Genomic DNA, 72,089 nt, shown 5'->3' with positions numbered 1-72,089 from the left:
ACAGGGGCCCCATGATCCCCTATTGCCCGGGGGGCCCCATGAGTTGTCAGTCCGCCCCTGCTCAGGAATATAACATACTCTTTACATACCACCAAAAGAAAGCTCTACCTGTCTCACAAAATGATACAATACTAGCTTAGCTGTTCCATAACAGAGTAATTGTCAGTAAAATGATCAAAATGGTGAAATCTGAAAAATGGCCTGGAAATGAAAGGGTATTATGGGATGGTACTCAAGGACTGCAGAGCTGCATTCAGTTGTGTCTTTTATATCTGGCTGGACTTCAGCTTTAATTTGATGTCAACCAAGAAAACAAAGAGAAGGCGCACCAGCCTAGTGCAATACCTTAAATAACATTTATTGATAAAAAAGGATAAGAGATATACTCACAAAGGACAAATGTGTATTAGCTCATCATAAAGAACAGCACCGTCCAGTCCGCATGGTATGACTGTCCACATAGGAACACTGGACCTCCAACAGCCTAACGCGTTTCGAGGGCTTGCCTCTTCCTCAGAGCCCTCTCTTTGTTTTCTTTGTATCCAGTGTTTGGACTCCCCCAGTCTTTTGAGAGCAGCCAGGCGTGCACCATCCAGGATCTCCACAATGGATCCATAACTGTATCGAGCTCACCCCCAAACGCACGAGTATTTGTGTCAATTACAGGCGTACCTTGGGTAATGTAATTTTCGGTTTACGAATGAAAATCCATTGAAAATAATGGCTCGGTTTTCTAATTTGTTCCCAAATATGAACGGATTAATTGGTTTTCAATGCATTTACGAATTAATTTTTAATCATGTCCCTGTACAGTATTTATGCCTTTAAAGCGCACTATATAAACAGTTTTGAACAGATAAGACTTTTTTCTGACCTCTGGAACGGATTAATTGGTTTTCAATGCATTTACTAATTTTTTTTTAATCATGTCCCTGTACAGTATTTATGCCTTTAAAGTGCACTTTATAAAGAGTTTTGAACAGATAAGACTTTTTTTGACTTTTTTCTGACCTCCGGAACGGATTAATTGGTTTTCAATGCATTTACAAATTTTTTTTTAATCATATCCCTGTACAGTATTTATGCCTTTAAAGTGCACTTTATAAAGAGTTTTGAACAGAAACTTTATTTTACTTTTTTCTGACCTCCAGAACGGATTAATTGGTTTTCAATGCATTTACAAATTAATTTTTAATCATGTCCCTGTACAGTATTTATGCCTTTAAAGTGCACTTTATAAAGAGTTTTGAACAGATAAAAGACTTTTTTTGACTTTTTTCTGACCTCTGGAATGGATTAATTGGTTTTCAATGCATTTACGAATTAATTTTTAATCATGTCCCTATACAGTATTTATGCCTTTAAAGTGCACTTTATAAACAGTTTTGAACAGATAAGACTTTTTTTGACTTTTTTCTGACCTATGGAACGGATTAATTGGTTTTCAATGCATTTACGAATTTTTTTTTAATCATGTCCCTGTACAGTATTTATGCCTTTAAAGTGCACTTTATGAAGAGTTTTGAACAGAAACTTTATTTTACTTTTTTCTGACCTCCAGAACGGATTAATTGGTTTTCAATGCATTTACGAATTAATTTTTATCATGTCCCTATACAGTATTTATGCCTTTAAAGTGCACTTTATAAAGAGTTTTGAACAGATAAGACTTTTTTTTTACTTTTTTTCTGACCTCTGGAACAGATTAATTGGTTTTGCAGTGCATTCCTATGGGAAATTGCGTTTTGGTTTACAAATTTTTCGCAATACAATAAGTCCCGCAGAATGCATTAAATTCGTAAACCGAGATGTACTTACTATGTCAGTCAGAAGCATTTCAACATGTATTTGTTAATTTATTTAGATAGAATTTTTACACCGATGTTCAATTTGCAAGCAAATTATCACTTTGGAGTGGTGGCACAGCCCCCAGCAACATCAGAGTTGGGGTACCTTGGGCTAAGTTGGGGTGTTGGACTCCCCGAGATCCCACAAATCTAGGAAAGCCAATGTACAATTTCAATCAACTCTCCTGGTCATCAGCAAGGATGGATGGTCTGAATGTGAACGAGAGTTGTATTGGCGGCTCAGTGAGGTTCCTCTTCCAGCAGCAAAGACGCTGGTGACATCATCGATCCAAAATGACCGAATGGACAATGTCATGGCCATGTGGAGGTATTAGGTCAATGACATCACCAGCCCTTGGTTACATGCAGCTACGGGGAATTTCACTACTACAGCTGATTGGCCTGGCGGCCTGTTATCATGTAACGATTTTTAATAAATGTATTTTACTACAAAAGGTAGAGGTTGTATTTATTGAAAACAGATTTCATCAGTTACAACATCCATCCATGATTAATGTATCAGATATCATATCATAGTAGAAGAATATGTATATTGTCCAAATATCCTCTTTTTTTTCATTGACACATTAGGGGTTATTTACTAAAACTGGTGATTGCAAAACCCGGTGCAGCTCTGCATAGAAACCAATCAGCTTCCAGGTTTTATTGGCAAAGCTTAACCGCTTGTGGGGAAAAAAGGACATAAATTTAATTTGGACGTAGCGTTGCATAACCGCGCAATTGTCAGTTAAAGTATAGCAAAAAAGGGCCTGGCCAGGAAGGGGGGGAAATCCTCTGGAGGGCAAGTGATTAAAGTGTTACTAAACCCCCGGACCCTGCATTCACTATATCCGCTCTCCCTGGGCCCTGCATTCACTATATCCGCTCTCCCTGGGCCCTGCATTCACTATATCCACTCTCCCTGGGCCCTGCATTCACTATATCCAGTCTCCCCGGACCCTGCATTTACTATATCCAGTCTCCCCGGACCCTGCATTCACTATATCTGGTCTCCCCGGACCCTGCATTCACTATATCTGGTCTCCCCGGACCCTGCATTCACTATATCCGGTCTCCCCGGACCCTACATTCACTATATCTGGTCTCCCGGGACCCTGCATTCACTATATCCGCTCTCCCTGGGCCCTGCATTCACTATATCCGCTCTCCCTGGGCCCTGCATTCACTATATCTGGTCTCCCCGGACCCTGCATTCACTATATCCGGTCTCCCCGGACCCTGCATTCACTATATCCACTCTCACTGGGCCCTGCATTCACTATATCCACTCTCCCCGGACCCTGCATTCACTATATCTGGTCTCCCCGGACCCTGCATTCACTATATCTGGTCTCCCCGGACCCTGCATTCATTATATCCGCTCTCCCTGGGCCCTGCATTCACTATATCCGCTCTCCCTGGGCCCTGCATTCACTATATCCGCTCTCCCTGGGCCCTGCATTCACTATATCCGGTCTCCCCGGACCCTGCATTCACTATATCCACTCTCCCTGGGCCCTGCATTCACTATATCCAGTCTCCCCGGACCCTGCATTTACTATATCCAGTCTCCCCGGACCCTGCATTCACTATATCTGGTCTCCCCGGACCCTGCATTCACTATATCTGGTCTCCCCGGACCCTGCATTCACTATATCCGGTCTCCCCGGACCCTACATTCACTATATCTGGTCTCCCGGGACCCTGCATTCACTATATCCGCTCTCCCTGGGCCCTGCATTCACTATATCCGCTCTCCCTGGGCCCTGCATTCACTATATCTGGTCTCCCCGGACCCTGCATTCACTATATCCGGTCTCCCCGGACCCTGCATTCACTATATCCACTCTCACTGGGCCCTGCATTCACTATATCCACTCTCCCCGGACCCTGCATTCACTATATCTGGTCTCCCCGGACCCTGCATTCACTATATCTGGTCTCCCCGGACCCTGCATTCATTATATCCGCTCTCCCTGGGCCCTGCATTTACTATATCCAGTCTCCCCGGACCCTGCATTCACTATATCCGGTCTCCCTGGACCCTGCATTCACTATATCCGGTCTCCCCGGACCCTGCATTCACTATATCTGGTCTCCCCGGACCCTGCATTTACTATATCCGTTCTCCCTTACCCTGCATTCACTATATCTGGTCTCCCCGGACCTTGCATTCACTATATCCGGTCTCCCCGGACCCTGCATTCACTATATCCGGTCTCCCAGGACGCTGCATTCACTATATCCGGTCTCCCAGGACCCTGCATTCACTATATCTGGTCTCCCCGGACCCCGCATTCACTATATCTGGTCTTCCCGGACCCTGCATTCACTATATCTGGTCTCCCCGGACCCTACATTCACTATACCTGGTCTCCCCGGACCCTGCATTCACTATATCTGGTCTCCCCGGACCCTGCATTCACTATACCTGGTCTCCCCGGACCCTGCATTCACTATATCTGGTCTCCCCGGACCCTGCATTCACTATATCTGGTCTCCCCGGACCCTGCATTCACTATATCTGGTCTCCCCGGACCCTGCATTCACTATACATGGTCTCCCCGGACCCCGCATTCACTATATCTGGTCTCCCCGGACCCTGCATTCACTATATCTGGTCTCCCTGGACCCTGCATTCACTATATCCGGGCTCCCCGGACCCTGCATTCACTATATCTGGTCTCCCAGGACCCCGCATTCACTATATTTGGTCTCCCCGTACCCTGCATTCACTATATCTGGTCTCCCAGGACCCTGCATTCACTATATCTGGTCTCCCACAGTACACACAACATGGAAATGAAATTATTTTAGTAAATATAAACTGCTAAATACCTTTTCTCATCAGCAGTATATAGCAGTCTTGTGACTTTTATCAGTGTCCAGCACAGCACCGGTTAAAGCTTGTAGGAAGAGTTTTCGTTCTGCTCCGACTGTACTATGAGGCTGCAGGTCCCCTGACCCTCTGTCTGGACAGTGCTTACTGGCTCTGTGCTGATCACATGCATCCTCCCAAGAAAAAAAAAACTCTCTAGCCATACACACTAAACTGAGCATGTGCAGAGTGACTTCTAGAGCTCTGTACTATCAGCAGATGGATTGGGGACAGTAGAAGAAGGGGAGGATCAGGGAAGACAGGATCAAACAGCCTTTTTACACAATGGGGAGGAGTAACCCCTTAGGTTCCACAGTGAGTATAACAAGCATGCATTACTGCATCTACAGACTGATTGTACTGTTGTGGGTTTAGTAACACTTTAATTGAACAAGCTGAAGTTGGAAGCTGATTGGCTATCATGTACAGCTGCACCAGATTTTGTACTGCCCAGTTTTAGTAAATCAACCCCATTCAATTCTAATTTCACTCTTTTCATGTTCTGCCTTTTTGTCAGATTTTTTCTTCATTTTCTCTGAATTCTATCCACATCTGTTACAGCATAACTGGAAGCAGTATCTTTTTTTTTTTGTAATTTCGGAGAGCAGAGTTGGATTAGGACTCCTGTCAGATTTCTCTTGTTGGCTGTGTCCCCGTTAGGGAGATTCACCCTCTCTGTTTGTCCTGTTTACAGGTACCATTGACAGTGAAAGAAATTCCCACAATGTGAGTTATCAGCAGAACAGGAAGAGAGGAGAAATCTTCCAATGGGGACACCAGTGCTGGTGACAACCAGTTTTCTTCACCTTGGAGGGATTTCCTCTCACTTTCTGCTTTGGCTATAAGACAAGAAGTGAAGGGGAATCTCCACAATAGGACACAGATGGCAAACGAGTAAAAGGGACAGGAGATATAACCCTCCCTTGCTCTATTCAAAATGGAAAAAATTTTTTTTTACCTTGAGTTCTACTTTAATGGATAAGTTTGCATTTTAGCAGAAATTAATAAGCGCACAATTTTGTGCAGGTAAAAAATGTGCATTTATTATTTTTTGTTTGTGAAGCCTCTAAAGCAGGGCTCTCCAAACCTTCTAAGCAAAGGGCCTGTTTACTGTCCTTCAGACTTTAGGAGGGCCGGAATGACCAGTGAAAGTAGAAAATGTCCCAGCGTCAGCAGTAGTAAACAAAAGACACAGTGCTTGTAGTCAGTGGAAGGAGGAATAATTTCCAGTCATTGGTATCAGTGGGGGGAATAGTGTCCCATCATTGGTGTCAGTGGGAGGAATAGTGTCCCATCATTGGTATCAGTGGGAGGAATATTGCCCCATCATTGGTATCAGTGGGAGGAATAGTGTCCCATCATTGGTATCAGTGGGAGGAATAGTGCCCCATCATTGGTATTAGTGGGAGGAATAGTGTCCCATCATTGGTATTAATGGAAGGAATAGTGCCCCATCATTGGTGTCAGTTGGTGGAATAGTGTCCCATCATTGGTGTCAGTGGGAGGAATAGTGTCCCATCATTGGTATCAGTGGGAGGAATAGCGCCCCATCATTGGTATTAGTGGGAGGAATAGTGCCCCATCATTGGTATTAATGGAAGGAATAGTGCCCCATCATTGGTGTCAGTGGGAGGAATAGTGTCCCATCACTGGTGTCAGTGGGAGGAATAGTGTCCCATCATTGGTATATGTGAGAGGAATAGTGTCCCATCATTGGTATTAATGGAAGGAATAGTGTCCCATCACTGGTGTAAGTGGGAGGAATAGTGTCCCATCATTGGTGTTAGTGGGGGGAATAGTGCCCCATCATTGGTGTTAGTGGGAGGAATAGTGCCCCATCATTGGTGTCAGTGGGGGGAATAGTGCCCTATCATTGGTATCAGTGGGGGGAATAGTGTCCCATCTTTGATATCAGTGGGGGCAATAGTGCCCCATCATTGGTGTCAGAGGGAGGAATAGTATCCCATCATTGATATCAGTGGGGGGAATAGTGCCCTATCATTGGTATCAGTGGGAGGAATAGTGCCCCATCATTGGTATTAGGGGGAGGAATATTGCCCCATCATTGGTGTGAGTGGGAGGAATAGTGCCCATCATTGGTGTCAGTGGGAGGAATAGTGTCCCATCATTGTTAATAGTGGAAGGAATAGTGCCCCATCCTTGGTATCAGTGGGGGGAATAGTGTCCCACCATTGGTATTGGGGGGAGGAATAGTGTCCCATCATTGGTGTCAGTGGGAGGAATAGTGCCCTATCATTGGAATCAGTGGGAGGAATAGTGTCCCATCATTGGTATTAGTGGGAGGAATAGTGCCCCATCATTGGTATTAGTGGGAGAAATAGTGCCCATCATTTTATATTAGTTGGAGAAATAACGCCCCATCATTGGTATCAGTGGGAGGAATAGTGCCCCATCATTGGTGTCAGTGGGAGGAATAGTGCCCTATCATTGGAATCAGTGGGAGGAATAGTGTCCCATCATTGGTATTAGTGGGAGGAATAGTGTCCCATCATTGGTATTAATGGAAGGAATAGTGCCCCATCATTGGTTTCAGTTGGTGAAATAGTGTCCCATCATTGGTATCAGTGGGAGGAATAGTGTCCCATCATTGGTATTAATGGAAGGAATAGTGCCCCATCATTGGTGTCAGTGGGAGGAATAGTGTCCCATCACTGGTGTCAGTGGGAGGAATAGTGTCCCATCATTGGTATAAGTGAGAGGAATAGTGTCCCATCATTGGTATTAATGGAAGAAATAGTGTCCCATCACTGGTGTCAGTGGGAGGAATAGTGTCCCATCATTGGTGTTAGTGGGGGGAATAGTGCCCCATCATTGGTGTCAGTGGGGGGAATAGTGCCCTATCATTGGTATCAGTGGGGGGAATAGTGTCCCATCTTTGATATCAGTGGGGGCAATAGTGCCCCATCATTGGTGTCAGTGGGAGGAATAGTATCCCATCATTGATATCAGTGGGGGGAATAGTGCCCTATCATTGGTATCAGTGGGAGGAATAGTGCCCCATCATTGGTATTAGGGGGAGGAATATTGCCCCATCATTGGTGTGAGTGGGAGGAATAGTGTCCCATCATTGTTAATAGTGGAAGGAATAGTGCCCCATCCTTGGTATCAGTGGGGGGAATAGTGTCCCATCATTGGTATTGGGGGAGGAATAGTGTCCCATCATTGGTGTCAGTAGGAGGAATAGTGCCCTATCATTGGAATCAGTGGGAGGAATAGTGTCCCATCATTGGTATTAGTGGGAGGAATAGTGCCCCATCATTGGTATTAGTGGGAGAAATAGTGCCCATCATTTTATATTAGTTGGAGAAATAACGCCCCATCATTGGTATCAGTGGGAGGAATAGTGTCCCATCATTGGTATCAGTGGGAGGAATAACTCCCCATCATTGGTATCAGTGGGAGGAATAGTGCCCCATCATTGGTGTCAGTGGGAGGAATAGTGCCCTATCATTGGAATCAGTGGGAGGAATAGTGCCCTATCATTGGAATCAGTGGGAGGAATAGTGTCCCATCATTGGTATTAGTGGGAGGAATAACGCCCCATCATTGGTATCAGTGGGAGGAATAGTGTCCCATCATTGGTATCAGTGGGAGGAATAACTCCCCATCATTGGTATCAGTGGGAGGAATAGTGCCTTATGATTGGTGTCAGTGGGAGGAATAGTGCCCCATCCTTGGTATTAGTGGGAGGAATATTGCCCCATCATTAGTATCAGTGGGAGGAATAGTGCCCCTTCATTGCTATTAATGGAAGGAATAGTGCCCCATCCTTGGTATCAGTGGGGGGGAATAGTGCCCCATCATTGCTATTAATGGGATGAATAGTGCCCCATCCTTGGTATCAGTGGGGGGAATAGTGCCCCATCATTGGTATTAGTGGGAGGAATAGAACCCCATCATTGGTATTAGTGGGAGGAATAGTGCCCCATCCTTGGTATCAGTGGGGGGAATAGTGCCCCATCATTGGTATCAGTGGGAGGAATAGTGCCCCATCATTGGTATCAGTGGGAGGAATAGTGCCCCATCATTGGTATTAGTGGGAGGAATAGTACCCCGTCTTTGGTATCAGTGGGGGGAATAGTGCCCATCATTGGTATTAGTGGGGGGAATAGTGCCCATCATTGGTATTAGTGGGAGGAATAGTGCCCCATCATTGGTATTAGTGGGAGAAATAGTGCCCATCATTGGTATCAGTGGGAGGAATAACGCCCCATCATTGGTATCAGTGGGAGGAATAGTGTCCCATCATTGGTATCAGTAGGAGGAATAACTCCCCATCATTGGTATCAGTGGGAGGAATAGTGCCCCATCATTGGTGTCAGTGGGAGGAATAGTGCCCTATCATTGGAATCAGTGGGAGGAATAGTGTCCCATCATTGGTATCAGTGGGAGGAATAGTGCCCCTTCATTGCTATTAATGGGAGGAATAGTGCCCCATCCTTGGTATCAGTGGGGGGAATAGTGCCCCATCATTGCTATTAATGGGAGGAATAGTGCCCCATCCTTGGTATCAGTGGGGGGAATAGTGGCCCATCATTGGTATTAGTGGGAGGAATAGAACCCCATCATTGGTATTAGTGGGAGGAATAGTGCCCCATCCTTGGTATCAGTGGCGGGAATAGTGCCCCATCATTGCTATTAATGGGAGGAATAGTGCCCCATCCTTGGTATCAGTGGGGGGAATAGTGCCCCATCATTGGTATCAGTGGGAGGAATAGTGCCCCATCATTGGTATTAGTGGTAGGAATAGTACCCCATCTTTGGTATCAGTGGGGGGAATAGTGCCCATCATTGGTATTAGTGGGGGGAATAGTGCCCATCATTGGTATTAGTGGGAGGAATAGTGCCCCATCATTGGTATTAGTGGGAGAAATAGTGCCCATCATTGGTATCAGTGGGAGGAATAACGCCCCATCATTGGTATCAGTGGGAGGAATAGTGCCCCATCATTGGTATCAGTGGGAGGAATAACTCCCCATCATTGGTATCAGTGGGAGGAATAGTGCCCCATCATTGGTGTCAGTGGGAGGAATAGTGCCCCATCCTTGGTATTAGTGGGAGGAATATTGCCCCATCATTGGTATCAGTGGGAGGAATAGTGCCCCTTCATTGCTATTAATGGGAGGAATAGTGCCCCATCCTTGGTATCAGTGGGGGGAATAGTGCCCCATCATTGCTATTAATGGGAGGAATAGTGCCCCATCCTTGGTATCAGTGGGGGGAATAGTGCCCCATCATTGGTATTAGTGGGAGGAATAGAACCCCATCATTGGTATTAGTGGGAGGAATAGTGCCCCATCCTTGGTATCAGTGGGGGGAATAGTGCCCCATCATTGCTATTAATGGGAGGAATAGTGCCCCATCCTTGGTATCAGTGGGGGGAATAGTGCCCCATCATTGGTATTAGTGGGAGGAATAGTACCCCATCTTTGGTATCAGTGGGGGGAATAGTGCCCATCATTGGTATTAGTGGGGGGAATAGTGCCCATCATTGGTATTAGTGGGAGGAATAGTGCCCCATCATTGGTGTCAGTGGGAGGAATAGTGCCCCATCATTGGTGTCAGTGGGAGGAATAGTGCCCCGTCATTGGTATTAGTGGGAGGAATAGTGTCCCATCATTGGTATCAGTGGGAGGAATAGTGCCTCATCATTGGTGTCAGTGAGAGGAATAGTGCCCCATCATTGGTATTAGTGGGAGGAATAGTGCCCCATCATTGGTATCAGTGGAAGGAATAGTGCCCCATCATTGGTATTAGTGGGAGGAATAGTGTCTCATCATTGGTATCAGTGGGAGGAATAGTGCCCCATCATTGGTATCAGTGGGAGGAATAGTGCCCCATCATTGGTATCAGTGGAAGGAATAGTGCCCCATCATTGGTATTAGTGGGAGGAATAGTGTCTCATCATTGGTATCAGTGGGAGGAATAGTGCCCCATCATTGGTATCAGTGGAGGAATAATGCCCCATCATTGGTATTAGTGGGGGGAATAGTGCCCCATCATTGGTATTAGTGGGGGGAATAGTGCCCCATCATTGGTATCAGTGGAAGGAATAGTGCCCCATCATTGGTGTCAGACGGAGGAATAGTGTCCCATCATTGGTATCAGTGGGAGGAATAGTGTCCCATCATTGGTATCAGTGGGAGGAATAGTGCCCCATCATTGGTATTGGGGGGAGGAATAGTGTCCCATCATTGGTGTCAGTGGGAGGAATAGTGCCCTATCATTGGTATCAGTGGGAGGAATAGTGCCCCATCATTGGTATTAGTGGGAGGAATAGTGCCCATCATTGGTATCAGTGGGAGGAATAACGCCCCATCATTGGTATCAGTAGGAGGAATAGTGTCCCATCATTGGTATCAGTGGGAGGAATAGTGCCCCATCCTTGGTATCAGTGGGAGGAATAGTGTCCCATCATTGGTATCAGTGGGAGGAATAGTGCCCCATCATTGCTATTAATGGGAGGAATAGTGCCCCATCCTTGGTATCAGTGGGGGGAATAGTGCCCCATCATTGGTATTAGTGGGAGGAATAGAACCCCATCATTGGTATTAGTGGGAGGAATAGTGCCCCATCCTTGGTATCAGTGGGGGGAATAGTGCCCCATCATTGGTATTAATGGGAGGAATAGTGCCCCATCCTTGGTATCAGTGGGGGGAATAGTGCCCCATCATTGGTATTAGTGGGAGGAATAGAACCCCATCATTGGTATTAGTGGGAGGAATAGTGCCCCATCCATGGTATCAGTGGGGGGAATAGTGCCCCATCATTGGTATTAATGGGAGGAATAGTGCCCCATCCTTGGTATCAGTGGGGGGAATAGTGCCCCATCATTGGTATCAGTGGGAGGAATAGTGCCCTATCATTGGTGTCAGTGGGAGGAATAGTGCCCCATCATTGGTATTAGTGGGAGGAATAGTACCCCATCTTTGGTATCAGTGGGGGGAATAGTGCCCATCATTGGTATTAGTGGGAGGAATAGTACCCCATCATTGGTGTCAGTGGGAGGAATAGTGCCCCATCAGTGGTATCAGTGGGGGGAATAGTACCCCATCATTGGTATAAGTGGGAGGAATAGTGCCCCATCATTAGTATCAGTGGGAGGAATAGTGCCCCATCATTGGTATTAGTGGTAGGAATAGTGCCCCATCATTGGTATCAGTGGAAGGAATAGAGCCCCATCATTGGTATTAGTGGGAGGAATAGTGTCTCATCATTGGTATCAGTGGGAGGAATAGTGTCCCATCATTGGTATCAGTGGGAGGAATAACTCCCCATCATTGGTATCAGTGGGAGGAATAGTGCCCCATCATTGGTGTCAGTGGGAGGAATAGTGCCCTATCATTGGAATCAGTGGGAGGAATAGTGCCCTATCATTGGAATCAGTGGGAGGAATAGTGTCCCATCATTGGTATTAGTGGGAGGAATAACGCCCCATCATTGGTATCAGTGGGAGGAATAGTGTCCCATCATTGGTATCAGTGGGAGGAATAACTCCCCATCATTGGTATCAGTGGGAGGAATAGTGCCTTATGATTGGTGTCAGTGGGAGGAATAGTGCCCCATCCTTGGTATTAGTGGGAGGAATATTGCCCCATCATTAGTATCAGTGGGAGGAATAGTGCCCCTTCATTGCTATTAATGGAAGGAATAGTGCCCCATCCTTGGTATCAGTGGAGGGGAATAGTACCCCATCATTGCTATTAATGGGATGAATAGTGCCCCATCCTTGGTATCAGTGGGGGGAATAGTGCCCCATCATTGGTATTAGTGGGAGGAATAGAACCCCATCATTGGTATTAGTGGGAGGAATAGTGCCCCATCCTTGGTATCAGTGGGGGGAATAGTGCCCCATCATTGGTATCAGTGGGAGGAATAGTGCCCCATCATTGGTATCAGTGGGAGGAATAGTGCCCCATCATTGGTATTAGTGGGAGGAATAGTACCCCGTCTTTGGTATCAGTGGGGGGAATAGTGCCCATCATTGGTATTAGTGGGGGGAATAGTGCCCATCATTGGTATTAGTGGGAGGAATAGTGCCCCATCATTGGTATTAGTGGGAGAAATAGTGCCCATCATTGGTATCAGTGGGAGGAATAACGCCCCATCATTGGTATCAGTGGGAGGAATAGTGTCCCATCATTGGTATCAGTAGGAGGAATAACTCCCCATCATTGGTATCAGTGGGAGGAATAGTGCCCCATCATTGGTGTCAGTGGGAGGAATAGTGCCCTATCATTGGAATCAGTGGGAGGAATAGTGTCCCATCATTGGTATCAGTGGGAGGAATAGTGCCCCTTCATTGCTATTAATGGGAGGAATAGTGCCCCATCCTTGGTATCAGTGGGGGGAATAGTGCCCCATCATTGCTATTAATGGGAGGAATAGTGCCCCATCCTTGGTATCAGTGGGGGGAATAGTGGCCCATCATTGGTATTAGTGGGAGGAATAGAACCCCATCATTGGTATTAGTGGGAGGAATAGTGCCCCATCCTTGGTATCAGTGGCGGGAATAGTGCCCCATCATTGCTATTAATGGGAGGAATAGTGCCCCATCCTTGGTATCAGTGGGGGGAATAGTGCCCCATCATTGGTATCAGTGGGAGGAATAGTGCCCCATCATTGGTATTAGTGGTAGGAATAGTACCCCATCTTTGGTATCAGTGGGGGGAATAGTGCCCATCATTGGTATTAGTGGGGGGAATAGTGCCCATCATTGGTATTAGTGGGAGGAATAGTGCCCCATCATTGGTATTAGTGGGAGAAATAGTGCCCATCATTGGTATCAGTGGGAGGAATAACGCCCCATCATTGGTATCAGTGGGAGGAATAGTGCCCCATCATTGGTATCAGTGGGAGGAATAACTCCCCATCATTGGTATCAGTGGGAGGAATAGTGCCCCATCATTGGTGTCAGTGGGAGGAATAGTGCCCCATCCTTGGTATTAGTGGGAGGAATATTGCCCCATCATTGGTATCAGTGGGAGGAATAGTGCCCCTTCATTGCTATTAATGGGAGGAATAGTGCCCCATCCTTGGTATCAGTGGGGGGAATAGTGCCCCATCATTGCTATTAATGGGAGGAATAGTGCCCCATCCTTGGTATCAGTGGGGGGAATAGTGGCCCATCATTGGTATTAGTGGGAGGAATAGAACCCCATCATTGGTATTAGTGGGAGGAATAGTGCCCCATCCTTGGTATCAGTGGGGGGAATAGTGCCCCATCATTGCTATTAATGGGAGGAATAGTGCCCCATCCTTGGTATCAGTGGGGGGAATAGTGCCCCATCATTGGTATTAGTGGGAGGAATAGTACCCCATCTTTGGTATCAGTGGGGGGAATAGTGCCCATCATTGGTATTAGTGGGGGGAATAGTGCCCATCATTGGTATTAGTGGGAGGAATAGTGCCCCATCATTGGTGTCAGTGGGAGGAATAGTGCCCCATCATTGGTGTCAGTGGGAGGAATAGTGCCCCGTCATTGGTATTAGTGGGAGGAATAGTGTCCCATCATTGGTATCAGTGGGAGGAATAGTGCCTCATCATTGGTGTCAGTGAGAGGAATAGTGCCCCATCATTGGTATTAGTGGGAGGAATAGTGCCCCATCATTGGTATCAGTGGAAGGAATAGTGCCCCATCATTGGTATTAGTGGGAGGAATAGTGTCTCATCATTGGTATCAGTGGGAGGAATAGTGCCCCATCATTGGTATCAGTGGGAGGAATAGTGCCCCATCATTGGTATCAGTGGAAGGAATAGTGCCCCATCATTGGTATTAGTGGGAGGAATAGTGTCTCATCATTGGTATCAGTGGGAGGAATAGTGCCCCATCATTGGTATCAGTGGAGGAATAATGCCCCATCATTGGTATTAGTGGGGGGAATAGTGCCCCATCATTGGTATTAGTGGGGGGAATAGTGCCCCATCATTGGTATCAGTGGAAGGAATAGTGCCCCATCATTGGTGTCAGACGGAGGAATAGTGTCCCATCATTGGTATCAGTGGGAGGAATAGTGTCCCATCATTGGTATCAGTGGGAGGAATAGTGTCCCATCATTGGTGTCAGTGGGAGGAATAGTGCCCTATCATTGGTATCAGTGGGAGGAATAGTGCCCCATCATTGGTATTAGTGGGAGGAATAGTGCCCATCATTGGTATCAGTGGGAGGAATAACGCCCCATCATTGGTATCAGTAGGAGGAATGGTGTCCCATCATTGGTATCAGTGGGAGGAATAGTGCCCCATCCTTGGTATCAGTGGGAGGAATAGTGTCCCATCATTGGTATCAGTGGGAGGAATAGTGCCCCATCATTGCTATTAATGGGAGGAATAGTGCCCCATCCTTGGTATCAGTGGGGGGAATAGTGCCCCATCATTGGTATTAGTGGGAGGAATAGAACCCCATCATTGGTATTAGTGGGAGGAATAGTGCCCCATCCTTGGTATCAGTGGGGGGAATAGTGCCCCATCATTGGTATTAATGGGAGGAATAGTGCCCCATCCTTGGTATCAGTGGGGGGAATAGTGCCCCATCATTGGTATTAGTGGGAGGAATAGAACCCCATCATTGGTATTAGTGGGAGGAATAGTGCCCCATCCATGGTATCAGTGGGGGGAATAGTGCCCCATCATTGGTATTAATGGGAGGAATAGTGCCCCATCCTTGGTATCAGTGGGGGGAATAGTGCCCCATCATTGGTATCAGTGGGAGGAATAGTGCCCTATCATTGGTGTCAGTGGGAGGAATAGTGCCCCATCATTGGTATTAGTGGGAGGAATAGTACCCCATCTTTGGTATCAGTGGGGGGAATAGTGCCCATCATTGGTATTAGTGGGAGGAATAGTACCCCATCATTGGTGTCAGTGGGAGGAATAGTGCCCCATCAGTGGTATCAGTGGGGGGAATAGTACCCCATCATTGGTATAAGTGGGAGGAATAGTGCCCCATCATTAGTATCAGTGGGAGGAATAGTGCCCCATCATTGGTATTAGTGGTAGGAATAGTGCCCCATCATTGGTATCAGTGGAAGGAATAGAGCCCCATCATTGGTATTAGTGGGAGGAATAGTGTCTCATCATTGGTATCAGTGGGAGGAATGATGCCCCATCATTGGTATTAGTGGGGGGAATAGTGCCCCATCATTGGTATCAGTGGGGGGAATAGTGCCCCATCATTGGTATCAGTGGAAGGAATAGTGCCCCATCATTGGTGTCAGTGGGAGGAATAGTGTCCCATCATTGGTATCAGTGGGAGGAATAGTGCCCCATCATTGGTATCAGTGGGAGGAATAGTGCCCCATCATTGGTATCAGTGGGAGGAATAGTGCATCATCATTGGTATCAGTGGGAGGAATAGTGCCCCATCATTGGTATCAGTGGGAGGCATAGTGCCCCATCATTGGTATTAGTGGGAGGAATAGTGTCCCATCATTGGTATCAGTGGGAGGAATAGTGCCCCATCATTGGTATCAGTGGGAGGAATAGTACCCCATCATTGGTATTAGTTGGAGGTATATTGCCCCATCATTACTATTAGTTGGAGGAATAGTACCTAATTGTTTATATCAGTGGGAAGATTTGTACCCCATCATTGGTGTCAGTGGAAGGAAAAATGCCCCATAGTTTGTGCTAGTGGAAGAAAAGGTGGCTCCTTGTTGGTATCAGTGGGAGGAATAGTACTGTGAGGGCTGGATAGAGGCAAGCAAATGGCCGCATTCGGCCCAAGGGGCCGCAGTTTTGAGACCACCGCTCTAAAGCATTGCACCAGCGATCAGCAGATCGCTGGTACCATGTAGGTCTGCCTCTGACCTGTTACTGTATCTGGAGCTCATACATCCCATACGAGCAAGCAGATACTTACGGATAGGGAGACTCAATGAACTACCGTGGCACTTTGGAGCACCATGGTAGTTAATTGAAAACTACAAGCCGACAGCTGCAAAGGCTTCCAGGACTTGTAGTTTTCTCATTCACTGAATACTGTGAAGGAATGACACGGCTGGGTGGGTGGAGCTAGCTGTAACAGCGGGGATCAGGGGAGGTTTGGGGGGTCAGTCAGATCATAACTTGTTACACGTTACACCCTGAATATGGGTGTAACGTTACGAAAGGTGGACTTATTCTTTAATGATAGGGATGAGGTTTGGGTTCTTCGTTATTGTGGGTTCATGATGAAACATGTGGGCAAATATATGTGCACTACATGGTTTTGACGCATGGCCAATGGGCTTACAAGGGCTCAGAGCACAGAGGCCCCAAGGGCACAGGGCAGCCATACTGTCAGTGTATTGGAAGCTGCTGTATGGAAAGGATGGAGAGAGATGACAAACTACAAAGGGAGAAATTTGGATCAGTTAGGAATCTGTGCTTTACATCCAAGGACTAGTTCTCTAGGCAATCACCCCTATGCAGCCTTCTTCTTTTTGGTCTAATTTTTCGGGGCTCTTTTGTCTTTAGAGATGGGTCGGTGGGGCTACACAGTGCAGATGGATGAATATACTGCTTGAACTTGAGCAGTGTATGGCCAGCTTTATAGAGACCTTTTTCTTTGCCTCGCAGGACAAAGAACAAGGATCACTTATCCCCCACATCCCCCTCTGGAAGGATATGAAGACCTTTCTTTTTTTCCCCGTTTCAAAATGCAGATACCAAGCATTTCCCACTATGGGTATACACATTTTACTGGCCTTACAGTATGTACGTTACTTCATTGTATGTGATATCTCATTTTAGTGTAATACACATTTTATACCTTTTTAGACATTTAAATACCATTTATTGTGGGGTTTGCTTTTGCATTTTATTATTACGATTGTTATAACTTTCTAAAAGACAAGACCATTAGTCTTGAAATCATTTATGTGTGTTTTAAACTATATGTCTATATGACCTTTATATATATATTTTGTACCCCTGATGAAGGGTGTAGTGAGTTGGTCCCCGAAAAGTGTTGGCTGTTCTGTGTGATCATACAGTGAGTCAATAAAGATAGGTAGACTCTTCCACCAATTGTTTGGCTCCCCATTGTGTTTATATTTTGTTTTTTTCAAAGGCGTGTTCATATTTTGAGTCACATTCTAGGTACCCATCATAGGGAGCCTTGGTTCATGTAAGTGACCTCACTAGAGCGCCAGAGACACTGTAATGCTTTCATCATAATATTGAACTAATAGGCATTTTGGGTGTGTCATTTGAGGTTTACATACCCTCTTCCCATGTGACAGTGCGATTGGACCAGTACCATCATATTGGGGGACAGGGATGGACTTCAAAGCTCTGTGTAAGCTCCAGCTAGTTTGTTTAGAGTTTACATATGGTCCTCCTAGCCTGGTTCTGGCATCTGGGAGTGAAATGGTGAGTATGTGCTACAGAGAAGGGAGAGCTAAATGACACTCTTACTTTGCCTTCCATAGATATAAGAAAGGGTCACCTTACCAAAGGGATGGCTGTCTGCTGATAAAGAGGAAAAATGTTTGGCTCATACCTACTGTCTATGGAGAAAACAAGGCTCTCCGTCCCATATGTCTCATCATGGTGACAGTAATAATTTGGGCCTTGATCAAATGTAATGTGAGCACACAAAAGGAAAAGGTGGCACAATGCTTGGGTACTAACACACCACAGACTTGGTAAAAAATGTATCTTCTGTAGATACTGTTATATTCAATGGATTTGTTGAGCTAATGTTCTTTTGGGGGGAGTAGGACACCCACTGAAACTCCATATATACCTCCCCCAGATGTCACTAATCTCTGTACTGGGTAGGTAGCTCTTCCCATTGTTAGCCATGGCAACATCACATATCACACTGGATCTAACCATTTGGATACTCATGTGCAGGGGCGGACTGACCATTTGGAAACTCGGGCACTGCCCAAGGGCCCGGGGTCAGTAGGGGGCCTCATGAGATGCCCCTGGTACTTTTTTCATAGGCTTTTTTGAGTTTGGGCAAGGACACAGGAGCTCCATGATACCCTATTGCCCGGGGGCCCCATGATCCCCTATTGCCCTGGGGCCCCATGAGTTGTCAGTCCGCCCCTGCTCATGTACCAAAGAAGTGATAAGCACTCTATTCACTACATACAGTTGTGCTCAAAAGTTTGCACACCCTGGCAGAAATTGTGAAGTTTTGGGATTGATATTGAAAATATGACTGATCATGCCAAAAAATGCTCTTTTATTGAAAGATGATGATCATATGAAGCCATTTATTATCAAATAGTTGTTTGGTTCCTTTTTAAATCACAATGATAACAGAAATCACCCAAATGGCCCGGATCAGAAGTTTCCATCCCCTGGAATGTTTGGCCTTGGTACAGACACACAAGAGCATTTTTTTGCATGATCAGTCATATTTTCAATATCAATGCCAAAATTTCACAATTTCTGCCAGGGTATGTAAACTTTTGAGCACAACTGTATATCTCCACGCACCAAAACTGCAGGCTACCATTATTATTTGGCACATGTACAGTCTGATCAGCCCAACATGCTTGAGTAGTATCCAGGGGCGGACTGACCATTTGGACCATTATTATTTGGCACATGTACAGAGGCCCAGGGTCAGTAGGGGGCCCCATGAGATGCCCCTGGTACCTTTTTCATAGGCTTTTTTGAGTTTGGGCAAAGAAACAGGGGCCCCATGATCCCCTATTGCCCGGGGGCCCCATGAGTTGTCAGTCCGCCCCTGGTAGTATCACACCACAGATCTGGTAAAAATGCACATTTACTAAAACTGGAGAACTCAAAATCTGGTGCAGCTGTGAATGAGAGCCAATCAGCTTCTAACTTTAGCTTGTTCAATTAAGCGTTGACAATAAAACCTGGAAGCTGATTGGTTTCTATGTAGAGCTGCACATGATTTTGCCTTCTTAAGTTTTAGTAAACCTCCCCCATAATAATATAATGGATTTGATGAGGAAAGGCTCTCTTTGGGGAGGGGGAGCTCCCACTGAAACTATTTATACCTCGCCACAGATGTCAGTAACTTCTGTACTAGGGGAGCTGGCTCTTCCCATTCTCAGGTGTGAAATGTTCACAATCAGCCTACGTGTAGCACCTTTACACCTCACACTGGATCCAGCCCATTGGACTCATTCACCAAAGACATGATTATCAACCCATTCACTACCTGACATCACTGAATCCATACATATCCATGTACCAAAAATACAGAATATCATTATTAGTTGACATGCGTACATGTAGTGTATGTAAGTGCGAGGGTTAGGTCCTGCATAATTGGCTCTGAAGAAGAGGGATTCCAGGTGGCGTCATCTTGGTGGTAGATCACTTTGGGTCCTACTATTCACTGCGTCACAAGATGGTGGCTTGACATGCTGTATATCTTCACCATTTGTGAGTATATTTTATCTTTTTCCAGTAATAAAGTACCCCAGGGATAATACACTAGGCTGGTGCTCCCGCTTTTGTTTCGTCTTTTGCAGTTGCTATTGGACTACCCCAGTCATTAGAGGACAGCAAGGCCTGGCATTCCCCTGGATATGGTTCTACAAGGAAGCATGTGCGAACTGACCCTAGTCCACCACACTTATGCGCAGGAGGTTTTACTTCATTTTAGCTATTTGAAATGTACAGTCTAATCAGCCCAGCATGCTTGGACAGGAACACATCAAAAACCTAGAAAAAAAAATCTAATTTTCTGTAGCTCCTGTTATATTCTGTGGATTTGATGAGCAAATAGTCAGACTTCTTGTGGCAATATCACACCTTGCACTGGATCTAAACTATCTGCTCATGCACCAAAGACATGACAAGCAACCAACTCACTTATGGATCCATCCAACACACATGCATTGTTGACTTGATATGTCTGTGGCATGCTTCCATGCATCTAGCTACCAAAGCTACAGGCTACCATATTTAGTTGGCTGATGGAAGGTCTGATGAGCCCAGATCAGGAGACATGAGGCAGGAAGGAGAGCTTTCTCATGGCTGATTATCAGGCTGGGAGAAAGACCAGCCAGACTTTGTAATGCCACATACAGTTGCAAGAAAAAGTATGTGAGCCCCTTGGGATTACGTGGAGTTTTGCATGAATTGGGCATAAAATGTGCTCTGAATGTCATCTAAGTCACAACAATAGAAGAACACAGTCTGCTGAACATAATACTACACAAACATTAGATGTTGCCATGGTTTAATTGCATATAACATGTAAACATTCACAGTGCAGGGAGGAAAAAGTATGTGAACCTTTGGACTTAATAACTGGTTGACCCTCCTTTGGCAGCAATAACCTCAACCAAACGTTTCCTGTAGTTGCAGATCAGACCTGCACAACGATCTGGAGAAATTTTGGACCACTCCTCTTCACAAAACTCTTTCAGTGTAGCAATATTCTTGGGATGTCTGGTGTGAATTGCTCTCTTAAGGTCATGCCACAGCATTTCAATCGGGTTGAGGTCAGGACTCTGACTGGGCCACTCCAGAAGGCGTATTCTGTGCTGTTGCAGCCATTGTTTTGTTGAATTACTTGTATGCTTTGGGTCATTGTCCTGTTGCATCACCCATCCTCTGCGGAGCTTCAGTTGGCGGACAGATGGTCGTACGTTTTCCTGCAAAATGTCTTGATAAATTCTGGAATTCATTTTCCCATCAATGACAACAATCCATCCAGGCCCTGAGGCAGCAAAGCAGCCCCAAACCATGATGCTCCCTCCGCCATGTTTTACAGTGGGGATGAGGTTTTGATGTTGGTGTTCTGTGCCTTTTTTTCTCCACACATAGTGTTGTGTGTTCTTCCCAAACAACTCAATCTTGATTTCATCTGTCCACAGTATATTTTGCCAGTAGTGCTGTGGAACATCCAGGTGCTCTTTTGCAAACTTCAAACGTGCTGCAATATTCTTTTTGGACAGCAATGGCTTCCTCCGTGGTGTCCTCCCATGTACTCCATTCTTGTTTAATGTTTTCCTTATTGTAGACGTGTCAACAAAAATGTTAGCATGTGCCAGAGATTTCTGTAGGTCTTTAGCTGACACTCTGGGATTCTTCTTTACCTCATGCAGCATTCTGCGCTGTGCTCTTGCAGTCATTTTTACAGGATGACCTCGCCTAGGGAGAGTAGCAACAGTGCTAAACTTTCTCCATTTGTAGACAGTCTGTCTTACCGTGGACACATGAACATCAAGGCTTTTGCAGATACTTTTGTAACCCTTTCCAGCTTCATGCAAGTCAACAATTCTTGATCGTAGGTCTTCTGAGAGCTCTTTTCTGCGAGGCATGGTTCACATCAGACAGTGCTTCTTGAAACCAGTAAACCCAAAACAGGTGTGTGTTTTTTAAGGGCAGGACAGATGTCAGCAACACATCCAATATCATCACACTGATTGGAGTCAAGGTTGGCTCACTCCTGCCTCCAATTAGCTCTGGGAGAAGTCATAAAGCTAGGGCCTCACATACTTTTTCCTCCCTGCACTGTGAATGTTTACATGTTGTGTGCAATTAAACCATGGCAGCATCTAATGTTTGTGTAGTATTATGTTCAGCAGACTGTGTTCTTCTATTGATGTGACTTAGATGACGTTCAGAGCACATTTTATGCCCAATATATGCAAAACTCCACGTAATCCCAAGGGGTTCACATACTTTTTCTTGCAACTGTAGCTGAGAACGGCGGGGGTACGGGCATGGATACCCTTCAGGACAGGGGGATCTGATACATAAGAAAGTGCAGTGAGGGATCCTTCTCTATCCAGACATAATAATTTTACCAGGACAACATCTGTTTAAAGAATGCATTATGAGTTACTTTTTTGAACACTGTTGAAGTCCCAGACATACATCAGTTGGCACATAGACATAGATATATTTTCTCATACTGGGACACCATACATTGTCCAATAGATGAAGTATACTTTTCTCCAATGGTTTCAGATTCTTCTCTCCTATAGCTTTGTCTTACGTACACTATATGATCAAAAATATGAGGGCACCATTCCCAATTGTTGAGTTCAGGTGTATCTAGTAAAGGGTACCGGCAATACTACAGCATACAAAGACATTGTAGACAATCAAATGCCTCCAACCTTGTGGCAACAGTTTGGAGAAGGCCCTTTATTGTTCCAGCATGACTGTGCCTCTGTGCACACAGCCAACTCTAAAATTGGTGAGTTTTGTGGAGGACCTTCAGTGGTCTGCACAGTGAATGTTGTTATAGCCACAAAGGGGTACTAATGCACAATTTGTGTAATAAGATGTCCAACAAGCTCACGTAGATGAGGTGGTCAGGAGTCCATCAACATTTGTCCATGTAGTGTATCTTGTACATATCTTCCTACATATTATATTTTAACATAACAAAAGGTTAACCAGGAGAAAGTCCTTTTTTTAGTCCTCTGTGTATTCATGACAAAGATGTGGGGTAGGTAGGGAAATGGGTAGAGCTGAGCTCGTTTCATTGATCATTTCCCCCTGAAAAATAAAAGTATGAGACATGAGACATAGGATAATTATAGAATATGTCATATACTTACTAAAAATGTTACATTTAAAAACAAAATTAAAAAACAATTCAAAGTAACAGCAGTACAGTGATGCCATAGTACGGCGGTTATCAAATCTACATTTTCAGAAGAAAAGACATTCATATTATTTAAGTGTGGTAAAATCTCCAAATTTCCTGTTAAAGTATAAAAGATGAGGCTGAGTCTGAGTTGAGTAAATAGTTAGCAAACCTTTTTTTTTTTACATTAAAATGCGCTTAAAACCATTAAACATATATTTTCCAAACACCCAAAGAATAAAAACATGGTATTTGCAAGAGTTGTATGCTGCATGATTTTAGGGCAACTGTTTATCAGATTTTTTTATTTTCAGTAAAAATATTTTCAAATAAATATCCAAATTTTCTATAAATTATAAAAGATAAGGCTAAACAATTAAAGAGATACAAAAAAAAACATTTGTTTTACATTAAAACACACTTAAAACCACTAAACATTATATACTTTCTAAAAGCAGAGGTCCCAAAAAACAAAAACATGGGATTTGCAATTTTTTTTAAGTAGCACGATATTAGATGTAGCCCCTTGTCCTAAACAGAGGTTACTAGCCTAAACTTAGTTATTGGTTGAGTGGTAGTCAGTCCAGACTAATTCTGTAGTTTTTGACCAGTTTTTTCCCTAAGCTTCAGTTGGGTTGTGATTTCTGCCTTTTGCCAATAGCTGTCACTGGTGCCACTGGTCATAGTATGAGCTTTCATAAACAAGACTGCGTGATGAATATTTATATTTCCTTCATCCAGTCCAGTAGGAGGTTTAGGCCACTGGTGCATACGGGGGGAGGATATAAATATTTGGGACAGGCCATGTGTTGGCTCTCTTTCCCTGGGCTGAGGCCTGGGAAGGTGCTGCTGGATGGAGCTCTGCTGTTAGGCTCAATAGTCTGTTTTGGGCCTAGCATGTGCGGACCTGTTCTTGAAGCTGTCTTGCAAAATGAAAAAAAAAAACAAAAAAAACAAAAAAAAAAAAACAAGAAGCACACCAGCCTTGCGCATTACCTCAGTAACCAAAATTTATTGTTTGTAAAAAACATACTCACAAACAGCGAATAAAATCAGGCATGTAAGTCCTCTCAGGGACTTGAAGATAACATGAGTCCCATCAGGGGAATGGGTGTTCAGTACAGCTGACGCGTTTTGAAGGGAGTCCCTTCTTCCTCAGAGTCTCTCAAATCAAAGGTATTCAGAGGCTGAGTCCAGGCTGCAGGAGCCCCAACAAACACGGAAAAACAAACGAGAATTCTCCTGCGCTCCGGAACCCAGGCAGGTGGCACAAGATGGAACCAGGCCTGGGGAGAACGACCACCAATGCATGAAAGGCTGTGCAGCTCCAAATCAAGGCTGGGGAAGCCCAATCAGCACTGCAAAATGAAAAAAAAAAAAACAAGAAGCGCACCAGCCTTGCGCATTACCTCAGTAACCAAAATTTATTGTTTGTAAAAAACATACTCACAAACAGCGAATAAAATCAGGCATGTAAGTCCTCTCAGGGACTTGAAGATAACATGAGTCCCATCAGGGGAATGGGTGTTCAGTACAGCTGACGCGTTTCGAAGGGAGTCCCTTCTTCCTCAGAGTCTCTCAAATCAAAGGTATTCAGAGGCTGAGTCCAGGCTGCAGGAGCCCCAACAAACACGGAAAAACAAACGAGAATTCTCCTGCGCTCCGGAACCCAGGCAGGTGGCACAAGATGGAACCAGGCCTGGGGAGAACGACCACCAATGCATGAAAGGCTGTGCAGCTCCAAATCAAGGCTGGGGAAGCCCAATCAGCACTGCAAAATGAAAAAAAAAAAACAAGAAGCGCACCAGCCTTGCGCATTACCTCAGTAACCAAAATTTATTGTTTGTAAAAAACATACTCACAAACAGCGAATAAAATCAGGCATGTAAGTCCTCTCAGGGACTTGAAGATAACATGAGTCCCATCAGGGGAATGGGTGTTCAGTACAGCTGACGCGTTTCGAAGGGAGTCCCTTCTTCCTCTGAGGAAGAAGGGACTCCCTTCGAAACGCGTCAGCTGTACTGAACACCCATTCCCCTGATGGGACTCATGTTATCTTCAAGTCCCTGAGAGGACTTGCATGCCTGATTTTATTCGCTGTTTGTGAGTATGTTTTTTACAAACAATAAATTTTGGTTACTGAGGTAATGCGCAAGGCTGGTGCGCTTCTTGTTTTTTTTTTTTTTTTCATTTTGCAGTGCTGATTGGGCTTCCCCAGCCTTGATTTGGAGCTGCACAGCCTTTCATGCATTGGTGGTCGTTCTCCCCAGGCCTGGTTCCATCTTGTGCCACCTGCCTGGGTTCCGGAGCGCAGGAGAATTCTCGTTTGTTTTTCCTTGAAGCTGTCTTGCCTTGTTTGTGGAGGAAGCTATGCAAGGAGAAGATCTAGGGGAGGCCCCTTGATGAAGAGAGCCAAGAAGAAGGCTGGCCTTTCAGAAGGACTTGCTGACTCACTTGGAGGATGCACTGAAATTTGGGAATGGGCTTACAGAGTTGCCGGGTCAGCGACAAGATTCTGACACTGTAAAGCTGGACATGGAACTGGAGAGTCTGTAAGTGATCTGCCTGGCATCTGGGACCCCTAACCTTATCCCTCCTTCATCACCTTAGCCGTTCTGGCATAAAACTCTAAAAAGACAAACGTGACTGGTGCCCAATATTCTTCCTTAGTCCCCCATTCGCCTCTCTTCTTTTATTTTTCTCGTGGACACCATGGGGACAAACGTGGATCTGAACCATCCGATGGGTCTTCAATTTGACTTTTCAGTTTAACCCCTCAGACCCCTAAGAACTGCCACCATTTTAATCCCAGATTTAAGATTACATTCTGGGTTTTGACATAAAAATAACAACTATGCCCTCAATACAAGGGTTTGAATCCTTACTTTTTCTTTTGTCTGTGCTGTCAGAATGTTGTTCCATTGAAGTCTACTGGGAAACCAACACTTCTGGAAGAGACAACCTTGTTGATCCCCCGCAACATTCATTGGTTTCTCCCGCTGATTTCCACATCATTACAGTACACAGTAGTGGTGGGGAGTTCACTGGTAGGAGCCAACGAATGCTGTGGGACATCAATGAGATCACTTGAAGAGTCCATTTTCCAGTAGACCTCAGCAAAGGATTTCTCTTGTGTTCTGGCAGACAACAGGAAAGGCGATTTGGATTTTTCTCTTAAGGATCAGATCCCTTTAAAAAAGGTGTACTCACTGTACGATGATTGATAATTGCAAAGTGGTTGGCTTCCATGATGGCATTTTGGGCTTTAGCTATGGTCTCTTCATCCCAGTCTGCACTATCAATGTTCACAACGGCATCCATTATGCTGAAACAGACAAACACCAGGAGGTGGAAGTGAGACTGTGGGTAATGAAGCATTTAAAGGCACAGTAACCTGAAAGAGTTTGTTCAACTGTTTGTTGTACCCTCAGACTGTACTCTATGACATTAAATCTCATACGGTGATGCAGTGCATTGCAGTGCTGTTCATTGTGAACCTCAAAACGCTATCACTGTAGTGAGCAAGGTACTCATACTGCCATTTACCACAACCCACATGCCACAAAGGGTCAATTGTGTTTTTTAGTATGCTTACTTCTGGAGGAAAAGAAATTTAATCTCCAAACACGGAAAGCTTTCTTCTCAGTAAGAGCTGTGAAAATGTGGAATAGACTCCTTCAAGAGTTGGTTCTGGCCAGCTCAGTGGATTGCTGTAGGAAGGAAAGTCCTGGATTCTTTCTTAGATACACAGAATATAACTGGATATAACATTTATAAGTAAAGTGGATCCAAGGAATATCCGATTGCCTCTCGGGGGATCAGGAAGGAATTTATTTCCCTGCAGGAGCGAATTGGATCGTGCTTTGCTGGGTTTTTCTTTGCCTTCCTCTGGATCAACTGTGGGTGTAGGATCATAACTTTTTTTTTTTAATTTAATGGTTGAACTGGATGGACTTTTGTCTTTCTTCAGCCAGACTAACTATGTAAGGTGTGCTGTGAACCCAATCAAAAATGAATGGGCTGTTAACACAATGTCTTAAAGCTTGATATCGCATTGAATTGCAAAACAACAAGGTCTGTGTATAAAAAAATAAATAAATTACTGTGCAAATGTGTCACTCATTCACCCAGCCGTCATAAATCTCCATATTTTTCCTAACACGTTTGTTTCCCAGGATCATCAGCTCCATCTACTGGCTGCAATGCAGTATTTCCCTGAAATACCTCAATCAGAAAAGTACTGCGTTATTGATACTAAATGCTTCTGATGATACTAGGAAATAAACACAACAAATGAATCAATAAATTACGGTGAAGATAATCAACAAATTACGGTGAAGATAAGTGATGGCTGTGCAAATATTTGACAAATTCACGCAACAAACCTTTTTTTTTTTTTTCTTTTGTATAAATAATCCTCATAGTCTGAACATCAAGACTGAAATTTCAAAGGCAGAATCTCCAGCTCTGAATGTGATTCTGTGCTCTTGTTTTTCATGAAATCTCATTCTTGATTTATTGTCTTTTTGAGGAATTTTTGCAATTGGATTCAGAAATACAACCTGAAGACAAACACATTCTGAACTGATTAATGTACAGAACAACAAACACAGCAGAGAAAACCCAACTTTTCTGCTTCATTATCCGTGATCTAAAATAATTAAAAAATGTAATTCAGTAACAGAGAGAGACCCTCCCAAACAGGTGTATCCAGATCTGCATATATTAGGATCCATTTTTTTAAAGTTTTTCTGACATAGTGTACTTTGGTGTCAACAGTTTAATCACTAATACTTTATCATTTATATTTGTTTAGGATTAATATATTTTCAGGACACAGGTAATAGTAGTGCTAGGGTTATGGATTTCATTCTTTATTATAGTCAAAATTTAAGAAAAAAAGATAATTTAAATAAAAAATATTGCGTATTTTATACTATGTACTCTCATTTTCTGCCAGCAAGTGGAGAATTTGTGTGTTTTTTTCAGTTTCTGCTTGTCTACAGAGCTCAGTAGCTCAAGATCGAATTTGCACACAACTGTCAGATATTGTGCAATGCGTTCTCTTTACAAAACCCATAGTACTTCAGGAATCTAGGAATAAGTGTGACTCGGCCTTTTGGCTTTCCTTTAAGTGGGCCTGAATGCCTGGAAGGCACGGCTTCTGTATCATGTAACTGCCGTGATTGTCTGTGATTGTCTGTGGCTGTGATTGTCTCTCATTAACAGTCAGCACTCTGTCCTCAGAGCAGACCCGAGAACTGAGTGATTAGCAGTCTTTGATCTCTGAGTTCTCAGTGTAGAGGCAGCATTGAATTGACCTAGGTGGATATTTCCTTTTTAAATGCAGTACTTCCAAATGCTGCTAAGTCCTGTATTCTGTCCAATTGGAAGACCAGACAAACCCCATCAATTAATCAGTGAATTGATGCAGTAGACGACATGAAAACTACGGAGGACCTTGCCGTGTCTCTGCGAAAACAAGAATGCTTTTGAAAAACATGGTTTTATTGGACTAAAAAAAAACATGGTTTATTGGATACAAAAATTTGTTGACTGCCGACCCCCTTCAGGTAGAGAGTTGAGGAATACTCCCCCACCCAATCCTGCCACCCCCTTACCCCCATCTCTCTCTTTCGTATTTATTTATTTATTTTAATCCCTTCTCTTTTTTTTTGCTCTGTTCATTTCTCCCCCTAATTTTCTTGTTCTTTTATCTGTAGCTTTGTTCTTAAAACCCTAAAAAACATAAACGGGGCTTGTCTTTAACCCTTGTAGGCGACCCTTGAGTGGTATTATCAGCAGAGCTCCTGTCTGTTCCTCTGTCTATGTATGTATGTATATATTTATTGAAATATATTTTGAAATATATTGAAAATGGCCAAAATTGTAGCATTTCAAATATATGTCAATATATTTGGGAAGAATATTTTTAAAATATATTTCAAATATATTTTTCTTCCATGGGGGAATGCAGTTCAATTCTGTTAATTACTGATGCAGCCACTGATCTGGAGGTGACGCTACACTACACTTATGCATAATTAATGGACTCAATGTGTATAATTCTCCACGAGGGTCGGATTAATCGCACTGAAGTCTATAAACACACAACCATTGCCGCCTAATACAGAACCCCTGTGCTGGGATTACTTCTGTTACACAACAGTTCTTCTTTACCGGATCCCAACCTTGCTAGGGACATGGTGACCATGTGTATAGAAGTTTACAAGAGATTATAAGAGATAACTGTATTTTCACTGACCATGAGAAAAACAAAATGTGTGCCGTAGTACTATGGAGAAAAAAAAAACCCTTTTTGCCTTGGGGCACCTATAGGTACAGGCGTGCTTTGCCTAAAGTTATTAACTCACGTTTCTGATTCGTCCAACTCCAGGACTTCAACCACATGCTGGATATCGAGGAGACTCCAACAGGCAGCAATAGGAATGACAGGATAATAAAACAGGAACACCACACACATTTCATTCAGTGTGCTTGGTCCTCCCTGAAAAAATACAAAGACAATATCATTTAAATAAACAAAATGCAAACTATAAATATAATATATATACAATACACAATATATATATATATATATACAGTGGGGCAAAAAAGTATTTAGTCAGCCACCAATTGTGCAAGTTCTCCCACTTAAAAAGATGAGAGAGGCCTGTAATTGGCATCATAGGTAGACCTCAACTATGAGAGACAAAATGAGAGAAAAAATCCAGACAATCACATTGGCTGATTTGGAAAGAATTTATTTGCAAATTATGGTGGAAAATAAGTATTTGGTCAATATCAAAAGTTCATCTCAATACTTTGTTATATATCCTTTGTTGGCAATGTCAGAGGTCAAACGTTTTCTGTAAGTCTTCACAAGGTTGGCACACACTGTTGCTGGTATGTTGGCCCATTCCTCCATGCAGATCTCCTCTAGAGCAGTGATGTTTTGGGCCTGTCGCTGGGCAACACGGACTTTCAACTCCCTCCAAAGGTTTTCTATGGGGTTGAGATCTGGAGACTGGCTAGGCCACTCCAGGACCTTGAAATGCTTCTTACAAAGCCACTCCTTCGTTGCCCGAGCGGTATGTTTGGGATCATTGTCATGTTGGAAGACCCAGCCACGTTTCATCTTCAGTGCCCTTGCTGATGGAAGGAGGTTTGCACTCAAAATCTCACAATACATGGCCCAATTCATTCTGTCCTGTACATGGATCAGTCGTCCTGGTCCCTTTGCGGAGAAACAGCCCCAAAGCATGATGTTGCCACCCCCATGCTTCACAGTAAGTTTGGTGTTCTTTGGATGCAACTCAGCATTCTCTCTCCTCCAAACACGACGAGTTTTGTTTCTACCAAACAGTTCTATTTTGGTTTCATCTGACCATATGACATTCTCCCAATCCTCTTCTGGATCATCCAAATGCTCTCTAGCAAACTTCAGACGGGCCCGGACATGTACTGGCTTAAGCAGGGGGACACGTCTGGCTCTGCAGGATCTGAGTCCCTGGCGGCGTAGTGTGTTACTGATGGTAGCCTTTGTTACGTTGGTCCCAGTTCTCTGCAGGTCATTCACTAGGTCACCCCGCGTGGTCCTGGGATTTTTGCTCACTGTTCTTGTGATCATTTTGACTCCACGGGGTGAGATCTTGTGTGGAGCCCCAGATCGAGGGAGATTATCAGTGGTCTTGTATGTCTTCCATTTTCTAATTATTGCTCCCACAGTTGATTTGTTCACACCAAGCTGCTTACCTATGGCAGATTCAATCTTCCCAGCCTGGTGCAGGTGTACAATTTTGTTTCTGGTGTCCTTTGACAGCTCTTTGGTCTTCACCATAGTGGAGTTTGGAGTGTGACTGTTTGAGGTTGTGGACAGGTGTCTTTTATACTGATAACAAGTTCAAACAGGTGCCATTGATACAGGTAATGAGTGCAGGACAGAGGAGCCTCTTAAAGAAGAAGGTACAGGTCTGTGAGTCTTGTTTGTAGGTGACCAAATACTTATTTTCCACCATAATTTGCAAATAAATTCTTTCCAAATCAGCCAATGTGATTGTCTGGATTGTTTTGCTCATTTTGTCTGTCATAGTTGAGGTCTACCTATGATGCCAATTACAGGCCTCTCTCATCTTTTTAAGTGGGAGAACTTGCACAATTGGTGGCTGACTAAATACTTTTTTGCCCCACTGTATATACCCTCAATAGAGAACAGTATTGCTTAACGTTCAGACAGCAATGCTTTAAAACTGAACTTCAGCCTTCTCCTTCAGTCTTGCACAGTTGTACCCATATGGAAGAGAAATATATTTTCAATATATTTAGAAACAAAAATTATAAATGCGACATATATTTACATTATATTGGCCAACACGAATATAGTTTAACATGTATTCCAAAAATGTAAATTAAAATATATTATCCGAAGGCATATTTTTTAAAATATATTTTGCAGATATTTTGAACATTTAAAAAAATGCATTTAAACATAGATTTTTACATAAACTTGTAGATGCATTCCCAATTACACTTTGACATTTATTTCAGCATGTGTTCTGAATATATTTTTAATAATATAATCACAAATATATTGAAATATATTGAATATGGCCAAAATTGTAGTATTTGAAATATATGTCAATATATTTGGGAAGAATATATTAAGAATGTATTTTTAAAATATATTTAAAATATATTTTTCTTCCATGTGGGTACAGGCTTCACTCCCTTACTGAAACTGATTACTCTGATTTCGCTGCACTCTGTGAGCAGCTCACAGTGTGTATTAGAAGCTGCAGCAAGTCAGATAGACTCTGGCTCATTTCCTGGCTAGAGGGCATAGATCTTTCCTCCCCAGGTTGACTGTTCTTGGCCGAGCATTGCATGTGGGTGTTTCCTTTCTGAAAATTCCCACATGGAAGAAAAATATATTTGAAATATATTTAAAAATATTGTTCCCAAATATATTGACATATATTTGAAATGCTACAATTTTGGCCATATTCAATATATTTCAAAATATATTTTAATAAATATATATATTTTTATTACAATTTATATGAAAAATATTTGTAAAAATACATTTCAAATATACTGTATGTCTTTAAAAATAGAAATCTACATTTTTGGAATGCATTTACAAATATATGTAAACATATATGTTAAAATGACTTTTATATATGTTAAAAGAAAATCTGAAGAATATATTTAAAAATATATTTTTAAAAATATTTTTCATATATTTTGTAATATATAAAAAACGCATTTCAACATGCAGTATATATAATTCTTGAAATATATTTTAAAATATATTGAATATGGCCAGAATTGTAATATTTCAAATATATGCCAATATATTGGGGAAGAATATTTTTAAAATATATTTCAAATATAGTTTTCTTCCATATGGGTTGGTACAACATTGGTACTGCAGGTCAATCAGTAGGTACTGTTCAAGTCAATAAGGTGTCTTTAAAAATGAGATATTCCATCTCAGCTATAACTGGGCTAAGTTCCCTGAGGACTCTTGGGTGTAATCCACCTGGATCTGGTAAATTATTAGAGAAATTAGATGCTTATTTTATAATCATTTATGCCTGCTTACAAAAGATTGCTTAAGAAACTATACTTTTGAAATACATGTAACCGCAAGCTACTTCCTTATTTGAGTCTGTAAGACTGAGCTACACCTACTTCTAGGAAGTGACAATAAAGGTCAAGCCCAGACACACAAGTCAACCAATCATATCCAGAAGAGGTGGCTGAGTCAGCATTTTGGTATTTTTAGGAAAAAGTATATAAAGCCTAGGTTAATCATTGTCAATTAGACAAGCCTGGATAGGCGTCTATCAGGCTAACTACTGTGTATGCAGCCCTATTGCACGGGTCACAGTGGTTAGAACCAATAGACAAATATCCAGTGGATAGGCATCTATCAGGCTAACTGCTGTGTATGCAGCCCTATTGCACGGGTCACTGTGGTTAGAACCAATAGACAAATATCCAGTGGATAGGCATCTATCAGGCTAACTGCTGTGTATGCAGCCCTATTGCACGGGTCACAGTGGTTAGAACCAATAGACAAATATCCAGTGGATAGGCGTCTATCAGGCTAACTGCTGTGTCTGCAGCCCTATAGCACGGGTCACAGTGGTTAGAACCAATAGACAAATATCCAGTGGATAGGCGTCTATCAGGCTAACTGCTGTGTATGCAGCCCTATTGCACGGGTCACAGTGGTTAGAACCAATAGACAAATATCCAGTGGATAGGCGTCTACCAGGCTAACTGCTGTGTCTGCAGCCCTATTGCACGGGTCACAGTGGTTAGAACCAGTAGACAAATATCCAGTGGATAGGCGTCTATCAGGCTAACTGCTGTGTATGCAGCCCTATTGCATGGGTCACAGTGGTTAGAACCAATAGACAAATATCCAGTGGATAGGCACCTATCAGGCTAACTGCTGTGTATGCTGCCCTATTGCACGGGTCACAGTGATTATAACCAATAGAGAAATATCCAGTGGATAGGCATCTATCAGGCTAACTGCTGTGTATGCAGCTCTATTGCACGGGTCACAGTGGTTAGAACCAATAGACAATATCCATATTTTTGTTGTATCTTGTCTCCTCGTACGAGTAAATAAACTTTTTAACTTGATCCTGAGTGCGGTTTAAGGTGGATTTCCCTCACATAAGTTGTTCACATTAAAGCTTTAATAGAAGATATTTTTGAATCATTTTTCTACAAACATGTTTTCAAATAAGTAGTTCGACAAAGCTGTGACATTTTTATATATTTGCGTTTAGATCACGGGTGTCAAACTGGTGGCCCTCCAGCTGTTGCCTAACTATAAGTCCCATGAGGCATTGCAAGATTGACAGTTACAAGCATGACTCCCAAAGGCAGGGGAATGATGGGGCTTGTAGTTTTGCAAAAGCTAGAGGGCCGCCAGTTTGACACCCTTGGTTTAGATACTCAGTTTTACACTTCGATAAATTTGCAAACGATTCCTCAAGTGGTTATTCATATATCATGGGATGTAAGTAGCATCCCATTTAAGACAGAATTCTGTCCCTGTGTAACAAATGCATTAGGCAAAGGTTGAAGCTTACAAAGGTGACACCTTCTCTGTCAGGGGTGCTGGAGCTACATTCCACCAAAATCTGATCTCCCTGCAGGTAAAGAAAATGACAAATTAAATCTCAGTTTTTGTGTCTATATATACAGTCAGGTCCATAAATATTGGGACATCGACACAATTCTAACATTGTTGGCTCTATACACCACCACAATGGATTTGAAATGAAACAAACAAGATGTGCTTTAACTGCAGACTGTCAGCTTTAATTTGAGGGAATTTACATCCAAATCAGGTGAACGGTGTAGGAATTACAACAGTTTGCATATGTGCCTCCCACTTGTTAAGGGACCAAAACTAAATAGGACAGAATAATAATCATAAATCAAACTTTCACTTTTTAATACTTGGTTGCAAATCCTTTGCAGTCAATTACAGCCTGAAGTCTGGAACCCATAGACATCACCAGACGCTGGGTTTCATCCCGGGTGATGCTCTGCCAGGCCTCTACTGCAACTGCCTTCAGTTCCTGCTTGTTCTTGGGGCATTTTCCCTTCAGTTTTGTCTTCAGCAAGTGAAATGCATGCTCAATCGGATTCAGGTCAGGTGATTGACTTGGCCATTGCAGAACATTCCACTTCTTTCCCTTAAAAAACTCTTTGGTTGCTTTTGCAGTCTGCTTTGGGTCATTGTCCATCTGCACTGTGAAGCGTCCAATGAGTTCTGAAGCATTTGACTGAATATGAGCAGATAATATGCCCGAAACACTTCAGAATTCATCCGGCTGCTTTTGTCAGCAGTCACATCATCAATAAATACAAGAGAACCAGTTCCATTGGCAGCCATACATGCCCACGCCATGACACTACCACCACCATGCTTCACTGATGAGGTGGTATGCTTAGGATCATGAGCAGTTCCTTTCCTTCTCCATACTCTTCTCTTCCCATCACTCTGGTACAAGTTGATGTTGGTGTCATCTGTCCATAGGATGTTGTTCCAGAACTGTGAAGGCTTTTTTAGATGTGATTTTGGCAAACTCTAATCTGGCCATCCTGTTTGTGAGGCTCACCAATGGTTTCCATCTTGTGGTGAACCCTCTGTATTCACTCTGGTGAAGTCTTCTCTTGATTGTTGACTTTGACACACATACACCTACCTCCTGGAGAGTGTTCTTGATGTGGCCAACTGTTGTGAAGGGTGTTTCCTTCACCAGGGAAAGAATTCTTCGCTCATCCACCACAGTTGTTTTCCGTGGTCTTCCGGGTCTTTTGGTGTTGCTGAGCTCATCGGTGCGTTCCTTCTTTTTAAGAATGTTCCAAACAGTTGTTTTGGCCACGCCTAATGTTTTTGCTATCTCTCTGATGGGTTTGTTTTGTTTTTTCAGCCTAATGATGACTTTCTTCACTGATAGTGACAGCTCTTTGGATCTCATCTTGAGAGTTGATAGCAACAGATTCCAAATGCAAATAGCACACTTGAAATGAACTCTGGACCTTTTATCTGCTCATTGTAATTGGGATAATGAGGGAATAACACACACCTGGCCATGGAACAGCTGAGAAGCCAATTGTCCCATTACTTTTGGTCCCTTAACAAGTGGGAGGCACATATGCAAGCTGTTGTAATTCCTACACCGTTCACCTGATTTGGATGTAAATACCCTCAAATTAAAGCTGACAGTCTGCAGTTAAAGCACATCTTGTTCGTTTCATTTCAAATCCATTGTGGTGGTGTATAGAGCCAAAAATGTTAGAATTGTGTCGATGTCCCAATATTTATGGACCTGACTGTATATACTGCATGTATACTACATAAATATACATATACGTTGCTGTGAAAAAGTATATTTCCCCCTTCCTGATTTTTTTTTTTAATTTGTCACACTTAAGTGATCCAGATCATCAACAAATTTTATTATTACACAAAGATAACCTAAGTAAATACAAAATGCAGTTTTTAATTGATGATTTAATTTATTTAGGGAAAAAAAGTTGACCCAACCTGCCTGGCCCTGTGTGAAAAAGTAATTTCCCCCTAAATCTAATAACTGGTTGGGCCACCCTTGGCAGCAACAACTGCAATCAAGCATTTGTGATAACTGGCATTGAGTCTTTCACATCGCTGTGGAAGAATTTGTCCCACTCTTCTGTGCAGAATTGTTTAATTCAGCCACGTTGGAAGTTTTCCAGTATGAAAGGCCTTTTAAATGAATTAAACACATCATCTCAATCGGATTTAAGTCCGGACTTTGACTTGGCCACTCCAAAACCTTAATTTTGTTTGTTTTTTTGAGTCATTCAGACTTGCTGGTGTGTTTCAAATCAATGTCCTGCTGCGTAACCCAAGTTTGCTTTAAGTCATGAACTGATGGCCAGACATTCTCCTTCAGGATTTTATATATTTATATATACACAATATATTGCCAGAAGTATTGGGCCAGGCCTCCAAATCATGTGATTCAGGTGTTCCAATCACCTCCATGGACACAGGTGTATAACATCAAGCCCCTAGGCATGCAGACTGCTTCTACAAACATTGGTGAAAGAATGGGTCGCTCTCAGGAGCTCAGTGACTTCTAGCGTGGTCCCGTGATAGGTTGCCACCTGGGCAATAAGTCCATCCGTGACATTTCCTGGTTACTAAATATTCCACGCTCAACTGTTAGTGGGATTATAACAAAGTGGAAGCAACTGGGAACAACAGCAACTCAGCCAGCAAGTGGTAGGCCACGTCACATGACAGGGCGGGGTCAGCGCATGCTGAAGCGCACAGTGCATAGAAATCGCAAGCGGTCTTTCCAATGTTGATATGGCTTCAGTCACTCCTCAATAAACCTGTACTTTTGTTTTTTTGTTCCCATCCAAGATTGTAGCTTGCAAAAAACAAGAAGAGAGAGCGCACCAGCCTTGTGCATCACCTTTATAGATCCTTTTATTGAAGTGATAAAACAGATGTATACTCAAAAACTGTATATGATCTCAAACTCATTAATATCTATAGTGATCCTCATCGCCTGGTATACTGCACAGATCCCAATATAGGGAAGACACTTCAAATGCCTGATGGGTTTCAAGAGGGGGCCCTCTTTTATTTGTAGCCCTCAGTGCTTCCTCAAAGCATGCAGACATTTTAAGCGTCTTCCTTGTATTGGGATCCATGCAGTGGACTAAGTGATTTGGATCACTATGGATATTAATGAGTTTGAGATTATATACTGTTTTTGAGTATACGTCTCTTTTATCACTTCAGTAAAAGGATCTATAAAGGTAAAGCACAAGGCTGGTGTGTCCTCTGTTCTTGTTTTTTGCAGGCTGTAATCTTGAATGGGAATGCGCTCATGAGGGTGGCTACGGTGGGGTTCTAGGGGACCTTACACGGCAATGTAGCCACTCTACAAACAAGAACAGAGGATTGAGAAACTGAAGATACGTGATAGGCTGAAAGTGGTACGTGCTGAAGTATACTGCTGTATTTCATTTTTTAAATGGAGGATTTAAATAGAATTTAAAACACATTGGTGGTGGTGGTGGTGGTTTTGGTAGGAGGGTGTATTTATCAAAACTTGAGCAGCTTTGCATGGCAGCCAATCATCTTCTATCTTCCGCTCGTTCAGTTAAGCTTTAAAGTTTGAAGCAAGAAGCCGATTGGTTGCCATGCCCAGCTGCTCCAGATTCTGGCTGCTCCAGTTTTGATAAATTTTCCCCATTTCATATAATTTCCTAGAGTCTAATAAAACAATTACTGATTAGGAAAATTTTAAAAAGAATACATGAATAAAAGTGCTAATACCAACAACGACAACATGATGCCCCTTTTCCCGAAACCCATATTTATGATATAAAGTCACCCAACGTACAATTTGTACCGTGATCACTCCGGGCAAATCTCTCACTTGTTGGAAATTGAAGTCGTATCTCTTATCTTCCCCCAAGCTCCCAATTAAAGTGCCATTCCTAGTGAGCAAGAACATTGGGTATTATACAGAATGCCATAACTGGATTGACAGCAACCATTGGATACCTTGAGAGGGTGATGTCTTAATCCACTTTATTAGTGCAGTGTTCATTTTTGGGATTTTGCCATGGTACAAAATTTGGTTTGGGATCCTTTGTAAGGGCTATAGTGTGGGTCACTTTTTTCAAGTATATATATGTTTAACATGTATACTGTGTGTGTGTATGCAGGGGCGGACTGACAATTCGAGCACTCGGGCACTGCCCGAGGGCCCGGGGTCAGTAGGGGGCCCCATGAAATGCCCCTGGTACCTTTTTTATAGGCTTTTTTGAGTGTGGGCAAGGACACAGGGGCCTCATGATCCCCTATTGCCCGGGGGCCCCATGAGTTGTCAGTCCGCCCCTGTGTGTATGTGTATATATATATATATATATATATATATACACATACACTTGATACAAAGTATATCTATGACACAGAATTCCCATGCCATCATAGATTGCTAAAACAGCTGAATCGGTTTCCATTCAAACCATCTCTAATTGAAGCAGAAATTGGGGCTAAACAAACAGGAGGAAATTTACTAAAACTGGAGCACAGCTGTACATGGTAGCCAATCAGCTTCTAACATCAGCTTGGTCAATTACCCCCCGGTTCACATCTATACGGCCATGCGGGCCAGATTTTGCACATGCATGAGACCCCATTCATTTGAATGGACTCCCGTGCCCATGACACGCAGGGAAAGAAGTCCTTGCACTTCTTTGGAAACAGCAGCCCGCATGGGAACCTCGGTTCCCAGTACAGTTGCGTTTTCCAGTGTGGGTGGCGTGCCATTAGAACTAATGGCACCCACCCGCGGGTCTGCATTTGTCTGTGCAGGTGATACGGCTGCACAGATCTGCAGCGGCGCCACCTGCACAGATGTGAAACTAGGGTTAAGCTTTGGCAATAAAACCTGGAAACTGGTTTCTATGCAGATCTACACCAGATTTTGCACTCTCCAGTTTTAGTAAATTAACCCATATTGTCTAAATGCAAAAGTCTTCCTTGAATCTTGGTGTGATTTATGTATTTCTTCCAGATCTGTGTAAAAGTCTCAGACTTTTCCTGTAATAAAGACCACTCATTGCTGCTCTCTCTCCTTGTGCGGGGGAGACTGGTCTTGTCTCCGCCCCTTCTATAGTTTTCTGTGCTGGGTGGGGCCTGCTGGGTCCCTCCCACAACTCTGCTCTCTGCATAGATTGTGTACAGCACAATAATGATGTCACTGCTAGGTTTACTAAGGGATATCTGGGCTTTAAAAGGCGTTCAGTGCACATAAAGTAGAATTTGGCATTCTATGACTATTGAAGTACAGTATTTATGCGCTTGAAGTTCAGCTGTAAATCTCCATGAGGAGTGTCTAAATGACTGGAAAGGAGGAGTCAATGTAAACAGAGGATTTGTTAAACATAGCAGGTAAGGAAAGCCCATAATACAGGCGTACCTCGGTTTACGAATTTAATGTGTTCTCCAGGACGTTTCGTATTGCGAAAAATTCATAAACCGAAATGAGGTTTCCCATAGGAAACCAATAAATCCATTCTGGAGGTCAGAAAAAAGTTTTTAAAAAAGTCGCTGTCACTATCGGTCAGTGCCAGTTTTTTAATTGTAATTACCGGTTTGTTTGTTTTTTCTTCACTATAGCTCAGAGAATCAGCTGTCACTTCCCCCCAGCTAAAAGAAAGAATGTTTCCTTTTAGTTTATTCCCCAAAAGAAACAATGTTTCCTTTTAGTTTCTTAAAAGAAACAAAGTTTCTTTTAGCTCCGGGGAAAGTGACAGCTAATTGTTTGAGCTATGGTGAAGAAAAAAAAAGACGGCAATTGCATTTAAAAACTGGCACCGACATACGCTTCGTATTGCGAAACAAATTCATAAAAAATTTGTAAAACAAGGCGTTAATTTCAATGGATTTTCATTCGGAAACCGAAAATGACGTTAACCGAGGCGTTCGTAAACTGAGGTACATCTGTATATATATAAAGGAGGCACGTTCTGACTACAGTAAATAAAGAAATAAAATATGGGGGCTGGGGAGTATTGCCTACATCTCAAACATTCAGAAAGTCAGTATTCGCATAGACAGTTTTGGGGGCTGGCAGGGCATCTTAAAAAAAAACAAAATGCAAGTGTTGGGCTGTGGCTTTTCTCCAAAGGCGAAGATCACCTTCAGCAATATTTTCCAAAAATCCCCCTATATCTTTTGAATAGCACATACAAGTGCTCCTCCCGCTCCTGTTTCAAATGCTGCACCACCTCCCACAGGGCCAGGACAAGGAGTGGGCAGGAGGGGCGGTTGGTATTATGTGAAGTGGGGGGGGGCACCACATGGAGAGTTCCTACCTACAAGCTGACAGGAGTAGTGATGGCAGCTGCGCTACTCCTGTCAGCCTAGAGCTGGAGGAGACAAGCTAGCTCTATATAGGGAAAGGAGAGAGCCGGGAGGGCGTGCGGGCTGTGCCCTCTCTCCCCTCCAGCTCTTCCTCCTGCTACTGCTGCTCTCCTGGATTGGGACTGCCGGATTGCCACTGTACAGTGTTGGTTTACCCACCCCCATCTCCTCCCGGCAAAGAATGGGGGTAGGCTAAACAAATGCCGCACAGTGGTGAGTTGATAGCCAGTGGTATCTTTAGTGCAGGGGGCCCCCTGATGCAACCCAATAGCCCTTCAGCAACTGACATCAGTCCCCGCCAGCTGCCTATCAAGACTGATAAGTCGGCTTCCCCTAGGCTCCTCCTCAACTCTGAGGTGTCAAGATGAGGGGGAGCCTGAAAGGTAGGACATCTCAGACATCTGCCGTGTTGCATCTGAGGTCTGTGTGCTTGAGGGAGGGGAGAACTGCACTGGGGACACATTGAAGGGGGGATGGGCAGAGTAACAAACACTGGGGGGGTATTTGAGCTAGAAGGGGGAGAGGAGAAGAAGATCAGTGTTAGGAAGGGTTTTGGGGGGGTGTGCAAGAAGGGGAATTGAAGGGAAAAGATTTGTGCTGGGAGGAAGAACTTAGGGGGTAGCAGGGATGTAAGATTTGTTTTAGGAGGCAAACTTTAGGGGGCGGGGTGTACTATGAGGGGTGATTTGGGTTTTTTTTTGCTAGGAGGGGGGATTTGTGCTAGGAAGGGGGGTTTGAGGGGAGGTTATGTGCTTATAGGGGGGATTTGTGATGGGAGAGGATTTATGCTCAGAAGGGAAATTTGAGGGGTAGAGGATTGTGCTAGAAGGGGGGATTTGTGGAAGGGGAGCATATGAGCTGGGAAGTGGGATGAGGGGGAGATTTGTGCTGGGTTGGGGACTTCAGCAGGGGAGGGGGGGGGGGGATTTGTTGATTTGTACTGGAATAATGGGAATTTTTATTTGCAGAAAATGTTGGCTTGCAAAGGGGATTTATGCTTTAGAGGTAGGCATGGTATGCATGCAGATTAACGCTCAATTTTTTTTTGGAGGGGGGTTTGCTGCCACGCGATGGTCATACAATTTGGTGGACAACGTTTGACTTCTTAGTCCTGGGCACTATATATTACTTTGCCCCGGCACTGTCCTCCCATAACACATGCAGCTGTATGGGTAGAAATGCTCCCCAAAACCACTAGCCCCTCAATCCCCCTCCATCCTGCCCTTTGCAGGACAGGCTGAACTTTACAAATGTGCAAATGTGGCCGATCCAGATCATTCAGACTGTATGTGTGCACAGTTTGCTATCTCCCTCTCAGCCCATCCTGCTAATGGCAGTGCGGAGGGGGATTGAGGGGCCAGCAGTTTTTGCGGAGAGGGCCCTTTGGCCCCTTGTACTAAACTTTGAACGTTTGCTTTAGCTTTGTACTAAAAGTGTCTATGAACAAAACCAATCCCAAGATCGTTCATGATTTGAGCCCTTTATTACCTGTAATGCATGGTCCGTATGCTTCGTACTGTCAGATGACCATGGAGGAGATATGTGTTGACATGAAAGTCTTCTACTGGATGGCCCAAGATCTGCCAAGAGAAGAGCAGTCCTATGCATATAGATCACCCACACACACCCTGAGTATTGTCTGCACACAATATGGACCTTCACCTCCCCACAGGAAACACACTTAGGCTAGGTTTACAAATGGCACAGAGCATGCCACTCCTCTGAAAAGCGATCGGTGATGGATCACTTTTTAGAGGCGTTTCATAGGTGAGATGTCACCTCCTCACTGCCTGTTTTAACGTTATAAATGCAGCATCACTACCAGGGGCGGACTGACCATTTGGAAACTCGGGCGCTGCCCGAGGGCCTGGGGTCAGTAGGGGGCCCCATGAGATGCCCCTGGTACCTTTTTCATAGGCTTTTTTGAGTTTGGGCAAGGACACAGGGGCCCCATGATCCCCTATTGCCCGGGGGCCCCATGAGTTGTCAGTCCGCCCCTGATCACTACATGCATTGCACACATTGCAGCCCTATTCACCAGAAAGGGTCACAATCATTTGAGGTTGTAACTTCTGCTGAATGTGGCGGGGGGGGGGGGGTAATTTTGCCAAAGTCACAATGTGTTGCACTAAAGACTTGTTAACACTTGAGCAGTTGAGAAAGTTTTTAGCTCCTTTCCTTTAAAACTGTCTGCTTAAAGTATGTGAACTATAGAAAACATTATAATTACCCTTTCCCTCCTTTTTTATAAGTAATCACATCCCCTCTGTTCGCTGTATAGTGAGCTGGGGGAGGAGAAACAGCAGCACTCTGATCTTCCCAGTGAATGGCTGTGCAAGGGGAAGGGTGTCAGGACAAGTCTGATTATTGGAGGAGAGCAGGCTGAGTTCCCAGCACAGCTAGAAAACTGACTACTCTGTGCTCTCATACCTAGTGTGGTCAGTTTTTAATAGGAAAGAAGAGGGACTGTCAGGAACACCAATACCAAGAGAACGGGAGACTTTTTCATACAAGTACATGGTACAGCAGGCACATATCAGGAATATGAAATGTTGGGTTTCCATATTCTTTAACTACAAAGGCAGTGAGACGGGTGTACACATGCACAGCCTATCATCAGTTTTTAAAGTCTGGTCCACTTTGAGCTTAATTTGTGGGGTTAAAGAGGTTGGAAGGCTTTCTTTTCTAAAATAAAAAAGAGCAGCCACAAACCTCCTCTTCTGGGGTCCCCTGCTGCTGCTCTTGGCTCCTTCTCTTTTTGTAAGACCCCATAGCAAGCCACTTGATTTGAGGGTACACCTGCAGGTTCGATCCTAAGCTGCCTGAGGCTGTGTGCATCTATTGACTATTTGATTGACAGCAGCAGAAGCCAATGGCTCCCACTACTGCCTCTGTGAGCAGAGAGAGAGTCACTGCAGATGGGTGTAGCACTGGATCGAGGTCAGGCTCTGGTAAGTATAGCGCTACCCCCATAGGGGCCGCTCGTAATAGCTGGTGCTTCCCAAATAGTTCAGAGGCTTCTAGTCCCCATAGGCACTGGCCTATGCACATTGGCTCCAAGAACTCAGTCTAGGGATTGTCTTTTTGATATTTATTGCTTGAGGAACTTTAAAAAGGTGAGGGGTTAGGGCCAAAATGCTTGCACAGTAACAGAAGGACACTCTCTGCAAGGCTCCAATACATAGCTTCCTCTGAGGACAGGGGAATGGCCAGGACTCTAATCCCCTATGACAGCAGTAACTGGGGATCACAATTCAGGGTCAGTATTTAGGACAGCTGCCACCTTTCAGCTTCCTCCAGACACTTCCCAGTGCAGGAGACAACCCTTCTCCAGACCACATCCCATACGATGAAGTTCCACAACCAGCTCCTCAAAAAAATATTACTTCAGGTTCCCGGCTCTGCCACAGCTCAGAACTGCTACCCAGTCCACTGGCGGCCTTGGAGGGACAGGAGCCCCAGAGGCTTTGGAACCCTCCTTGATGAGAAGAGAACAATCTCTCCAAGGTTCCAAACTATGTATCACCTACCCAGCCACCTTCTGGACACTCCCCTCCAAGGATTGGCTAGTACATAATAAATATTCAGACCGGCTATTTTACTTTCACAGCCCCATATTCTGGAAACTTCTTCAAGAAGCAAGGAGAAGCAATCAAACTTCAAGCCTGTGAAACCCTGAACAGGCTAAAGCAAACAATCACCGCTCCCATGACTACAAAAGGAACCAAAAACTAACTTTGCCAAGCATCCTGCACTATCAGGGTATACATAAGTATACAGGCGGGTATACAAATAAAGGGACTTTTTAACTTTAATGCAGCCTTTAGAAACATTTTAATACTCTTTACGCCCTTGGTTTCTGGTCTGTAGGTAGAATCCAGAGCATAGGGGGAAGCTCAATCAAACACAGGGAGGAAATACAGACTCCAAATAATGTTGGTTCTGATGGAAACTGAACCCATGATACCAGCACTGCAAAAAAATGCTAACCACTGCTTTAGTCTCCATGATTTTGGGGGGGGGGATCATGTTGAGGTCCCTACCTGTGGGATCAGATGAGTGTTACAGAGTCCATAACTGCGAAAAAGTTCAGCTCCAGGAGGCACGAAATGGACAGGAAATGTGAAAATCCCAGTCATCAGAATACCGCCATCATGTTCACGTAATTGAGGAGTGTAATAAATTCTTATACCTGAACTATCCAAAATTCCTGCAAATCAGACACAAAATGTTATGCATACAATTGCCTGTGACCATGAGGAGAGGGTATCGGTGACCCGAAATGTGATTGCACACCTTTACATTTTGATTGCCCTATAAACTTACATTGTGAGGAGGAGAAGTAAAGCGCAACTATTGTGTCACGTAGTCTGGTTAAAAAAAAGTCCACCCAGTTCAACCAATAGAAGGGAAAAAAGATATATACAATCCTATACTCATAGTTGATCAAGAGGAAAGCAAAAAAACCCAGCAAAGCATGATACAATTCGCTCCTGCAGGGGAGAAATTCCTTCTTGATCCCCAGAGAGGCAATTGGATTTTCCCTGGATCAACTTTACCTATAAATGTTATATCCAGTTATATTATGTACATTTAGGAAAGAATCCATGGCTTTTTTAAAACAATCTACTGAGATGGGCAGAACCAACTCTTGAGGGAGACTATTCCACATTCTCACAGCTCTTACTGTGAAGAAACCTTTCTGTGTTTGGAGATTACATTTCTTTTCCTCCAGACGTAAAGAGTGCCGCCCTTCTCCTCTGTGATGACCTCAGGGTGAATAACTACACCGAGTTCACTATATGAACCACTGATGTATTTATACATGGAGATCATATCCCCCCCTTATGTATTATACATGGAGATCATATCCCCCCTTATGTATTATACATGGAGATCATATCCCCCTTATGTATTATACATGGAGATCATATCCCCCCTTATGTATTATACATGGAGATCATACCCCCCCTTATGTATTATACATGGAGATCATATCCCCCCTTATGTATTATACATGGTGATCATATCCCTCCTTATGTATTATACATGAAGATCATATCCCCCCCTTATGTATTATACATGGAGATCATATCCCCCTTATGTATTATACATGGAGATCATATCCCCCCACCCACTATGTATTATACATGGTGATCATATCCCCCCTTATGTATTATACATGGAGATCATATCCCCCTTATGTATTATACATGGATATCATATCCCCCCTTATGTATTATACATGGAGATCATATCCCCCCTTATGTATTATACATGGAGATCATATCCCCCCCTATGTATTATACATGGTGATCATATCCCCCCTTATGTATTATACATGGAGATCATATCCCCCCCTATGTATTATACATGGAGATCATATCCCCCCTATGTATTATACATGGTCATCATATCCCCCCTTATGTATTATACATGGTGATCATATCCCCCCTTATGTATTATACATGGAGATCATATCCCCCCTTATGTATTATACATGGAGATCATATCCCCCCCTTATGTATTATACATGGAGATCATATCCCCCCTTATGTATTATACATGGTGATCATATCCCCCCTTATGTATTATACATGGAGATCATATCCCCCCCTATGTATTATACATGGTGATCATATCCCCCCTTATGTATTATACATGGAGATCATATCCCCCTTTATGTATTATACATGGAGATCATATCCCCCCTTATGTATTATACATGGAGATCATATCCCCCCTTATGTATTATACATGGAGATCATTTCCCCCCCTATGTATTATACATGGTGATCATATCCCCCCTTATGTATTATACATAGAGATCATATCCCCCTTTATGTATTATACATGGAGATCATATCCCCCCTTATGTATTATACATGGAGATCATATCCCCCCCTTATGTATTATACATGGAGATCATATCCCCCCTTATGTATTATACATGGAGATCATATCCCCCCTTATGTATTATACATGGAGATCATATCCCCCTTATGCATTGTACATGGTGATCATATCCCCCCTTATGTATTATACATGGAGATCATATCTCCCCTTATGCATTATACATGGAGATCATATCCCCCCTTATGTATTATACATGGAGATCATATCCCCCCTTATGTATTCTACATGGAGATCATATCCCCCCTTATGTATTCTACATGGAGATCATATCCCCCCTTATGTATTATACATGGAGATCATATCCCCCTTATGCATTATACATGGTGATCATATCCCCCCTTATGTATTATACATGGAGATCATATCCCCCCTTATGTATTATACATGGAGATCATATCCCCCCTTATGTATTATACATGGTGATCATATCCCCCCCCCTTATGTATTATACATGGAGATCATATCCCCCCTTATGTATTCTACATGGAGATCATATCCCCCTTATGTATTCTACATGGAGATCATATCCCCCCTTATGTATTATACATGGAGATCATATCCCCCCTTATGTATTATACATGGTGATCATATCCCCCCCCTTATGTATTATACATGGAGATCATATCCCCCCTTATGTATTCTACATGGAGATCATATCCCCCCTTATGTATTCTACATGGAGATCATATCCCCCCTTATGTATTCTACATGGAGATCATATCCCCCCTTATGTATTATACATGGAGATCATATCCTTTTTATGTTTTATACATGGAGATCATATCCCCCCTTTAGTATTATACATGGAGATCATATCCCCCCTTATGTATTATACATGGTGATCATATCCCCCCTTATGTATTATACATGGAGATCATATCCCCCCTTATGTATTATACATGGAGATCATATCCCCCTTATGTATTATACATGGAGATCATATCCCCCTTATGTATTATACATGGAGATCATATCCCCCCTTATGTTCCTCTAATCTTTCCTCATAGCTGATCTCCTCCATGCCTCTTATCAGTTTAGTTACCCTTCTCTGTACTTCCTCCTGTTCCACAATGTTCTTTTTGTGAATTGGTGCCCAAAACTGAACTGCATATTCCAGATGAGGTATTACTAATGATTTGTACCGGGGGAAATGATCTCTCTCTCTCTGGGGTCTATGGGGTTGATTTACTAAAGGCAAATAGACTCTGCAAGGGCAGTTTCTCTAGTGCTTAGCAAATGAGGTAAAGCTTCACTTTGCAAAGAACACCCAATTATGTACAGAGAAAAACAGTATTTTTGCTTGCATGTGATTGGATGATGGAAGTCAGCAGACCTTCTGCTCATTCACTGAGCTCTGGAGCAACTGTACTTGCAAAGTACTTAGTGTCATGTTTCACATGTGTTAGAAGCTTTCCTTAACCTAATATCTAATATCTTCTTATTAACAGTACTAACATAAGTATGAATGAGTTGGATCTTAATAGAATAATTGAGTTATTATATTTATATTTGTTCTAGATTGGGAAAAGTAAGTAATTAGACTTCATAGTCTGTGAATATACATATGAACATATATCTTGGGTTTTCTTTACATTCAAGCCACACATATGGTAGCAATTGGTCTAGCCATCCTCCCCCATCTATGTAAGAGATAAAGTTACACTCAGACTTTGAGAGAAGTAGACTGGAGGTTTGTTATATATATACACATCTGTTTCCAATTATCTTTGTGGGACTACAAGTATACCAGCCCATTTTGAGGAAAAGGTGGGGGCTGGATTGCTCTTTCTAGAGCAGGACTAAGGTTTAAAAAACACATTCTTTGGGCAGCAAGGCGAAGGGAGCTGCTTGCTCATATCCACACACATTCATATTATACACACACAATTACATACAATTTTATTATTAAGAACTTAACTATACTTTTTGGACTTTATTTAAACATTCTGTATTCCAATATTTTATTTCTAATTTTATGCAACATTATAATTAAATCATCTTTTTGAGTTTATGCAAGAAGTGGAAGGACTTTCTATTTGAACATTTCTCATCAATACAAGTTAATAAAATATCGAGACAATACGATATTTTACAGTGGCGAGCCTCCAGTTCGATTCGTTTCCGCCGATTGCTTATTTTTGACTTTTTTCTTCTTCATCTTGCTGAGAGGGAAGTTGTTTGCAAATTCAGCAAACTATGAAATCAAGCTTTCAGGAGAAGTAAAGTCTGCAACAGATGAATCGTCGGCATAATCGAGAACCTAAAAGCAGAATTGGTGAGAATTGCAAGAAACGCTGTTCCTTGGTGATGTCATTTCCCGCCAAGAGAGAAAAGACGCGTTATGTAAAGAAAGACCTTCTTAATTGGTAAGTAATGGATTTTATTGATGAATTATCTAGAGAGAGTAAGTTAGAATTCAAGAATCTGTCTACATTTGTTAAAGATGATGAACTTTGGCGGTACATGTATAATGAGTGCTTACAGGCTAATAGTAAGATAGAAAAATCTAAGTTTTCCTTTAAGAAACTGAGCAAACAAGTTAGAAATGTAATGAAGTTAGTTAATGTTTTTAACGCCATGATTTTTGATGTTCCTAAGACTGCTGTTTGTGTAATGAAGCAAGATCAGAGCAGTGTATGTGCTAATTGCCAGATTTTGACTGAGCAAATAGATGATATGCAAAGTGCAATTCAAACAAAAGACATTCAGTTATCTGACCTGCAGAATGATGTAAAAAGAATTTGTGTGAATACTAAGGCAGAGAAACAAAAATCTTTTGTACCAGAGATCCAGTCTGTAGAAGGAGACCCTGTAGATCAGGAAGAAATGTGTAAGAGAAAATTAAGGGATAAAGTTGCAAAACTTAATCTTAAAATCCTTGATCAGCTCATGAAAATTTTGAAGGATATGCCAGCCTATGATATGGATGCCGATGCTTTCTATAACATGGAGGTTTATGAAAATTTTTGTAATAATTTTTGTTTAAATCAGGAGCAAAGAAATTTTCTATTCTGTTTATGGCTCCCCAGTGTTATGGCATGTAGATTAATTAAAACGCCATATATTGAGGATGATGAGGAAATGCATAGCAATGCAGCAGACCGACTACGTCAATTATTGAAATTTACTACTGGACAGGAAATTCCTTCTTTGGAAATCTTAGACTCCTTAAGAGCTACGATTAATGATGATCCTTTTGAATTTAAAAATAGATTTTCTAAAGTATACAAAATGATATTTAATTTAGACAATGAGACTCCTTCTATGGTAAATGCTTTTGTTAAAAAATTCAAGTATCTTGATCCAGCATCTGTTATTATTGCTACTGGAAAAAATGATTTAGATCAAGCAGCCAAAGTTATAGATACAGTTAGGAGACAACTTAAATTAAACAATCAGAAGAAGGAAAGTTTAATTGTTCAAAATGGAGAAGAGAGAGAGACCATGTGCTTAGCCACACCCAGTTATGATGATGAATACGTCACAGGCAGGACGAGAGTCTCAGAGCAGACAGGAAATACTATTTGTTTCTATTGTAAACGATTTGGTCATTTGAAAAGAGATTGTATTCATTATAAATTAGATTTACAAAGAAACGCTTTGGAATTAGAAGACCAAAATATAATTTCTGAACAATCTACTCCTCCATGTTCCAACAATAGTCTGTCTGAGTTGCCTTATGCCTCAGAAGTTAAAAAGATCAGTTCACTGAGAGTCAACAACAGCTTAAACAATATGGTAAACAGTGCTGTTGTCATTAACAGGAATGGTTTACTGCCATTGCCGAAATTAGGATCAGGATCAAATCGAGATTCTTCTTTACTGTTGGAATATGTTGCTCCATATTTATTGGATGAAAGTGGAAGGCCCAAATCAACATTAATTGATTCTTCCATGTACTGTAATGTTGGAAGTATTTGTACAGCAACTGCTGACATGTCTTCAGATCATAAATGGCCACATACAGGAACCAATCTTGAATTGGAACAATTGGTTAGATCACATAAGGATCTGTGGAGTCAAAGCAAAAATGATGTAGGTTTGTTTAAGGATTTTGAAGTTGACATTGAAGGTAGAGACCCTAAGCCTCAACCTCAATACAAATTGCCATTAGAATCAATTAATCCAATTTCTTCCATTATAGATGAGTTTTTACAGCAAGGAATTTTAAAGAAAGTACAATCAGTGGTGAATAATTGTATTTGGCCTATCAAAGTTGATAATTCATATTCTTTATCAGTTGATTTCAGGACATTGAACAAATGCATCACAAATAACAAATCTATTGTTCCTGATTGTAACATAATGTCACACCTGGATGCCAAGGCCAAAATATTCTCAGTACTTGAAATTGCCAATAGCCATTTGTCAGTACCCTTAGCTAAGAGTTGTCAATATAAACTTGCCTTTAGCTTCAACAAAGAAACTTATACATTCACAAGATTAGCCCCAGGCTTAGATTTAAGTGATGGGATTGTTCATGAGTATTTGGGAAAAATATTATCTAAATTCTCTAGGCCAGAATGTATTGTCCAGCATGTAGACAAGCTTCTCTTGTCTACACAAAATATAACTGAGCATATCACTCTTTTGTCTGAAATAATTACGTTGTTACATACAGCAGGATTGAAATTGAATACAGAGAAAGTTCAGTTGATGAAAAGCCAGGTGGAATTCCTTCATATGCAAATTAGTTATGGACAGAGACAGATGTTGCAAGAAAAAGTTAGAACTATTTCTGCTTATCCAATTCCAACAAATCGCAAGGCTTTGCATCAGTTTTTGAGCGAAGTAAATCATTGTAAAGATTTTATACCCAATTTTGCAGAAAAGTCTAGATCATTATTTGATCGTTTGAGACAAAAAGCTGGTGTGTTTGATCAATGGAATCAAACTGAGAAAGAAGCTTTTGAACTATTGAAATGGGATTTGCAGAATGCTACTACATTAAATACTGTTGAGTTTTGTAGTAAAGTTCCTTTTGTTTTAGAAACCAATGTTTCCAATAATGCAATCTCAGCAACTTTGTCACAATTAAAAGAAGATAATAAAAAAATAATAGGTTTCTTCTCAAGAACTTTGACAAATATGGAGAAAAACTTTGATGCACATATGAAAAAATTGTTAAGTGTTTTCTTTGCAGTCAAAATAACTGAATACATTGTGAGATCAAGTAAGATCATATTACAGACACCTGATTCATCACTGAAACTCCTTGAGGAAGATGGTTCAACAGAAAATTATCGTGAAAAGTATCCTATATGGTACAAAACACTGTCATCCAAACACATTCAGATAGAAGTAACAAAAAGACATTTTCAGGAAAACATACCAACACATATTTGTACAGCTGTAAGTGAGAAGTTTGTACCTCACGTTTTCAACATAGGAACTGAGAAAAGTTTGAAACCAGTATGTATTACTGCAGATCAGTCTTACACTACAAGAAGTAAGTCAACACAAAAAACAGCTACGCATATTTCCAATTTTATAGAGATAAGATCAAAGGCATAATCCTTTGTCATCTCTGGGTTGATACAAAACCTTTCTTTGGTTTTGAAACCAAGGTTTTGAATCATGACCAATAATGGAGATGTAGCGTCCTGTTATATTTATTTTTGTTTATTTCAGGTACTTATATAGCGTTGTGAATATATGTAGTGCTTTTTACATATATAGTACATTCACATCAGTCCCTAACCCTCAAGAGGTGTACAATCTAGGGTCCCTAACTCACAGTCATACATACACATACTAGGGCCAATTTGGATAGGAGCCAATTCTCCTACCAACATGACTTTGGAGTGTGGAAGGAAACCGGAGTACCTGGAGAAAACCCACACAAGCACAGGGAGAACATGTGAACTCCAGGCAGGTGATGCCATGGTTGGAATTTGCATCAGCAACCCTAGTACTGTAGGCGGAAGTGCCCGCATTCTAAAATAGAACACTACAAGTCAATAAGAAGTGTTATAATGAAAATATGTTTTCCATGTCATGACTAGAAATGTTTGTGATTATGATATGTAATATTAACAGATAAATGTAAGAGGATTAATCCATGTAAAATTATCAATGCCAAAATAATGATACTGCATTTCTGTTACAGGAAATGACCTAAGAGTAACTGTTAAAGGAAGAAAGTTCAAATATTTCTAAACCTTTCAGATGATAATACATTTTCCAAGAAGGAAATTTATTCTGGAAGAAGCTTTGCAACAAGAATTTCATTCATCATTGTTTTTGTTGTTCTTTTTATGTTCAATAAAGTTATTTTAACTTTACAGAGTGCTAGAAGAAGACAAGACATCTCAAGGCATCTCATAGAGGAAGAACTTATAAAACAATTGACTTTTGACTACTGATGAAATAATTCATTCATCATCAGATATATTGGTTTTTTTTTGTGTGTACATTTTATTTTGACATATGTTTACTATATCAAGATGAGATCAGTTTTCACATGAACATTTGCAATCACACACTATGTATTTTCAGAAGTGAAAGGGTTAAACTTTTGTTACAACAGAGTCACGCTAATTAGTTAGAACATCTGTTGTTAATTAAGCTAGAGATAAGTTTTATAAGGTACATATAGAAAATTTAGGCAAGCTTTACATTGTTATATGTATGTTTTAAAAAAAAAAAATCATTTGATATACATGTATGGATTGAAGCTAGGGAACATATGTTATGTTTAAATGTTGATAAGGTATTTTGAAAAGATGTATGGATTATAGAACTGTGTGCTACACACATTTTGGAGGGAAAATATGAAACATCTATTTTTTAAGTGACATATTTTAAAGTATTGTACTATAATGTTACAGTTATACATTTATTAAGGGGATGAATTATTTGGTAAAAGGAAAATAATAAGGGTAAAAATATTTTTATGTGATACATAACAAAAGGTTTATCAAAGAATTTGTTTTCCCATTATAGAATCAAATTAAAGATATGTTCAGATCAATTATCTTAAGATCCAAAAATGCATGAATGGATACGAAAGTGACGAGAATGTGTATAAATGGATTAAGATAAGGAAAATGATTAAGATTCGATAAAATCGATCATTTTGAGAGGGAAATGTTAGAAGCTTTCCTTAACCTAATATCTAATATCTTCTTATTAACAGTACTAACATATGTATGAATGAGTTGGATCTTAATAGAATAATTGAGTTATTATATTTATATTTGTTCTAGATTGGGAAAAGTAAGTAATTAGACTTCATAGTCTGTGAATATACATATGAACATATATCTTGGGTTTTCTTTACATTCAAGCCACACATATGGTAGCAATTGGTCTAGCCATCCTCCCCCATCTATGTAAGAGATAAAGTTACACTCAGACTTTGAGAGAAGTAGACTGGAGGTTTGTTATATATATACACATCTGTTTCCAATTATCTTTGTGGGACTACAAGTATACCAGCCCATTTTGAGGAAAAGGTGGGGGCTGGATTGCTCTTTCTAGAGCAGGACTAAGGTTTAAAAAACACATTCTTTGGGCAGCAAGGCGAAGGGAGCTGCTTGCTCATATCCACACACATTCATATTATACACACACAATTACATACAATTTTATTATTAAGAACTTAACTATACTTTTTGGACTTTATTTAAACATTCTGTATTCCAATATTTTATTTCTAATTTTATGCAACATTATAATTAAATCATCTTTTTGAGTTTATGCAAGAAGTGGAAGGACTTTCTATTTGAACATTTCTCATCAATACAAGTTAATAAAATATCGAGACAATACGATATTTTACAACATGACTGTCCTATTGACTGTCATATGCCTTTAAGTGTTTACTATATCTTGTTTCTGCTCCTCCCTTTCTTTTGGTTTAGTTAATGTTGTATAGATAGCTCTCCCCCTTTCCCAGTAATGCATTGCAGGTCTAGCCTCACGGCATGGAGCAGGAAACATTATGATCTTTTGACATATCGAATGTGTATTGTAAGATTGTCTCAGTTTATGGAATAAACTTCACAAGATCTACAAGATGTCTTATCGATTGAGTCACTGACTGTGGCATCCAACTGAGGTTGAAGTTATTGCTATCTCATCACAACTGTAAGTTACAGAGATCACACTATCAATGCTTAGATTGGAGAGACAGAACACCTAGTCTGTCTGCCTTTAGTAAATCATTTCCTGTACCTCTTTCAGGGTCGGTTCACACCATATAAAATGCACCCCAGATACAGTTTTCATCAAAAAGAATTTCCTGGTTATCAAAAATCACAAGCCTTAAAACATTGCAAATGGCATTATATATCCCCCCAAACCCGTATGATTTACCAGAAAGGTGTCATCAGACTGTTGAAGATAGTAGTATTGTTACAGATGAATATGCAACTGTTCCAAATGAACAGTTGAGTGTCACACAGGTTCTTAAAGATCTGGAAATAATCCTTGACCTAGAAATACTTTTTAATATAGAGTCCTATATGGCAACTCGGTGACATACTTCCAGTTTGGACGCCATCTTGATACACCCATGTACTACACCTAGAAACATGAGGTTTGCTGTTTCAATGCTCTGAACAAGACTATGAAAATGCAAGTGTATATATTGAAGATTTGGGTTTACTTTTTCACTTAATAAACAGTATTATGCTATGGAAGCTCTTAATTGTGTTTTAATGAGATAACTGGCCATATCTTGCCTGGAGAGGAGTTGTATTACCACTTAGCCTGACCTTGAGGGGGAGACCACTGTGGAGAGAGGGACGCAATTCCAGAGGAGTCTCTTGCATGGAGAATCCTGTGTAGTGATCCAAAAGCATTTTGACCCCTAGCAGGTCGAGGCGTGGAGATGAGCGCGTCATACAGCTGTCTGTGGATACGTGTCATTACCCACTTTCACGGGTGTTTTTTGGAAGAAATAGCTGTTTTTAAACACCATTTTGGACTATTTCCATCTGTATTAACCTCCTTAGCGGTATTCCCGAGTGTAGCTCGGGGTAAAATTTGAGTACCAAGAGCAGTAACCCCGAGCTACACTCGGGCTTACCATGCGGCGTTCTCCGGGGGTCCCTGCAGCACTTACCTCCTCCGGCCAATGCCGGCATCCGGCTTCCATGTTCCGGTCCCTGTGACATCGGGACGTACGGGCGCCGGGACCGGCGGGAAATTTGAAATTTTTTAAAAATTTAACTTTTGCTGTCATTGCTGTTTCAATGCATTTCACATATATTTTGTCCCTACTGCTTTGTCCTGCGCCCTGCCTGCATTTTGACTGTTCTTTCTGCCTGGAAACTTAGAAAAGTCCATGGCGTCCAAAAAGCGTCCCTTTACGTCAAAAGCGGTTTTAGAACAGCGATAGTAAATCAGAACCACTTGCAGAATTGAGTGATAATGATTCGTGGGGGAAATTCGTCATCAGACACTGAAAACGATTTTGCAACTTTGCTCAGCGATGTGCGAATTTGCCTCTGTATTTCAAATTTCAGTGTTTTTGGTTTGATTATATTATTGAATTAAATTTATTATTATTATATTATTATTTTTTATGATTATTTATTAAATTATAATTTATGATTTCGTGTTTCAAGTTTTATCATATCCGGAATGTTTACTAGACTCTTGTTCGGACAGATTTCAGTGAGTTATTCCTAAAAATGACAGGCCTACAATAAAAAAACTACATATTTCCATGCAAAAAAATGGTACCGCTTTCAGCACAAAAAAAATCGGAAAGAATCATACCGCCAAGGAGGTTAAAGGAACATGCGTTGTTCCCGAATATTCATGATGTTCACGTTTGTGATAGTTTATAAGCACCATCACGCATGCGTTTTTGTGTTTGTTATTGTTGAACATTGGTTTTGCATTTTTTGCTTATTTGTTTTTTCATTTGTATGTGTACACGTGTTTTTTCTGATTGTCCTTATTTGGAATTATTGGTCTCATTTGGACTTTTTTATTTTTACCATCACCTAGACCAGCAATGGGCAAACTACGGCCCGCGGGCCGTATACGGCCCGGCGCACCTTTTAATCCGGCCCGCGGAGCGTGATGTGAGGCTGTCAGGATGTGTGTAGGCGGGGCAGCGTGACGAACGTGAGGGGAGCTAGGCTCCTCTCACAGTCCTCCCTGAAGACCGGAACGGCGCGGGAACACGGCGAGAGGAACACGCGGAGCAAAGGTAAGTAAATTGACACAGGGGGGACTTACTATAGGGGGGATGAATTACAATGGGGGATGAATTACTATATGGGGGATGAATTACTATGGGGGATGAATTACTATATGGGGGATGAATTACTATGGGGGATGAATTACTATGGGGGATGAATTACTATGAGGGATGAATTACTATGGGGGATGAATTACTATATGGGGGATGAATTACTATGGGGGATGAATTACTATGAGGGATGAATTACTATGGGGGATGAATTACTATATGGGGGATGAATTACTATGGGGGATGAATTACTATGGGGGATGAATTACTATATGGGGGATGAATTACTATATGGGGGATGAATTACTATGGGGAATGATTTACTATGGGGGATGAATTACTATGGGGGATGAATTACTATATGGGGGATGAATTACTATGGGGGATGAATTACTATGAGGGATGAATTACTATGGGGGATGAATTACTATATGGGGGATGAATTACTATGGGGGATGAATTACTATGGGGGATGAATTACTATATGGGGGATGAATTACTATGGGGGATGAATTACTATGAGGGATGAATTACTATGGGGGATGAATTACTATATGGGGGATGAATTACTATGGGGGATGAATTACTATGAGGGATGAATTACTATGGGGGATGAATTACTATATGGGGATGAATTGCTATGGGGGATGAATTACTATGGGGGATGAATTACTATATGGGGGATGAATTACTATGGGGGATGAATTACTATATCGGGGATGAATTACTATATGGGGGATGAATTACTATGGGGGATGAATTACTATATGGGGGATGAATTACTATGGGGGATGAATTACTATATGGGGGATGAATTACTATGGGGGATGAATTACTATATGGGGGATGAATTACTATGGGGGATGAATTACTATATGGGGGATGAATTACTATATGGGGGATGAATTACTATGGGGGATGAATTACTATGGGGGAATATTACTATACTTACTATGGATGACACATACACATCATTCATCTACTCTTGGTCCGGCCCCCGGGTCCAATATATGAACCCATTGCGGCCCTCAAGTCAAAAAGTTTGCCCACCCCTGACCTAGACCCTATCAGGGTCATTTTTGGGCACTATTATGTAATAGTCACACTTGGACTATTTTTGCACACTTATATCATTTATAGATCCTATTGGGATCATTTGACTTATTCAGTAGTGTGATTACTGGAGTTTATTCACTTGTTTCTTGATCACATCTTCTTTTTCACTTATTCCTGATCCTTGTGAGATCATGGTTTATGTTTAGGATTTACAGCCCATAGGCTGTACTTTGTAATATTAGTCACTTTATATATATCAGTCACTTTGTTTTATGTCGCTTATATATGCGATTTATTTATAATATTATATGTTTCATGTGCATTTTTACTTTATGAGTCTTTTTTGGTGTTAGCGCTACATCATTTTTTCCATTAACTGTGCGCTGCCATGTGTATCATTTTCATAGGCGTTTGGGGAGCGTTAAAAGCGCCCCTCAAACGCCTGCCTACAAAGCTAGTGTGATCTTAGCCTGTTTTTTTTTTCTTTTGTAACAGCTCAGCATTCAGAATACCAATGATGACGTGATTACCTTGCTTGTTTTGAAAGTTGCTGTAATGAATTTCAATCCGGATATATTTAGGGTCACCTTCGGTGCCTATGGGAACTCCCATATCTGGTGGAAAATCAAAGACCTATAGTGAAGAAAAAAGGATCATGACCATGGAGGAGAGGAAAAATTGCAGAGGATTGGTCTTCACTGCCTCACAGTAGATCCCGACATTTTGCTCATTGAGCTGCCTAGCTAAAATTTACTTTAAAAGAACTACGCTTTTTTTTCTTTACAGGATGTATTTTTTATGGGTTTATTTAGGCTAGTTTAGCTTGTTTAATGTAGTATTGTATAGTTTTTGTTTTGTTTTTTTTTGTGTATTTGGTTGTTATTTGTGTGCTGCTCCTTTTAACTTTTATTATACATTTGTCACTGTCTTTTTTTCTCATTTCTCCTTAACCTCATCCTTTATATTTTATAAAAAAAATGGGTAATATATTATTATTTTTTTGTGTCCTAAAATTAACTTTAACTGAAATTTGGCACTTGATAAACCCTTATGCTAATATGGTGTGACATAAAATATTGAAACTACCCCCCTTTTATTCTCCAGGATCTCTGCTTTCAGAAAATATAGGATGTTTCAGGGGTGCTAAATAATCTTCAAGCCTAAAAGGAGTTCTAAACATGAACAAAAAATTGGCAGTGGCCAATCAGTGATCACATGGTCGGGACCTCGTACAGAGGTCCCGTCCGACGATCGGTGTTTCACTGTGTCCGGAGGACACAGCGAGCACCGGATCGCGGTGCTGCGCGCTACCAGGGAGCGCGCACAAGCAGGGTGCGGGGAGGCCGACCCTGCACTGCCACCATCCGGTCGTTTATATACAACAGCCGGATGGGAGGTGGTTAACACAGTTTCACTTTCATGGACTTTACATTTTGATCATTCACGGATGTTTTTTTGTATTTGTGATTCACATTTATATGTTAATATATTGAATGATTATTAGGATTGAATATATTGTTTATGCACATGATATTTTTTATCACTGGTAATATATTCGCTTTATTTTTGTGTAATAATTTCACCATAAGGATATACTCCTGTTTATGGGTCATTTATCACTGAGCACTATTATGTTGACACAAGTGGCACAATTAGCATGAATTTATCTATGGTTATGATTTAGGTTGATATAGCGCTTCACTAATTTATGTATGTTTATCTCCATAGAGTAATATTGATTTTTTTCTCCCTGAGTGTTTTGGAACTTCGAGCGTCGTGCTACAAAACGCTCAGGTGTGAATGGGGCCTAAAGCTCAGGTTCCACAGCTAATGGATACAGAAGTTGTTCACCGGTTCATGTCAGGTTTACATCAGGTTCAGGACAGGATCAGCTCTCAGGATTGTCCTGGTCCCACATATGCGGCTTCCCATAGAAGTCAATGAGACAGTAATCCGCACCTGAACCGGACCGCACTGCTCAGAAATCGTACAGGACTCTTTTTCAAACCGCACTGAATCCGAACTGAATTCTCACCGCCAGTGCATCGGACATATGTGAACAGGCACCATAGGAAGCAATGTTTTTTTAAATGTCATGCGGATTGGATGCGGTTCAAACCGAATCCAATCCACATATATGTGAACCGGCACTTAATTCCAATTAGTGTCTGTGTATAAATAGTCAATGAGTTTGTTATCTCTCACGTGGATGCCCTGAGCAGGCTAAATACTGAGCCATGTGGAGCAGAAAACTGTCAAAAGACCTGCATAACAAGGTAATGGAACTCTATAAAGATGGAAAAGGATATAAAAAGATATCAAAAGCCTTGAATATTCGGAAGTTGTGGAAAGTTCAGGGATCTCTTGATACTAAGCCAAGGTCAGGTAGACCAAGAAAGATTGCAGCCACAACTGTCAGAAGAATTGTTTGGGATACAAAACAAATACTCACAGGTGATCTCAGGAGAAATACAGACTGCTCTGGAAAAAGAACCAAAATTTCAAATTTTTTTGCCAGGGTATGCAAACCGTTGAGCTCAACTGTAGTTACTAGAAGTGTTGTACTGCAGTAAATCATAAATCCAACCAATAAATTATTGAATTTCTCTGTTCAAAATTACATAGTTACATAGTTAGTCTGGCTGAAAAAAGACAAATGTCCATCCAGTTCAACCATAGCAAAAAAAAAAGTTATAATCCTACACCCACAGTTGATCCAGACCAGGGGCGGAATGACCATTTGACCACTTGGGCACTGCCCGAGGGCCTGGGGTCAGTAGGGGTCCCCATGAGATGCCCCTGGTACCTTTTTCATTGGCTTTTTTGGGTGTGGGCAAGGACACAGGGGCCCCATGATCCCCTATTGCCCGGGGACCCCATGAGTTGTCGGTCTGCCCCTGATCCAGAGGAAGGCAAAAAAACCAGCAAAGCATGATCCAATTTGCTCCTGCAGGGAAAAAAATTCCTTCCTGATCCCCCGAGAGGCGATCGGATATTCCCTGGATCAAAATGCCGATATATAACAAAAAATCACGTGTTGGTTTAGCTAATCATTTTTTTTTGCATTTTAATTCCTTATGAACCTCATAACTTGGTGGACTGCAGTTGTGTGCCCTTCCCCTACATATCATACACTAAGATGTCTTCTTCCTCATTTCAGAATCTTGGGAGGTACGCCTACAACCTGGAAGTTCGGGGATTAGTATGGATGGTGGATCAGCAGTGACAAGTACAGCAGGTAAGTGTTTTTGGGTCGGGATGGTGGGTTGTAATTGTACTGATGTGTATTTTATCTTAATGCTTTGAATGACTACTTTTGAGGAGTTTCCATAACCTTCAGAAGCCTTTTAAATGTATTTTGACAAATTTTCCTGCCTATTGCAAAAAGTTTCTAAAAAAAATCTGAGGAACCCTAATTGCATATTAATGATTCCATTTACAACAGATTGGCCAGGAAGCCCAAATACAAGTCTGTTGGCTAATTGGCCAAATATTTACCATGCATTTTAAAAGGATATTGGCCGGCAAATGTTTGCCACCACATTCAGCTGCTCAAGAAAGATTGTAAGGATGGTAAGGTTGTTTTGCACACAAATCAATGCATTCCGTAATACTGACCTCTCCACCGACTGCCCACCCGAACATGGAGTTCATGCACTTGGCGTATCTGGTGTCACTGCCATAACAAGATCCGATCTCTGACGAGAAATGAAGGTTGTTGCCACATCCATAAATCAGAATGTGATGAACTATCCCAATGCTGTCAGGGTCTTGAATTACCTCATACTGTAACATGTAAAGGTAAAAAGAATTAATTGTCCGTATATGTATACTGTATTTATACACTGGTCCTGGAGTCGGGCTTTGAATGGTGTATACTTTGTTCTCTCTCTCCTCTCTCTTTCTCTTTCCTTTCTCTCCTCACTCTCTCCTCTCTCCCTATCCTCTCTGTCTCTTTCTCTCTCTCTCCTCTCTTTCCTTTCTCTCCTCTCTCCCTATCCCCTCTCTCTCCTCTCTTTCATCTCTCTCTCCTCTCTCCCTATCCTCTCTGTCTCTCTCTCTCCTCTCTCTCTTTCGCTTTCTCCTCACTCTCTCTCTCTCTCCTTATCCCCTCACTCACTCCCTACCCCCTTTCTTTCTCTCCTCTCTCCCTACCCCCCTCTCTCTTTCTCTCCTCACTCTCTCCTCTATCCCTACCCCCCTCTCTCTCCCTATACCCCCTCTCTCTCCCTATCCACCTCTCTCTCTCTCCTCACTCTCTCCTCTCTCCCTATCCCCCCTCTCTCTCCCTACCCCCCCTCTCTCCCTATACCCCCTCTCTCTCCCTATCCACCTCTCTCTCTCTCCTCACTCTCTCCTCTCTCCCTATCCCCCCCTCTCTCCCTATCCCCCCCTCTCTCTCCCTACCCCCCCTCTCTTTCCCTATCCACCTCTCTCTCTCTCCTCACTCTCTCCTCTCTCCCTATCCCCCCTCTCTCTCCCTACCCCCCTCTCTCTCCCTACCCCCTCTCTCTCCCTATTCACCTCTCTCTCTCTCTCTCCTCACTCTCTCCTCTCTCCCTATCCCCCCCTCTCTCCCTATCCCCCCCCTCTCTCCCTACCCCCCCCTCTTTCCCTATCCACCTCTCTCTCTCTCCTCACTCTCTCCTCTCTCCCTATCCCCCCTCTCTCTCCCTACCCCCCTCTCTCTCCCTACCCCCTCTCTCTCCCTATTCACCTCTCTCTCTCTCTCTCCTCACTCTCTCCTCTCTCCCTATCCCCCCTCTCTCTCCCTATCCCCCCCTCTCTCTCTCCCTACCCCCCTCTCTCTCCCTATCCCCCCTCTCTCTCTCCCTATACCCCCTCTATCTCCCTATCCCCCCTCTCTCTTTCTCTCCTCACTCTCCCCTCTCTCCCTACCCCCCTCTCTCTCCCTACCCCCCCTCTCTTCTCTCCCTCTCCTCTCCCCCCCCTATCTCTCTCTCTTTCCTCTCTCTCCTCACTCTCTCCCTACCCCCTTTCCTCTCATTCTCTCCTCTCTCCCCATCATCCCTACCCCCCCCCTCTCTCCCTATCCTGTCTCTCTCTCACTACCCTCTCTCTCTCTCTCCCTCCCTCTCTCTCTCTCTCTCTCTCCCTCCCTCTCTCTCTCCCCCTACCCCCCTCTCTCTTTCTCTCCTCACTCTCTCCCTATTCCCCCCTCTCTCTCTTCTCTCTCTCTTCTCTCCTCTCTCTCTCTCTATTGGCTTTGCTTCTAAATGGTTCTAAGTGCAAAAATAAGCAAATATGCTGAAATTAGTTTTTATTTTCCTGGCATGTGATTGGGTATTCTTTGAAAAGTGAATTTTCACTACATTCACTAAACCAAGAAATAATTCCAGTATGGCACTTTCCTCCACTTCAATACCCGTCCAGAAAGGAGCTATGCTCTTAGCCCTGGCATTTGGAGAGCTCTTTAGTTGAGAACTACACACTAGAAAAGACATCCAATCCGGATTCTCACTTGATAAAAGTGTTCCTGCACTCCTCACCCCCTTTGTTCTACCAATGATTTTATTGCTCTCTCTCCCCATTGCGGAGATGCCCCCCCCCATCACTGTAACAAGAAGAGAGATGAAGTTCCTACAAAAAGAGCCAAGCAACAAATAAGGGACATTTCAGTAACATAGAGAAACATTAGCTCCTCTGTCTGGATTTTATTCTGGATTTTATTGGAGACAGTGTCCCCAGCTGGAGACATTTCCCTTTGTTTCCTGTCCCCAGTTGGTTTTTAGAAAGAAAGAAAAACCTGATGATGGTCCTAACCCTTCCACATTCTTGAAAGAAATGTTGACCAGAATTTGCATTTGAATGGTTGCGTTTTTAGGTGGCTTTTGCTGTTTTTACATGTTGGAAGTTCCTTCACACGTTTGACTCTTTAGTGTTGTATTATTATTACAGATAGTTATATAGCGCCGTCAATTTACAAAGATATATTGCCAAGTCACATCAGTCCCTAACCCTCAAGGAGTGTACAATCTAAGGTCCCTAACTCACATTCATACATACACATACTAGGGACAATTTAGACAGGAGCCAATTCACCTACCAGCATGTCTTTGGAGTGTGGAAGGAAACCGGAGTACCCAGAGGAAACCCACGCAGTCACAGGGGGTACATGCAAACGCCAGGCAGGTGGTGCCATGGTTGGGATTCTAACGAACAATCCTAGTACTGCCAGGCGGAATGTTAATCATTTAGCCACTGTGCTGCCCCATATAAAAATCTATATAAAGCTTCCAACTGTCAAACTTGGAGCTCAGCTCCTTTTCATAATTATTCTTAATCCTTTGGCAAATTTTAAGGACCTCACCCTAACTATATGGTGCTTGGTAGATACATTTGGCATTGGGATGAAGGTACAGGCATACGTTGTATCGTCAACTGGAATCAGGAACTGTTGGGGGAAAAAAGAGAACATGTTCAACATGAATGACTTTTCTGTAAAGTTACACTAGAAGTAGAAGTTCTGTGTATTGCAGCATCAGGAATGTATTCATGCAGACTAGTATAGTTATAGAACACTCCACCTTTAATGATGGGGATCCACTTTATGTTGGATGTGTGGAGGAAGACAGGAGGTGATTTGTAAATACATTCAGTTTCAAGAGGACATATTATACATCATGTTATTTTAGGTGGAGGTCATTTTGGTTACATTTTGTCCCAGCTTACAATTTTTGTGGCGTTTGTTGGTACCATTCGAGCATTCGGACACTGCCCGAGGGCCCGGGGTCAGTAGGGAGCCCCATGAAATGCCCCTGGTATCTTTTTATAGGCTTTTTTGGGTGTGCTTTGAGTGTGGGCAAAGACACAGGGGCCCCATGATCCCCTATTGCCCGGGGGCCTCATGAGTTGTCAGTCCGTCCCTGGTTGGTACTTACATCATTAAGTTTGAATTCATAAGGGATCAGAATGTCAGGGTCTACCACTTCTTTAAGGATTTCCAGGAAAAAGAAAGACTTTCTATAGGTATTTTCCTCTGAAAATGTGAACTCATGATCTTCTCCATGCACGATAATCACTCTAATGGTGTCATTCTAGAACAAAATAGTTCAGAAAAGTTATAATATAAAATCCCAAAGTTAAACAACATTAGTATTATAGAAATATACAAGTTTCAAAGGAATTTACCAATAAAGTGTCACACAACTGATCCACTCATCCTCCACTTCTATGCAACCAAACGTTTTTCAGAAGATTTATATTGTTCTGTCTCTGCACAGACTATCCCCTATCCAGTCTATCATGAATGCTGCTGCTAGATTTATCAATCCCTCAGCTGCCCCTCTCTGCCAATCCCTCCCCTGGCTTCCAATCACCCAGCACAGATTTAATTTAATATACTAAGAACATACAAAGCCATCCACTTTGCCCCGAGCTGCCCCATGAACCTTGTCTCAAACTATCACCCAAACCATCCTCTTTGCTCGTCCCAAGACCTCCTGCTCTCTAGCTTCCTTGTCACCACCTTCTATGCTCACCTCCAGAACATCTCCCATCCTCTGGAACTCCCTACCTTGATCAGTTTAGTTATCTCCAATTCTATCCTCCTTTAGAAAGTCCCAGACAACCAGTCATCTGTGTTGTGTTTGTGTTGGGACAGCTTGCATGGGTTCCAGGAAAGCTGCTTTGGGATACTGTCTGGTCTGGTGCTTTTCTTAGTGCACATCTGTGACTTTATTGTCCCTATCCTTTCAAAAGTGTTTATTTTTTTTGCAAGCCCTGAGGGACAAGTTTGGCTATGCATCTGTTGAATGAAACGGTCAGATGAATGGTCAGATGAAACCAAAATAGAACTGTTTGGTAGAAACACAACTCGTCGTGTTTGGAGGAGAGAGAATGCTGAGTTGCATCCAAAGAACACCATACCTACTGTGAAGCATGGGGGTGGCAACATCATGCTTTGGGGCTGTTTCTCCGCAAAGGGACCAGGAAGACTGATCCATGTACAGGACAGAATGAATGGGGCCATGTATCATGAGATTTTGAGTGCAAACCTCCTTCCATCAGCAAGGGCATTGAAGATGAAACGTGGCTGGGTCTTCCAACATCACAATGATCCCAAACATACCGCCCAGGCAATGAAGGAGTGGCTTCGTAAGAAGCATTTCAAGGTCCTGAAGTGGCCTAGCCAGTCTCCAGATCTCAACCCCATAGAAACCTTTGGAGGGAGTTGAAAGTCCGTGTTGCCCAGCGACAGCCCCAAAACATCACTGCTCTAGAGGAGATCTGCATGGAGGATGGGCCAACATACCAGCAACAGTGTGTGCCAACCTTGTGAAGACTTACAGGAAACGTCTGACCTCTGTCATTGCCAACAAAGGATATATAACAAAGTATAGAGATGAACTTTTGATATTGACCAAATACTTATTTTCCACTATAATTTGCAAATAAATTCTTTCCAAATCAGCCAATGTGATTGTCTGGATTTTTTTTCTCATTTTGTCTCTCATAGTTGAGGTCTACCTATGATGCCAATTACAGGCCTCTCTCATCTTTGTAAGTGGGAAAACTTGCACAATTGGTGGCTGACTACTTTTTTGCCCCACTGTTATTGTTGTTAATGAACGATAACATAGTCACATCAAGGCAACATTTCACATGCTGATGAAGGGGTCCTGCAAGACTCTGAAAAGTTTCCTTGCTGTAACTATGTGATCGTTCATTAAAACTTTTGGACCCATATTGGTGATCCTCGGTGTGCTGGTGACATTCTCCCTTGATGATTCTGTTCGGTTCCAGCCAACAGTCATTGCAGCACCCACTTATACACACCGCCATTTTTATTGCAGGAACCTGTGCGTTTGGATTGCACACTTGAATAGTTTCAGGCACACCACTTGACAGAGCCAGCAGCATGATATTAAGGATCTTTTTAGCTGTCTGTAAGGGATATTCAGACCACCACTGTATGGGTTACATTCTTTCTACTGACCACTAATGTAAGGGGCATTTTTCCTTCCTAATGGCTTGGGTAAGGGTTCCCCAAGACCTGAAAATGATATTAGGGTTTCATCTAGGGTTAAAAATGTTGAGCGAGGCTGGTCTAATAAACATTTTATATACAGCAGTGTATGGCCGTGTACAATTGGTTTTACATGAAATTTTGGAATGTATTTTATATTTCATACACAATAAAATTATACATTTTTATACATTTGGTATAAGTCCTCAGTGTTGCACCAAAAATCCATCTTTTTAGCACTTTGTAAATTAAAAATAAATAAAGCTGCTGTTGAGTAAGGCGTCTTTCAGATGAGCTGACCGATCATGTCCGCCTATCAGTTTTTCAGGTGGATCCAATTGGATCTTCCATTCTTCTCTATGAAGCAGAGGGTGCAAATGGGCATGTGTCTGTTTACACCCGCCGATATCCAATCCGATCCTATCTACTGAAAACAGCGTTCCTTTCCATCTAGTAGATCAGATGGCAGTCGGGTGTAACCAAACAGGTGGTCCATTTACATCTGACTGTCCGTAGAGGACTGTGTCTCTCTCTGCTCTACATAAGTGGAGTGGACATGGACCAGCCATCTGCCTGCTCAGCGGAGATCAGCAGACAGACTCCTAGCAGAGCCCCATGTGGAAGGGGCCTAAAAATGAAGCCTAAAAACATAAAGCACCCATACATTTCTGATCAGTGGTGCGCTTGGGTTCAGTTTGGAAGTTAGCTGTCATTGCTGGGCCAATGCTCTACGGGTGGGAGATTCCCCACCCCACAGATGATGTGCACAAAGGGACAGAGATACTTTCAACACCATTTGCGTAAAATGGGCAGATGGCCATATTAAGTAAATATTGTTGGAAATATCCCCTCCCCCTTTGTATATGTGCAGGGGTGGGGAATCTCCTGTCTGCAGCTCATTGGCCCAGTATGACAGCTAACTTCTGGGATTGGACTGAACCCATTCTAATGTCAATATCTATTTCTAAAAAAACCTGAATATTTCATATCTATTTGTACATGGAATTTATGAGACCGTATAACCATATAGGCTATGATGAAAAAGGGACTTAAGAAGTCCTCCAACCAAATCAATGCATAGCACAGTAAAACCTTCTTTGAACAGAAGGTATTCACATGTCTCGCTCAATCACTTGTGCTAAGAGGGTTGTTCCTAATTTCAGGACAGTGGACGGAGCCAAGTAAACGGTGCTTTATTTTTATAGGTATTTGTAGCCAATCTAAGAAGGCTTTACTGTGCTACCAGGGGTGGACTGACCATTTGGAAACTCGGGCACTGCCCGAGGGCCTGGGGTCAGTAGGGGGCCCCATGAGATGCCTCTGGTACCTTTTCATAGGCTTTTTTGAGTTTGGGCAAGGACACAGGGGCCCCATGATCCCCTATTGCCTGGGGGCCCCATGAGTTGTCAGTCCGCCCCTGTGTGCTACATAGAATATCCGAAAGAGTTGGGCAGAAGTTTCATGTTTGATTTCCTTCCAAAGACCTCAGTGTTCGAGTTTTCAGGGGCATTACTGTTTAAACCCCACCTAAAAAAAGAACACGGTGAAAGTCATCAATCTGAAACATAAAACATCCTCTAGGCATTGACAGAAAAATTACATGAATTATTCTGCATGCTTTAAAATGTGTGTAAAGGAAAAACTTATTTTTGCTGAGGAAAAGAAAATGGAGAGATAGCGCTGGAACCTTATGGTTATCCTAATGTTATAGAGGGATGGGGCAATTCCTATTTTAAAAAAAGTGCTGCATTATGAACACAATAAAATACTGAAAATATAACAAACAAATCACTCTGTGAAATATATCAGAAACTGCACAACAGAAACACAAGAAGAATAACCTTCCATTAAAAGAGAAGTTTTGGGATTGTAAAAAAATAAATGTTAATACTAACCTAGATGGATGCAGCATTGGTCCGATACTAGATCTGTCCCCCACCACCTCTAAGACTGAGAACTGAGCGATCAAAGACTGCTGATCACTCACTTCTTGGTCTTCAGTGACTGACAGCCACCGGCTCTCTGCTCTGCCTCTCCAGTGCTCACTGCAGTGCTGAGCTGTGGAGGGGGCTGGAGGGGCTGGCTCAGGCTCTTAATGGCAGGCTGATAGGGTGAGTTAGATGCCTGTCAGGGAAGATAAGAAGCCAAAAACACCACATAGCATAAAACCATTCAAGGATGCTTTATTATAATCACTCAAACTCCTCACATACACATACATCACATCAAACACACATTATTGGAATAGTTTGAGTGATTTTAATAAAGCATCCTTGAATGGTTTTATGCTATGTGGTGTTTTTGGCTTCTTATCTTCCTGTTCTGTCTCTCCAATCTAAGCACTGAAAGTGTGATCTCTGTAACTTACAGTTGTGATGAGATAGTGATAACTCCAATCTTAGTTGAATATCACAGGCAGTGACTCAATCCAGAAGACATCTTGTAGATCTTGTGAAGTTTATTACATAAACTGAGAGAATCTTACAACAATGAACATCGGATAGGTCAAAAAATCATAGTGTGATCTGCTTCATGACATGAGGATTGAAGCTGAAATGCATTTCTGGGGAAAGGGGTGGAGCTATCTATACAGCATGAACTAAACCAGAGGAAAGGGAGGAGCAGAGACAAAATATAGAGAACACTTAAAGGCATATGACAGTCATGGCAAACATGACACTTCCCATACATGTCCTTATGAACCTGAGGTTAGCAGCTTCTTTTTTGTTTTCACCCATTAGTGTTGCATAGGGATATTTAACTAGGATGTCTAGAGTCTGATGGCTTCTCCAGGCCAGACTATCTCCACCATCTCCTTGGTTTGAAACTGGGGGAATTTGAGATAAAAGTGCGACTCCAAAATGTAATCATCCAGACACAGATTTATTCCAGGATAAGATGATATAAATTTGATTGCAAAGCTGATATGTTTCGGGGACTCAGCACTTTCTCCTCATTAACGCTTAAATACTGGTAGGCGTACCTCGCTTTACGGGACTTTTCGTATTGCAAAAAATTTGTAAACCGAAACGCGGTTTCCCATAGGAATGCGCTGAAAACCAATGAATCCATTCCGAAGGTCAGAAAAAAGTAAAAAAAAAGTATTTTATCTGTTCAAAACTCTTTCTAAAGTGCACTTTAAAGGCATAAATACTGTAAAGGGACATGGTTAAAAATTAATTTGTAAATGCACTGAAAACCAATGAATCCATTCTGGAGGTCAGAAAAAAGTAAAAAAAAGTTTTATCTGTTCAAAACTCTTTATAAAGTGCACTTTAAAGGCATAAAGGGACAAGATAAAAAAAATTCATAAATGCATTGAAAACCAATTAATCTGTTCCGGAGGTCAGAAAAAAGTTTAAAAAAAGTCTTTTATCTGTTCAAAACTGTTGATAAAGTGCACTTTAAAGGCATAAATACTGTACAGGGACATGATTAACAATTTAGTTCGTAAATGCATTGAAAATCAATGAATCCATTACGGATGTCAGAAAAAAGTAAAAAAAACATTTTATCTGTTCAAAACTATTTACAAAGTGCACTTTAAAGGCATAAATACTGTACAGGGACATGATTGAAAAAAATTTGTAAATGCATTGAAAACCAATTAATCCGTTCCGGAGGTCAGAAAAAAGTAAAAAAACATTTTATCTGTTCAAAACTATTTACAAAGTGCACTTTAAAGGCATAAATACTGTACAGGGACATGATTGAAAAAAAAATTGTAAATGCATTGAAAACCAATTAATCCGTTCCGGAGGTCAGAAAAAAGTCAAAAAAGTTTTATCTGTTCAAAACTCTTTATAAAGGCATAAAGGGACATGATTAAAAAAAATTTTGTAAGTGCATTGAAAAACCAATTACAGTAATCCGTTCGTATTTAAAAAAAAAAATTCATAAACCGAGCCATTATTTTCAATGGATTTTCATTCGTAAACCGAAAATTACGTTAACCGAGGTGTTCGTAAACTGCGGTACGCCTGTATTGAATTCACAGATATGCTGTACAGTGGTTACAATGTAACATAGATTTTGACTGAACTGTTAAAAAAACAAAGGCTGCCCATAGATGGATCGAATTCCAGGTCAGCTGGGACCTACCTAGATTCGATCCATCTATGGGCAGGCTGGTTGTTTTGAAGTCGATCAACTTCAGTATAACCAGCCTGCCGGATTTTTCACATGAATATGTTCTGCTGGGAGCAGGGGCGGACTGACAACTCATGGGGCCCCCGGGCAATAGGGGATCATGGGGCCCCTGTGTCCTCACCCACACTCAAACCACACCCAAAAAAGCCTATGAAAGGTATTAGGGGCATCTCATGGGGCCCGCTACTGACACCGGGCCCTCGGGTAGTGGCCGAGTTCCCAAATGGTCAGTCCGCCCCTGGCTGGGAGGAGAGGTTGTTGATGAGGGAACTGAGCGATTCTCTTCTCTGCAACACATGGTTGCAGGAAAGAAATTTGCATCATCTATGATTTGCTTTAGTCACCACTGGCTTGGGCTTTGTTTTGTTTGGTTAAAATATATGTCACATTGTAACCATTTTCTGGGATCTCTGTAAATTCATTGCTGACAATAAAGCCTTGATGAGGAGGGAGTGTAAGCCCACGAAAAGAATTGGCTTTGTGACAAAATATATATTGCCTTGGAATAAATCTGAGTCTGGACAATTGAATTCTGGTGTGGCGTTTCCATCTCAGTTTCCATGCTGTCTGTGTTCCTAATGGCGAGAATCACTCCTTTTTTCCTGGTGGCCATTTTCTCCCAGTATAAAAAAAAAGATGCAAAATCTCAAGTGTTTGAGTTGTTAGGAGGTGAGGGGAAATCTAGCGAGGACACCCAGTCTGGTGACAACTAAGAGGGGAATTCTCCTTGCTTCAATACAATACGTCTCCCAAAAAAAAGCAAATATAGATCATTTCACAGCTGTACAGTTGATTTCTTTATCTGCCTATTTTTTGATCACAGAGTTGGATCTGGCAGAAAAAAGAAATTTAAAGTTAAATTTAATGTGATTTTAAAATGATTAGCTACTGTTCAGGGGTGGACTGACAACTCATGGGGCCCCCGGGCAATAGGGGATCATGGGGCCCCTGTGTCCTCGCCCAAACTCAAAAAAGCCTATGAAAAAGGTACCAGGGGCATCTCATGGGGCCCCCTACTGACCCC

General features: G+C 42.2%; 1 protein-coding gene and 1 long non-coding RNA gene across 2 annotated transcripts; one reads left to right on the top strand and one right to left on the bottom strand.

Moving 5' to 3' along the window:
- Positions 1–22,491: 22,491 nt before the first annotated feature.
- LOC149449392 (DBH-like monooxygenase protein 2) lies at positions 22,492–71,678 on the bottom strand. The gene is made up of 12 exons (XM_089693308.1): positions 71,565–71,678; positions 64,830–64,985; positions 64,259–64,342; positions 61,546–61,713; positions 58,458–58,560; positions 44,789–44,955; positions 42,234–42,325; positions 38,212–38,308; positions 34,387–34,446; positions 29,647–29,780; positions 26,483–26,597; positions 22,492–23,181 (listed from the first exon to the last, which is right to left on the bottom strand). Exons 1-12 carry the CDS (start codon positions 71,676–71,678, stop codon positions 23,098–23,100), a joined length of 1,374 nt encoding a protein of 457 aa, XP_089549434.1. The 3' UTR covers positions 22,492–23,097.
- LOC149449393 (uncharacterized) lies at positions 48,069–54,680 on the top strand. Its single transcript, XR_016315411.1, has 2 exons — positions 48,069–49,027; positions 52,771–54,680. It is a non-coding gene; the product is annotated as an uncharacterized LOC149449393 (long non-coding RNA).
- Positions 71,679–72,089: the final 411 nt, after the last annotated feature.

This window comes from Staurois parvus, unplaced genomic scaffold (genome assembly GCF_062004578.1).
Source record: "Staurois parvus isolate SC_StPar_1 unplaced genomic scaffold, SC_StPar_1.0 ptg000621l, whole genome shotgun sequence".
In the NCBI taxonomy this organism is placed as follows: Eukaryota; Metazoa; Chordata; class Amphibia; order Anura; family Ranidae; genus Staurois; species Staurois parvus.
Note: the sequence above shows the minus strand (reverse complement) of the source record. Positions and strands in the feature narration are given on the sequence as shown.

What these genes read in the sequence shown, in the direction of transcription:
- LOC149449392 (XM_089693308.1), bottom strand. Translation starts at nt 71,678, where the DNA reads ATGGCCACCAGGAAAAAAGGAGTGATTCTCGCCATTAGGAACACAGAC. An exon ending in ACAGAGAAGGTGTCACCTTT is followed by an intron (nt 29,781 to 34,386) that starts GTAAGCTTCAAC and finishes GTATTTTTTCAG; the next exon opens with GGAGGACCAAGCACACTGAA. An exon ending in CAATTATCAATCATCGTACA is followed by an intron (nt 23,182 to 26,482) that starts GTGAGTACACCT and finishes TTTATTTTTCAG; the next exon opens with GGGGAAATGATCAATGAAAC.